General features: G+C 48.2%; 1 protein-coding gene across 1 annotated transcript; it reads right to left on the reverse strand.

The window, feature by feature from the left end:
* Positions 1–17,434: 17,434 nt before the first annotated feature.
* On the reverse strand, positions 17,435–60,405 carry LOC140426297 (protein shisa-like-2A). The gene is made up of 3 exons (XM_072510874.1): positions 60,221–60,405; positions 25,507–25,646; positions 17,435–18,418 (listed from the first exon to the last, which is right to left on the reverse strand). The coding sequence occupies exons 1-3, from the start codon at positions 60,403–60,405 to the stop codon at positions 18,246–18,248; spliced, it is 498 nt and encodes a 165-aa protein (XP_072366975.1). The 3' UTR covers positions 17,435–18,245.
* Between the last annotated feature and the right edge of the window lie 1,899 nt (positions 60,406–62,304).

A 62,304-nucleotide genomic window follows, 5' to 3' on the forward strand; every position in this document is an offset into this window, starting at 1 on the left:
CAGGGAGATTCTCTGGTTAATGGGGTGTACCGCGAGGGAGCAGCGCCTTACCGTATCGGGGTGGATGAAGCTCTCTGTATACCCGGAGTCAAGAAGGTATGATGTCTTGTGCCCATTGACCTTTACCGTCGTCGACGCGGTGTGCGAGGTTGTGCGGCTGGGACTGGTCAATCATGATGGAGGCGAGCTGTAGCTGGTGTTGGAAGGCCCCTGGCTGGTCGGCAGGCGATGAGTGGCCCGATGAGGTGCCAGACGAGCAGGGATCCTGAGGCGGGGAAGATGGCGGCGCAGGTGGCATGCGGCATTCAAGATGGCGGCGCCCATGGGCCGCACGTGTCCTGGGGCAAGTAAGATGGCGGCGCCCACGGGCCGCACGTGGTCTGAGACGAGGAAGATGGCGGCGCCCACGGGCCGTACGTGGGGGGTGCAGGAACAATGGACCTGGTTACAGCAGCGATCGGGCCTGGCACACAGCAGCGAAATGTCCTTTCTTCCCGCAGGCCTTGCAGAGTGCGCTCCGCGCCGAGCAGCGCTGCGGGGGGTGCTTTGTCTGCCCGCAGAAGTAGCACTTGGGTCCCCCGTGGTAGGCTGGCTGCCGCGTGGCACAGGCTTGGGGTTGGCTGGGGGCGGTCGCTGATGGGGTCCATGATGGGGTGTTCGCTGGTGGGGCCCATGATGTCCAGGAGGGGGGCGCCGTGCGGTCTGGGGCGTACGCTTGTACATTACGGGAGGCGACCGTTAGTGAGATTGCGAGTTTCTTGGTCGCCGCGAGGTCGAGGGTAGCCCCTTCTAAGAGGCGCTGGCGGATGTATGCCGACCCTATGCCCGTAACGAAAGCGTCCCTAAATCGGAGTTCGGAATGGTCAACGGCCGAAACGGCCTGGCAATCGCAGTCCCTCGCCAGGGCGTGCAGGGCACGCCAGAAATCTTCCACAGACTCACCGGGGAGTTGATGCCACGTGGACAGGAGGTGCCTGGCATAGAGCTTGTTGATCTGCTGAGTGTAGTTCTCTTTCAGTAGCTCCATGGCCTCAGCGTAGGTAGGCGTGTCCCGGATGAGGGGAAAGATATCGGAGCTCAGCCTCGTATACAGGATCTGGAGCTTCTGTGCCTCTGGGGGTGGTTCAGTCGCAGATCCAATGTATGCTTCAAAGCAAGCTAGCCAATGGTCGAAGGCCGACGTGGTGTTGTCTGCTTGAGGATGCAGCTGCAGGCGATCCGGCTTGATGCGGAGATCCATTGCTGTAAAATCTCTGCTTAATAAATTGATGCAGTATCAATTACGATGAGACGAGAATAGCGAGTAATCAAGGCTTTGTTAAGCAGAGATGTGTAGCCTCCTGCAGCTGCTGCCGAAATGGCTACAGCTTGGTGAGCACACACATTTATACTCCGCCTACTGGGTAGAGCCAGCAGGCAGGGATCTACCCCCGTACCTGTAGGACAGGAGCCTTATCGTATTACACCTTGTATATGATATATACAACAGTGGTGGCTACCATACTTCATACTCCCCAATTGATCGCCCCTCCTAACTCCACTTCCCATTTCTCCTTGATCTTCACCACCCGCTTGTGGAGAGGTTTCAATCACGGGTGGGAGGGGGGAGGGGAGGAGTCTAGGGGAGTAGTGGGGGCAACATTTTCTTTGGGATTTCCTCAAATTAAATTTAACCTTTACCCAGGATGGCACGGTGGCGCAATGGTTAGCACTGCTGCTTCACAGCGCTGAGGACCTGGGTTCGATCCCGGCCCCAGGTCACTGTCCATGTGGAGTTTGCACATTCTCCCTGTGTCTGCGTGGGTCTTATCGCCACAACCCAAAAAGATGTGCAGGTTAGGTGGATTGGCCACGCTAAATTGCCCCTTAATTGGAAAGAAAATTATTGGGTACTCTAAATTTAAAGAAATAAAAATAATTTTTTTAAATAACTTTTACACTTGCAAATCTCATCTGCTATACCAGTATTTTTCAAACTTTTTTTCTGGGGACCCATTTTTACCATCCGGCCAACCTTCGGGACCCACGCCGGCCGACCTTTGCGACCCACGCCGGCCAACCTTCGCAACAAACCATTTTCTCTTACCTTGTTTGCTGCTGACAAAATGGAGGAATCTCAATCGCTCTGAAAGCACGTGACGTTGATGTTTGGAGGCTGTGATTTGCTCTCTGCCTCCCTTCAGGCAGGAAGATTACATTGCATTTAAAAAAAATCTTCTGCTTCACCGATTGTGCAAACCTACCTTGGCTAATAAATGGAAGGGTTCCAGATGCCTTCTTAACCACCTTAGCAACCTGTCCTGCTACCTTCAGGGATCTGTGGACATTCACTCTAATGTCCCTCCCTTCCTCTGCACCTCTCAGTATCCTCCCATTTATTGTGTAATTCTTTGCCTTGTTTGACCTTTCCAAATGCATCACCTCACACTTCCCTGGGTTGTATTCCATTTGCTGCTTTTCTGTCCACCTGGTCAGACCAGTAGCTGCTTCATAGTTTGTAAGCCATGAGGGATAAAGTATTTGCTCATTCAATTCCAAGGTGTGGGCTGGTTGGCTGGCCAGATTGTTCTTTTGTTTCTCCACGTTTTCTCTCCGGTATGAATAGTGCCTTATACTCAATTGTGTGCCGAATGAAGCAAAAATGTGGACTTGGGCTGGTTGGACGAATGTGTTGGTATAGTCAATGTAATTCAGTGTAACTCAGGATTTGGCTACTTAGGCTCAGTCGGTTTTGGGATCAGAAATAGAAAAGAAATTCATAACAGAATTAGAAAAAAAGTACCTTCACATTTCGGGTGAAATCTTGTCTGTAAATGCTAGCTGGTCAGTTTTCCTTATTGGAGCTCACCGAACCACACGGTTCTGCGCATGCGCACCGATGAGCGGGCATGCATGCGCAGTGGGACCGCATTTTCTTATATGGTCGCGGCTGTTATTTTGAAGACCGTTCGGAGCCGGCATTGATAAAAGCCGGCTGCTGCAGCTGTTGCGCGCGAATTTGCACAATCGGGAGTGCCGCGACGGATGGCTCCATGACCCTCCCGCGACCCACCTGTGGGTCGCGACCCCGACTTTGAAAATGCCTGTGCTATACCACCAAATTTTACTCACTGCAGTTTGTCCATGGTTTGTCTTTTGTGAAAGAGGTCATTGGGTTCCCACATGGTTGTAGGACGCTCATTTTCTGGAATTAATGAGGCAATTCATGTGGAAGCTTCAGCCACCTATTAAAATATACCAAAGGAAATATGGTAGGGAATGGGGAGCGAGGTTTAGTCCACTGCTACTGTGGAAGTAAAATTTGGCCTTAGAATCTGGAAATGTTTCCTGACCTGATCAATTTTCCAGATACCTATTTCTTGTACGAGATCTCTACGAGAAATGAGTTTAGTTCGCTCTTGAAAGTATTCAGAGAATCTGCGCTCATTACACAAGTCTCACCAGTGCTCTAATCTCTGAGAAAAGAGAAGTCTCCTAACATCGAATCTAATTTTGCCCCTACATAACATGAAATTTAGTCTCCTGCTTCTCTCTTACACCTGCAGGTGAAACAATCTGTTCATCAATCAAAAATCATCCTGAAGCCTACATTTCTTGAGTATATATATATCAGCTCAAACGTTTTGAGCTTATTTGAGTAAGAAAGAGTAATTTGTATTATTTAATTTGAAATAGGCATTCAACCTTTGGGCTCCAGATAATGCACCAAGCCAAAGGCAGAGTGGTGCTTTGGGACACCAGTTTGAAGCATAGGTGTTAGTGAGACCCTGTCCTTGAAATGTACCAGAAATCTTGTATGAGGTTTTGTCTTGTTCACCCGCTCTGTCAGATGTCAGTCCAATAGTTCAAATCTACCTTTAAATCGGCCAGTAATTGGAGGCCAAGGGATCTGTACCCTCAAAGTGCTTTTAGCCTCACCTGAGTGCGATCTACCCAGATGAGGGGGCAGAACTACCCCCTTAATCCAGCGGCCTCTGGGACATAAATATCCCGGCCCAAGTGTTTGAGTTTCTTACAGTCATCTCTTCTGCGTGGGCGCTTGCCTGGACTTTACACTAACAGTAATCACGTTGATGTCTGTTCTGCTTTGATATAACAATTGACCAGACTAACAGACAAAAAACAGTTTTGTTTGTCCACCCACAGCTATAATATTGCCAACCTGCTGTTAACATGAGTCAGGACCTGCTCATCATGCCCATTTTTAGCCTTTGCTATGGCAACTAATAATGGTCCCTTGTGATGTCAGGATCAAAACAACCTGTCTCCTACTTAACCTTATATTCCTCATCTAATCCATTTCCTGATTTATCAAATAAGAATTGGATTCATAAAAATAAGAGTTGTTCTCGATGTTATTGGCCAATATTCACAATATTAGGCTGCGTTTATTGCCAATTATTAGTTAATGGACAGAAAACCAATCTCTGAATCATCACAGTTAAAGCCACATCCAAAATAATAAAGTACCTCGTCTGACAATATTCCTATGCTAAATATTTTGTATGAACATATCAAAGGTAATAGGTAGGTGAAACCCATGCAGCTGTGACACTTTATGCATCACATCCCTCCTTGGCCCACTCCACCCCACCCAGAAGCCATACATTCACCTGGGAGGGGTGAAGGACCACATTAAAATCCCAGACCAATTAGGATATTTAAATCTGGAAAATTCCTTACTGATCTCCATGATTCAAGAGACTAGCTTGACCTGATCAATTTTCCAGATACCTATTTCTTGTACGAGATCTCTACGAGAAATGAGTTTAATTCGCTCTTGAAAGTATTCAGAGAATCTGCGCTCATTACACAAGTCTCACCAGTGCTCTATTCTCTGAGAAAAGAGAAGTCTCCTAACATCGAATCTAATTTTGCCCCTACATAAAATGAAAATGAGTCTCTGCCTTCTTTCTTACACCTGCAGGCAAAACTATTTGTTCCTCAATCAAAAATCATCCTGAAGACTACGTTTCTCAAGTATATATGAGTTCAAACTTTTTGAGCTTATTTGAGTAAGAAAGAGTAATTTGTAATATTTAATTTGGAATTGGTGTTCTATAATAACACACATTTGGGATTAATTAAATTTATTTTCTGCCACATTCTTATCTCTTTTGAAGTTTTGGCATTTTGCTGGGGAATGGTTCAACAGGTGCCTTATTTTATTCATTCATAGAATGTGGGCATTGCTGGCTAAGCCAGAATTTGTTGCCCATTTCTAATTGCCCCATAGAAGGTGGCAGTGAGGTGCCTTTTTGAACCGCTACAGTCCACGTAATGTAGTTACACCCACAATGCTTTAGGGAGGGAGTTCCAGGGTTTTGAACCACCGACAGTGAAGGAGCGGCAATGTGATTCCAAGTCAGGATGGTGAGTGACCTGGAGAGAAACTTTCAGTTGGTGGCGTTTCCAGGTACTTGCTGCCGTTTGTGATGAATGTAGGAATTTCAGATATATTGTATCATAAGTATTTGGTGCAATAAGGGTTAAAAGCCTGGGTTAGAGTGTGTTTGACTGCTGGAGTCATGTTTTAAAATCATCTTGGTTTGAAAGACAACAAAGTTTTTAGGAGCCAGAGTTGCAATTAGCCATTATAAAAGGCTTGGGTTAATGCAATTTTATTTTGATTAAGGGGGTTTCCCTGGGAAGCTAATTAGTTTTCACCTTGGCGGAGGCGGCACGGTGGCGCAGTAGTGAACACTGCTGCCTCACAGCACCGAGGACCCAGGTTCGATCCTAGCCCCGGGTCACTGTCTGTGTGGAGTTTGCACATTCTCCCCATGTCTACATGGATCTTACCTCCACAACCCAGAGATATGTAGGGTAGGCACTTTGGTCTGCTAAATTGCCTCTTAATTGGAAAAAAACGAAGTGGGTGCTCTAAGTTTATAAAAAAATAATAGTTTTCAGCTCGGTGAGATGATGTCATTGCTGGGTGGATCTAAGGCATCAGGCTTTTTGAGAAAGCATTTTCAGTTCAGTTCTGTTCTGGATGAAGTTGGAACTACAAGTCAGGCTTTGCTCTCTGCAGTTTTGTTAAAATAGATTAACAGTCTTTAAAGGAGTGCAGACTTGTCTGAGGACAAGGGGAAGCTGAAATAAGCCAGTTGAAACAGCTTTTGAAGACATACAGCCAGAGGTTCTGACAGGCATCAGATCTTTTCTGCAAAGCAGTGTCAAGAGATCTATTTCTCAAAGAATAACTGTAAAGCAAGTATTCCTCTGTGCCATTGGTATTTAAGGTGAATTGAGAGCCGAGATGCTTGTTTCCTTGTTGTTTACGTCAGAATAAAGATAGCAATTCATAGATTAGACTCCTAAAATCCCTTCAGGGCAGAAGGAGGCCATTTGGCCCATCAAATCTACACCGACCCTCTGAAAACACACCCTACCTAAGCCCAAACCCCACACTATCCCCATAACTCCACCTCGGGTCAATTTTGCATGGCCAATCCACCTAACCTGCCCATCTTTAGACTGTGGGACAAAACCGGAGCACCTGGAGGAAACCCATGCAGACACGGGAGAAAGTGCAAACGCCACACGGACAGTCACCCAAGGTCGGAATCGAACCCGGATCCCTGGCCTGTGAGGTAGCTGTGCTAACCACTGTGCTCATAGTATTCACTATATTGAGTAGTATTGTTTAAGGGGTAATTGTAAACTATTTTCGGGTGTGATGTAAAAGATTTTAAATCTGTGTTAGTAATAATGTTTGTTTTAATATGCCAAATCCCTATTTCTTCGTACATTCACTCCTGGAGTGAAGTATCCTTTCCTCACAGTCTTACAAATTTAAAATAAAATATTGGGATTTTTGTCCAATATCTTAGCAGCTGTTGGGTCTAAGAACTTAATACCTTGTCCTTCTAGATGGTAGTGGTCATGGATTTGGAAGGTGCTGGCAAAGGAACTTTGGTGAGTAATTACAGTGCAGCTTGTCGATGGTACACAATGCTGCCACTGTGCATTTGTGGTGGAGGGAATGAATGTTTGTGGAAAGGGTGCCAATCAAGCAGGCTGCTTTACCCTGGACGGTGCCTGGTAATCTTAGTACTTCAGCTAAGCTGCCACACCTCAAATATGATCTATCAGCGTTGGTGAACTATTACCTTCAAAAACAACTAAACCTGAACCATATGCCTCGACCTTCCAGCAGGGTCACCACATGGCATTTAGTGGAAACTTTCCATTCCCCAGCCCAGGAATGTAGAAGCCAACTGTAACAGTTCGATGTCTTGCAAAGGAATCTACCAAACACCTTGACTTGTCCAAACCAGGATCTTTATTGAATCATATGTGGTAAGATAGAGATCTGTTACAGAACCAGTTATCAAAGAGTTTCTTTGTACTCCTCTGGAACTACACTTAGCACACCTGTTCACCTGTATGTCTTACAACATCTCCTACAACCATCTGGTGATGGCCGGATGTGTCCCCACTTATATTGGAGTCACTTGTCACATGACCACTGTCTTGAGATCGCATGGTGTGTCTGCACCGCCACCTACTGGTTGGAGGTCACACCGCCAGCCATCTGTGATATGCCTTACAGGTATATCACCACAAGTGGGAAAGTTCATATTCTACTAGGCTCAGGGGGAGGCTAATTGATCCGTCGCCGTAGGTCTCGTGCAGGTTATAACATTGTCCCACTCCCCAAGCTACACTTTCACTTTAGCCTCCAACATTTTTCACTTCAAATAATCAACCAATTCATATTTGAAAGCAACAATTGAATCAGTCTCCACCACACTCAGTACATTCCAGATACTCGTTGCATAAAAACAGATTTTCCATACATAGCATAGGAATACAGGACTTATGAACCTTCAAATCTGATCCATCATTTAATAAGATCATGGCTGATCTGGTTATGGTCTCAACTCACTATGTTGTCTTCCCCCCTTAAACCTCGACTCCCTAATATATCAAAAATCTGTCTAACTCTGCCTTGAATAAATTCAATGACCCACCATCCAATGCTTTCTGGGATGGGAATTGCACATACTCACCACCTTTCAAGAATCAGAGGTTACCCGTTTAAGACAGAAATGAGGAGAATAGGGGCGGGATTCTCCACAATCGGCGCGATGTCCGCTGACCGGCGCCAAAAATGGCGCGAATCAGTCCGGCATCGCACCGCCCCAAAGGTGCGGAATCCTCCGCATCTTATGGGGCCGAGCCCTAACCTTGAGGGGCTAGGCCCGCGCTTGACTGATTTCCGCATCGCCAGCTGGAGGGAAAGTCCTTTGGTGCCCCGCCAGCTGGCGCGAAACTGACTTTGCCATGCGGCGCATGCGCGGGAGCGTCAGCGGCCGCTCACGGCATCCCCGCGCATGCGCAGTGGAGGAAGTCTCTTCGGCCTCCGCCATAGTGGAGACCATGGCGAAGGCGGAAGGCAAAGAGTGCCCCCACGGCACAGGCCCGCCCGTGGATCGGTGGGCCCCGATCGCGGGCCAGGCCACCGTGGGGGCACCCCCCGGGGTCAGATCGCCCCGCGCCCCCCCCAGGACCCCGGAGCCCGCCCGCGCCGCCTTGTCCCGCCGGTAAGAGAGGTGATTTAATCCACGCCAGCAGGACACTTCGGCCCATCCGGGCCGGAGAATCGCCGGGGGAGGGCCCGCCAACCGGCGCGGCACGATTTCCGCCCCCGCCGAATATCCGGTGCCGGAGAATTCGGCAACCGGCGGGGGTGGGATTCACGCCAGCCCCCGGCGATTCTCTGACCCGGCGGGGGGTCGGAGAATCTCGCCCCATGTTTCTCAAACTTTGTCCCCTGGTTCTAGTCTCTTCCACAAGTTGAAATAGCCTGCTGCTATCTCTCCTATCAAGTCACCTCAGGATGTTAAATGTTTCAATAAGATGACCTCGAATTCTTCTAAACACCAATGGGTGTAGGTCCAACCTGCCCAGCCTTTCCTCGTAAGCTAAGCCACTTGTCCCAGGAATTAGTCAAGTCAACATTCTCTGAGCTGCTTCTCATGCAATTATATATATTTTTAAATAAGGAGACCAAAACTGTACATAGTACTCCAGATGTAGTCTCATCAAGTCCCTGCACAGCTGTATTGAAAATTCCGTACTTTTATTTCCATTCCCCTTGCAATAAAGGCCAACATTAATTTGCTTTCCTAAACACTTGCTGTGCCTGCATACCAACGTTTTGTGATTCATGTACCAGGACATCCCACACATTATCATGCGAGTTCTGCAATCTCCCTCCATTTAAACAGTATATGTCTCTATTCTATCTGTCAAAGTGGATAAGTTCATATTTTCCCACATTATACACAATCTGTCAAGTTTATTCCCACTCAATTAACCTGCCTAAATCCTCTTGTAGACTCTGGGTACGATTTAATGGCCGCATCGGCCGGGCGAGAATCTGTGCAAGCCGGTTCGATCGCATGAGAGGCCAAAATCTGGAACCACGCCTGACGCTGATCTAACCAGCCCATTCCCTTTGGCGAGAAAACAATAATTACCAACGAAAGCCAATCTCCATCCCATTAACGGGAAGGACCCCCTGGGTGCGTTTTAACCAAAATGTTTCTAAGAGTGGTAGCGAGCGGGAACTGAGTGAGCATCCCGACGCTCAGCCTGGTGAGGCAATCACTGCTATAAAAGATTAATGGGCCCATTTAATGAGGCCCCACGGGCTTCACGCCACAAATGATGATCCCGCCGGCTGATTCGCTGGGACCTCACTTGCCGAGCCCCTGCTAATAAAGGAGAGAAACACTTAAACTGCACAGTCAACTCCACTCAGCTCGCAGCCAGGCCGCCGAGAAGACCAGCCCCACGATTCAGGGTTGCTAACCTGGGCAGATTATTGGATGTGGTAGAGGATAGATGGGATGTCCTGTTTCCCCGAGGGTCTCGGAGGGTTAGCTACAGGGCAGCTAACTTAACTACAATTGCCAATTGCCTATTAGCAATAGCCTTCAGTCGCGCAGCCAGGGGCCCCCGCAGTCAGTGGGAATTCCAGGTGTTCAGTGGAGCATGGGCTGGGGTTGCTCCCGGAACAGGACCATATGATCCAGGGATTGGCATGGTGGACCCGTGGATGCTGAGACACCCATCTCCCCCCCCCCCCCCCCCAGCAACCCAGGCCAGGCCATGGGCGGCCAAACCCTTCGCACCCCCACTGCGTGCCACCGCCATCCCTAATGGTGGCACAACTCGACTGAGTCTGGCCCCCAGGGGCTCCCCACTGATACACCATCAATAACACACGACGAGTGATGAACGTAACTGAGGCTTTAATACACTAAACAGCAAGCCTCCTGCCTCTGGACCCGAACTGGGTTGGAGGCGGAGACTTGCCACCTTTATACATAAGCCCGAGGGGAGGAGCCACAGGCGGAGCCAGCCTGGACAAGCCCAGGCATGCATAAGCATGCACTTTTAAAAAATATATATATTTTATTAAAGTTTTCAAACACAATTTTTCCACCTTACAAATCAACATAAAAAATAACACAATAACTAATAAGTAACATTATTTAAATAAAATAGTGAACTGGCAAAGTAACAAAAAATAGTGGGACTGTCAACCAGGACGGAAGCGAGACCCCGGAGGTGGCCTTCCTGGGGAAGGCAAACATACGTTCATGAGGAATCTATTTGTGGCTGTACATAGGAGCGACCGGATGGAGTGGAGCGCATCGGGGAAGACCTGCTGCCAGCGGGAGACTGGGAGACATTTCGACCGTAGGGCCAGAAGGACGGCCTTCCAGACCGTCATATTCTCCCTCTCCACCTGTCCGTTGCCCCGGCGGTAATAGCTGGTCGTCCTGCTGGAGGCGATGCCTTTGCTGAGCAGGAACTGACGCAACTCGTCGCTCATAAAGGAGGAGCCCCGATCACTGTGGATGTAGGCGGGGAACCCGAACAGGGTGAACAGACTGTGCAGGGCCTTGATAACGGAGGCAGAGGTCACGTCAGCGCAGGGGATGGCGAAGGGGAATCTGGAGCGATGTTGAGGAAGTACACGTTACGGTCAGTGGAGGGGAGAGGCCATTTGAAGTCCATGCTGAGGCGCTCAAAGGGGCGGGAGGCCTTTACCAGATGTGCTCTGTCTGGCCGATAGAAGTGCGGTTTGCACTCCGCGCAGACCTGGCAGTCCCTGGTCACAGACCTGACCACCTCGATGGGGTAGGGCAGGTTGCGAGCCTTGATGAAGTGGAAAAAACGGATGACCCCCGGGTGACAGAGGTCGTTGTGGAGGGCCCGGAGTCGTTCTACCTGTGCACTGGCACATGTACCGTGGGAGAGGGCATCTGGGGGCTCATTGAGCTTCCCGGGTCGATACAAGGTATCATAGCTGTAGGTGGAGAGCTCGATCCTCCACCTCAGAACCTTGTCATTCTTGATCTTGCCCCGCTGTGTGTTATTGATCATGAAGGCAGCTGACCGTTGGTCAGTGAGGAGAGTGAATCACCTGCCGGCCAGGTAATGCCTCCAATGTCTCACAGCTTCTACGATGGCTTGGGCTTCCTTTCAATGGAGGAGTGTCGAAATTCGGAGGCATGGAGGGTACGGGAGAAGAAAGCCATGGGCCTGCCCGCCTGGTTGAGTGTAGCGGCCAGAACAAAGTCCGACGCATCGCTCACCACCTGGAATGGGATGGACTCGTCCACAGCATGCATCGTGGCTTTGGTAATATCTGCCTTGATGCGATTGAAGGCCAGTCGGGCCTCAGCCGTCAGGGGATAAATGGTGGATTTGATCAGTGGACGGGCCTTGTCCGCATAGTTGGGGACCCACTGGGCATAGCACGAGAAGAACCCCAGGCATCTCTTCAGGACCTTGGGGCAGTGGGGAAGGGGGAGTTCCAGGAGGGGGCGCACGCGGTTGGGGTCGGGCCCTAGGACTCCATGTTCCACTACGTAGCCGAGGATGGCTAGGCGGGTTGTGCGGAAGACGCATTTCTCTCTATTATAGGTTAGGTTCAGGAGTTTAGCGGTGTGGAGAAAGCGCTGAAGGTTCCCGTCATGGTCCTGCTGGTCATGGCCGCAGTTGGTGACATTGTCTAGGTACGGGAACGTGGCCCGCAGCCCGTACTGGTCAACCATTTGGTCCATTTCCCTTTGGAAGACCGAGACCTCGGTGGTGACGCTGAAGGGGACCCTGAGGAAGTGGTAGAGATGGCCATCTGCTTCAAAGGCAGTGTAGTGGCGGTCCTCCGGGCGGATAGGGAGCTGGTGGTACGCGGACTTCAAGTCGACTGTAGAGAAGACTCGATACTGCGCAATCTGACTGACCATGTCAGATATGCGGGGGAGGGGGTACGCATCAAGCTGCGTGTACCAGTTGATGGTCTGGCTGTAATCGATGACCATCCGGTGCTTCTCCCCAGTCTTGACGACCACCACTTGGGCTCTCCAGGGGCTGTTACTAGCCTCAATGATCCCCTCTCGCAGGAGTCGCTGGACCTCCGACCTGATAAAGGCCCTGTCCCGGGCACTGTAGCATCTGCTTCTGGTAGCGACGGGCTTACAGTCCGGGGTGAGGTTTGAGAAGAGGGAGGGTTGGGCGGCCTTAAGGGTCGCGAGGCTACAGACGGTGAGGGGGTGCAGGGGTCCATCGAACTTTAAGGTAAGGTTCTGGAGATGGCACTGGAAGTCGAGCCCCAGTAATAGGGCAATGCAGAGATGGGGTGGACGTAGAGCCCAAAGTTAGCATACTCTACGCCTTGTACAGTAAGGGTCGCGACACAGTACCCCTGGATTTCTACTGCGTGGGATCCGGAAGCCAGGGAGATTTTCTGGGTCGCGGGTAGGATGGGGAGGGAGCAGCGCCTTAGTGTATCTGGGTGTATTAAGCTGGCCGTGCTCCCGGAGTCGAAAAGGCAGGCCGTGTCATGCCCGTTGATCCGGACAGTCATCGTGGACTTCGCGAGGTGGTGCGGCCGGGACTGGTCGAGTGTGACGGAGGCGAGTGTCAGAAGGTGGTCGGTAGGCCGGTCGGAGGTAGCGGCGGCCAGCGTACGGTCGGGTGAGCTGGGCTCCCGGGAGGCTGCGGAGTGGTCCCAAGATGGCGGCCCCCATGAGTCGCACGTGGCGGGTGGCATCTGCGATGGCGTCCAAGATGGCAGCCCCCATGGGTCGCACGTGTCGGCCTAAATTAAAGATGGCGGCACCCATGGGTCGCACATGGCGGGTGGCGCGGCAGCTGGTGGCAGCCCCGACAGGCAGCAGGCAGCGCTGCTAGGCCTAGAAGATTTAGGGGGGGATCGGGCCTGGCAGGCTTTTGCGAAGTGGCTCTTCTTCCCACAGCCATTACAAGTTGTGTTCCGTGCCGGGCAGCATTGTCGGGGGTGATTACCCTGGCCGCTGAAGTAGCACCTCGAGCCTCCGGCATTGGCGGGCCACTGCGCGGCACAAGCTTGCGTCGCACCCGGGTCGGTTGATGGCTGCGTCCACGAGGCCCATGAGGATGCCCCGCGGTCGGAGGTGTAGGCCCCATGTTCTGGGAGGCCACCTCCAGCGAGTTGGAGAGTTGTACTGTCTCTGGGAGGCCGAGTGTCTCCCCTTCTAGGAATCACTGGCGGATATAGTTAGAGTTCATGCCCGTGACATAAGCGTCCCTGATCAGCAGCTCCGCGTGCTGGGTAGCCGATATCGCCCGGCAGTCACAGTTCCGGCAGAGAATGCGCAAGGCAGGTAGGAATTCTGCAAGTGATTCCCCAGGGCGTTGCCATCTCGTGGCGAGGAGGTGCCTAGTATATACCTGGTTAACGGATTTCACGTATTGTCCTTTTAGCAGCGTTACTGCTTCTGCGTACGAGGGGGCGTCCCTGATGAGGGGAAAGACTTTTGGGCTCACCCGTGCGTGGAGGACCTGCTTCTTCTGGAGGTCTGTGAGGTCTTCATTGAAGGATGCGAGGTACGCCTCGAAGCAGCTTAGCCAGTGTTCAAACGTTTCTGTAGCGTCGGCTGCCTGTGGGGGTCCAGCTCCAAGTGATCAGGCTTGAGTGATGAGTTCATCTTTAGGAGTTTAGTGTATTAAATTGATACACCATCAATAACACATGACGAGTGATGAACGTAACTGAGGCTTTAATACACTAAACAGCAATCCTCCTGCCTCTGGACCCGAACTGGGTCGGAGGCGGAGACTTGCCACCTTTATACATAAGCCTGAGGGGAGGAGCCACGGGTGGAGCCAGCCTGGACAAGCCCAGGCATGCACAACACAATGCAATACATATAATGCAATAACGCGGTTTACCACACCCACCCCTCTCCGAGCACCAAGTCAGCAAGCCCAGTACCACTGGGCTCATTGCCTGGAAGCGAATATGTCTACTCACCTTCTTGAGTCCCCACAGCAGTCCTGCCACCAACTTCACGTTTTGTCACCGCCCGCATGACCACTTGCTGGGAAGGCCGTTACATCACAGGGGGCCATTAGATAGGGGATCACTCCCATTAATTGTAGAGATTGGGCTTAAGTGGTGGTTCTTGGTTTCTCGCCCTGCTAATGCATGACCCTGATGTTGCCAATGGGAGCTGGCCGGTTAGATTGCAAACAGATCAGCGCCCACCGTAGTTCTCGACTTTGGTCTCTCCTACGATTTAACAGCTTTGTCATGCTCTCATTTAAGCACAACATGGCCATCAAATCGCACCCCCTATCTAAAGGCCTCCCGTGACCTAACCGGCTCCCCAGCGAATGATCACGTGGACGATGTTTTGCACACCTATTTAAAAATGGGAACCTAGCGCAATAGCTCCTGTGGGGATTGGAGGCGGTCAGTAGCCATCTATATGGCAGTCAGCCCAGGAGCACTGGGGGGGATGACAGACCTGGTCGGAAGAGGCCACCATCGGTAGGGGGTTTCCACTGGATTGGAGGGGTTGAGTGGTCCAGTACCCGCGGGTCCGACATGCCACCCCCCCAGATCGTGTATACCCATAGCGGGGGCAGCTCTGGCTGCTGACTGCCAGTCCCACCAAACACCCCCAGGACAGAGCCCTCTCTGAGGAAGGGCAGGGGGAGCATGACGGGGAATAGACATAGGCACAACTGCTGGGCATTACTGCTGCCTCATGGTGCCGAGGACCCGGGTTCGATCCCGGCCCCGAGTCACTGTCCATGTGGTGTTTGCACATTCTCCCCATATCTGCGTGGGTCTCATCCCTACAACCCAAAGATGTTCAGAGTAGCTGGATTGGCCACACTAGATTGCCTTTGAATTGGAAAAAATAATTGGGTTACTCTCATTTTCATTTGAAAAAAACTTCTGGGCATTAGTGGGCTGTGCTGATGGCTGCCAGGGTGTGCTAGGGTAAGGGTGCGGTAGTATGCTAGGGAGGAGGTGCCAAGTGCAGGGTCATCAGTGGGAGGGAACAAGCAGAAGGTCATGGGGGGGCATTCGGGGTGACTGGCGGGACTGGTGTCAGGGGGCGATGCCAACTCACCCATGCCACTGGTGGAGGTTATTTAACTTCTTGCAGCGTAAATGACGGTCCTCCTGGTGACACTCCCCGAGCTGAGGGCCGCTGCCACCGCCCCCAGGCGGCACTGGCCGCCCTGTGGCTAACCCTGTGAACCCCCTCAGGGGAAAGGGTATCCCGTCTCCACCGTGTCCATCAGTCTGGCCAGGTCGGCATCTCCAAATCGTGGGCTGCACTGCGCGGTGGCATGGCTGTGTGCTGTCTGGGGTTTGCGCAGTGGGATCAGTTTAAGAGCTACTCCCCCTCGTTAGTGAGGTGCTGTCGAGCACGATCCTGGCGAATCAGCTGGCGGGGAAGTCTTTCCTGGCGTGTAGCCCGTGGAACATCATTAAGTGCTGTAATTAACGTTAGTTACCGGTGACAGCCTTGCCGGGAAGGCCAGCGGGAAACACCCAGTTGTCCCCGTATGCTGCCACACTTAGAAACTTACCCGTTATATTGCGCCCTCTATCTCTTCTTCACAATTTACTTTCCTATCTTTCTTAGTGTCATTGACAAATTTAGCTGCCATACATTCAGTCCTTTAATCCAATTCGTTGATGTAGATTGTAAATAGTTGAGGCAACAGTGCTGACCCCTGTAGTACTCCACTAGTTGCAGCTTGCCAATCCAAAACAGACACATTTATCTCTACTCGCTGCTTCCATTAGCTAACCAATCCTTTATCCATTCCAATATGCTACCCCCTCCCATGTAAACTTATTTTGGGTAGTAACCTTTGATGTGGCACCTTAACAAATGCCTTCTGGAAATTCCAAGTATACAGATTCCCCTTTAACTACCTTGTCTGGTACTTCCTCAATAAATTCTAATAAATTAGTTAAGTATGATTTCCCTTTCACAAACCCATGTTGTCTCTGCCTGATCACATTGTGATTTTCTAAGTATGCCACTATAACCTCTTTAATAATGGATTCAAGCAATTTCCCTGCAACAGATGTTAGGCTAACTAGTCTGCAGTTTCTTGCTGTCTCCCTCCTTCCTCAATGGCCTAACTATGCCTTCCCCACACGATGGCTATATATTTTACATTTAGAAGTACATTTAGTCTGATTTTGATTTGCTGATCTCATACTGTTGTAATTTTAGGTTTTGATTTAGATGTTCCCCTTGTGTTTAATATCAATGATCACCCCTCACTGCCTAGTGTCATGGGAGTGTCCCTTTAAGAATGGTTTTTGTCTTATCACATGGCTTCAGTAATGTCATTTTTGTGGGTGGAGCTGAGCTGTGGCTGTGAGTTTTACTTTTGCTTTCAGTGTTTGGCTGCTGTGGACTCAGACAGAGAACAAAAGTGTTTTGACCTGTCTCTTTCTATTTTCATTTTTAATATCTGTTCCAGTTAAAAAAAAACATTGATTATAGCTACCTGCTGTTTTGTTAACTTAAAAGATACCGTTTGCTTTCCGGAAGGGTTTAAACCTGCTGATGAGACGGTGTCAGAATCTCAGGGAAAGCCAGTCTTATTCAAGTGAGAATCCAGAGTGCTGGGCCACGCCCTTAAAAGGTTTTTTTGGTTTATGGGATTTTGTTTTTGAATTGGAACAGTTAAGAGGGAATTCATTAAGTGTTATACAGAGATTACTGTAGCTGTGGGGTGTCTTTATATTTGTAATTGATAAAAAGTTCTTGCTGTGTGTTTATATAAATGTTAACCAAGTTCTTAGAATAAAGCTTATTTGATTAAAGTTTCTAGGAAGTCTGTTGAATCACACCTGAAGTGAAGTCGTTTGTGTTCAACCTAGCCAAATTCAACAAAAGGTTATAGGTCAGGTGAACTTCATAATATACTTTGGAGTTTCTAACCTTGGCCCATAACACGATAAATCTATTATATGTAGCCATCTCAGGCATTCACCAGAAACATTTGTCACTGTATTTAGCTCAATGGATCTGTCATGATCCCTCCTGTGACCTCCTGGACTCAGAAATGTGATGGAATAAAGGTTGTATTAGACCGTGGCTTAAGCTACAAACTAAGGAAAGGGTTTATTAATAGATAATAGATAATCATTGGAACATGCAATACAGCAGATTACAGTAATTTACAGAGCATAGCTACACAAACAAACACTTAACACAGATACAACCTGCTATCAATACTCTTATTAATAGTCTCAGCGTTTTTTTTACAACCACAAAAGAATTTACAGGGTTCTGTGAAATGGTCATCAATGGAACACATGACCTGAATTGGTTCTGCAAACAAAATCTATTTGCATGAAAAGAATATTCTGTCTATTCAATGGATATGAAAGCCATGCATCATGTCGACACGTCTTACATATTTAAAGTCAAATACTGGCCATGGTCATAACAAAAATTGAAAGATTTTTATACATCAATATTAAAAAAAGACTTTATGTTCAGAGTTGTAACACAAAACTCCAAATTTATCAGAACTCAGCCCACCCCCTCTCCCAGGCCAATCTGAATTTCTGGCAATTTTGCAAGGAATTGAAGATAACTGAAATCATCAACCAAAATCTTCTATCATGCTTCCTTAATATTTTAATCCTGTTTTGAACCTTTATAGTTGCTAATGGAAAACCGTAGGCTGTGAATGATGTCTCCCCTCCCTAAACTTCCTTTCATGTCCAAAGCCCACTGTTCATGACATCATAAAACCCTAAATCCTGTAGCAGCCAATTTCAAAAATGTTTTAATAAGGTTGCTTGTTACCACAGGCTGAAACTATTTTATACTGTGAGACAATTGCACATACACAACTTGTACAATGATTTATTTCCACAAATTTCAAACTAGATTAGAATTTCAGGAGGAATCTTGTATATTAATGTTTGTGATGGTAGCCATGAAACATCTCTGGAACAATCTGTCAGGTCCAGTTGGCTGATTGTCGCAATCTAATTTCCGACTCTGGAACTGCTTTCTCATTGTGCTCGGCCCATTGGACTGATTTGGGATTTCTAAAACGTGTTCAGTGTCTGCAGAGAGACAAAGCAGACATATAAATGGTTAAACAGTCTCTGAGATGTTCCTGAAGACCAGCTGCGGATTTCTCCGTCGATGGGATCCTCCGGTCCGCTGGCAGCGCACCCACACCCAATTCCCGCGGAGATAGTGGGGTGGGGGGGCGCTCCACGTAGGAAAATGTGGCTGGCTGGCCGGAGAATCACGCCCCAGGTTATGGAATCGGCACAGTAGTTATTAGCCATGATGGTGCTTGAGCATTTTGAGAGGTTTACCTTTGCAATAATGTGTTTTGCTGACACCTAGGTGCTCAGACAGAGTATGACCAGTAAGTAGCGACAGCAGTGTAAACGATAGACGATGTATACTGGAACCAAGCAACGTTTGTGACGCTTGCGAGGCCATTGAACATCTTCCTGCACTGTATGGCAGTTTCTGTGACGTTAACACAAATACTCTCTGCAATGAATAAAGTGAGGTACCTAAACTAAACGATAAACTCCATCCAAGATGCACAGGAAAGAAGATGGAGATCAGAAAATTACCTAACCTATTTTGTAAAGAAGATCAGAATTCATAGAATCCATGAATAAGTTCATACCCACAATATTCCAATGCTTAGAATTTTCCCATAAGCGTCAATAAGACCCAAAGATAATTGCCATCTTAATTCAGTCAGCAATGTACTTACTGCATTTAGTGCCTCCAGCACTCTACCTGAAAGGTTAACTTCATTCATTAGTCATTCTCTCTGTGAGACTTTCCTGATATCAATCCTAATATTACCCGGGACTTTACAGTCAGTATCAAAGAGACAACATTCGCCACAGCCCTTGATAAAGGTTGTATACAAGTTTTTTTTACTCATTCAGGGGATGTGGGTGTCACTGGCTGGGCCAGCATTTATTGCCCATCCCTTACTGCCCTTGAACTGAGGGCGTTTAAAAGTCAACCAGATCGCTGTGGATCTGGAGTCACATGTAGGCAGACCAGGTAAAGATGGAAGATTTCCTTCCCTAAAGGACATTTGTGAACCAGATGGATTTTTACGACAATCAACAATGGTTTCATGGTCATAGAGTCATAGAGAGTCATAGAGATTTTACAGCATGGGAAGAGGCCCTTCAACCCATTGTGTCCACGCCAGCCATTAAGCACCTATTTCATTTTCCATTTTCCAGCACTTGGCCGGTAGCCTTGTTTTCAATGGCATTTCAAGCGCTCATCTAAATATTTCATAAATGTGAGGAATTCTGCCTCTACCACCCTTTCAGGCAGTGAGCTCCAGATTCCAACCACCCTCTGGGCGAAAAGGTTTTTCCTCACATCCCTTACCTTAAATCGACACCCCTGGTTATTGACCCCTCAGCTACGGGGAAAAGATCCTTCCTATCCACCCTATATATAATTTTATACACCTCAATCAGGTCCTTCCTCAGCCACCTCTGCTCCAAGGAAAACACTCTCGCCTCATCCAGTCTCTCTTGATAGCTGAAAAGGTCCAGCCCAGGCAACATCCTGGTGAATCTCCTCTGCTGCTTCATTATTAGACTATTCATTCCTGTTTTTTATTGAATTAAAATGTCACCATCTGCCATGGTGGGATTCAAACCCGGGACTCCAGATCATTACCCTGTGTCTCTGGATTACTAGTCCAGTGGCAATACCACTATACCACCCCTCCCCTATACTTTAGAGCACAGATTGTCTCCATTCCAGTGTCACATCGAACTTGCTGCATCCAGAGCAGATCTAAACAGTAAGTAATCTGGTACAGACAATCAAAGAAACAAAAATGAATGTAAGCTCTAGGAATCCTATTTCATCTTTTGATCAGGCATTTTATGGCCCACCAGTCTCAATATTTTCAGATCAGAACCTTTGACCTTAATTTTTTGGACAGCAACTATTGGCAATGATTCTGCTTTATACCTTTTTTAGAACTATATTTTTTAAACATAATAATAATAATCTTTATTGCCACAAGTAGGCTTACATTAACACGGCAATGATGTTACTGTGAAAAATCCCCAGTTGCTACACTCCAGTGTCTGTTTGGGTACACGGAGGGAGAATTGAGAATGTCCTAATTACCTAACAGCACGCCTTTCGGGGCTTGTGGGAGGAAACCGGAGCACCCGGAGGAAACCCATGCAGACACAGGGGCTGAATTCTCCATTTCAGAGACTATGTTGTCTCGCCATGGTAAAAACTATTAATCTAAACAGAACCCCTTTCCCAGACCTGTCGTTCGTACCCATATGGATCATGACAACTGAATTCTTCCCCTCCCACTACAAGTCCTCTCCAGTCATTAGCATATGTCCTGAACCCTGGCATCGTGCAGGTAAGGGACTCACGCAGAGAAGAGTGACTATTTCCCTAACTATACTGTCACCTATTGATGCCTTGCATGTTTTTGTCAGTTTTCCTTCCAATGTGCAGTGTTTGTCTGCATTGAAATTCATCTATTGTTTTTCTACCCGGTTACCCAGTTAGTTTTGTAATTTCCAAGCTGCCTCCTTTAAATGAAATGAAAATTGCTTATTGTCACAAGTAGGCTTCAAATGAAGTTACTGTGAAAAGCCCCTAGTCGCCACATTCCGGCGCCTGTTCGGGGAGGCTGGTACGGGAATTACTGATTCTTCTATTTTGCATCATGGGCAAATTAGTTCAATCAACAATATCCAACTTACAGTGACTGGCAATCTATGCACTTTACATGTACACTTCTTCACACTCAACAAAAGGCAATAATATATAATTAAATTGCATACACTTGTAATTTATATGTGTAATTGCACCAATATTGATAACTACCATGTGGATAGTAGAATGACAATGCTGCAATCTCTTCCCCAGTAATAAATTACTTCAAAAAGATTTGTCATGCAAAAATAGCATACTGAAGTCAATTACTGTAAAGAATTAAATAACCATTAAATTATGCATTCAGAAATCAGTATCAGTCCAGCTGACTACCTCCTCCTCGTGATCAGTGTATGTACACCTTGTCACATAACATTTAAGCAATAGATAAGGTGAGTAGATTTAATGTTTTTGCTTATTGAGTTTCAGTTTGTACTTCTCTAGCACAAACTAAAAGCTTAGCGGCAGCATTGTTATTCAGATACTGATTGTTTTAGAAGCAGGTATGCTGTCCATCTCAGTACTGTGAGGGCCTGGTACATCCTACCGCACAAATATTAAGTTCTGGGCACTTTGAGAAGAATTTCAGTATCTTTAAAAATATTCTTCCATCGGTGGCAAATACATGCCCCATTCCGGAGGTTTTTTGAGACCTGCCCGCCTGTGAAATCTTCCATGTGGCCACCTCCGAGGGCCCAGTCCCCTCAATGGGCCTGCAGCTTTCATAGGCCGCCAGCTCTACTAGGGTCAGTGGGCACTGCTCAGCAGCAAAGAGAGCATGAGGGCACTTCAATAAGAAGACACCTTCGGAGGCATGCGTTCAATTTAAAAATGATGTACGTTGGCCAAAGCTGGTAACTGGTCACTCTGAGCAGAGGAAAAACCCTGGTGCAAAGAGGTGTTAGGGCCGCAGATGTGGACCTTCCTGCTTGCGGCTCTATTGTTGCAGCGCGAGTCTCCATCTCCAATATCCACCCCACTAGGAGACTGGATCCACTGAGCTACCAGGCTCGGCAATCAGTGGGAGGCCACTCCAACACCAGGAAGCTTTCAGCTCAGTCTTCCCTGCCCTTTCTAGTTGGCCTCCTAATTGCTATTTACTGGCTACTGAGAAGGAAAATGCAGAAAGCCTCGGAAATAAGAATGCTGGTCCAAACTGCTTTTTCCTTCTGGGTACCTAGCTATGTCGGCCGTGGAACATTACTGGCATGACCCACTTCTCATCCAGAGGCTACACAGCACTAAATCGGTTCCTCAATCCCTCCTGGTCCTGCCTCTAAATCCACCCCCACAGATCTTATAAGATTACGTCCTTATGCAGTGCCAGTATTTTGCAATGTATTTATTGTATTCTTCATACAAGATATTAGAATCCAGTGATCAGAATAGAAAACCATGACCACCAAAAGGGGTTTGTTATGTTTCCAAACATTCAGGCCACCTCATGATCTTACTCCATATGACACCTTTCAATGGCCAAATGCTAGAGGAGAATATAGGACTTGGAAACAGTCTGGAGAAAACCTCAAGATCTTGTGGGAGCCTGGGTGATGGCTCTGTCCTGAAGTTGGACCTAGAGGAGGGTTGAATGTAACAGCCCGTAACAGCCTCCCCGAACAGGCGCCGGAATGTGGCGACTAGGGGCTTTTCACAGTAACTTCATTTGAAGCCTACTTGTGACAATAAGCAATTTTCATTTCATTTCATTTGAGTTTGAGACCAGGGAATGGCTGGAAGATAACTGGACGTTTGAAAGAAGGCCAAGGAAAGACTGCTTGAGAGGCAAAGGTTGCCTGAGGCAGTGTCCAAGACCTGAAGGATGCCTGCGGGACTCTTAAGGTCCTGGAGAAGAGGTTGCGGCCTGGAGAAGTTGAGGAAGAATTTGTGACATGGAAGAGATGAAGAGGAGTGACCACAACCTGGATGCGCACTCCTCCAAGATTTCCGTTTTGGAAAAATGCATCTCCAGATTCTCGCCTTCATGTTTTAGATTCACCATCAATCATAGATATCTCTGATATTCAGCATTCCTGGAGTAAAATCCAATGAGAAGTGGCCTGCAGAAGCGTTCTGGAACTATAGGAGGGAAGAGCTTGGAGTCTGACGTTAACCTGGAGGAGAGCTTTGTACTTGGAGAAAGCCCATGGGAGAGCTTGGAGGATTCCTGGAGGCCTTGGAAAATCTACAATATGCAATCAATCTGGACAAACAATTCAGAAGTGTAGAGGTATTTGAAATCTCAGTCATGAGTACTTGGAGAGAATAAACAAGTCTTTCTTTGGCTCGATTCCTGATGTCAAAATGTGTAGTTGTGTGACAGATGTATACCGTATATAAATATACAAAATCTGATGAGCTAGAAAATGCGTACGAGTCCATTCAGTCGCACAATATTGTGATGATTGTGCATCACAATAAAAACTCTCCCCAACACACAAGAAAGCCTCTCTCCTGAGAAAGGCGAAAGTACAGATAGAAACCCAGGTCAATTAGAAAACATAAAACCTGAAAAGTCCATCCAAGTGAATTGGTTGAAACTAATCCTGGAGACAGCTCTGGTCCTGATTAATGTTATACCTACCTACCTTTTGTTTGACATGTTCCCCGCCCAGCTAGATCATGTCCAGCTCTCACTTGGATGAACTCAGTGAATCAGCATTCACCACACAAGCCAGCAGCCTGTCCCGCAGGTCCAGTATTCTCTGTAAAAAGAAACACCTGCTGAAATCTAATTCTGGCCTTGCATATCCAGCAACACTTGGCAATATTCAGGCTTGGGTTGAACCTTACCAACTTTAAAAGTCGTCTTCCATTGACCCTGAGGTTTTTGGAGACCAGCCCAGCAGTACAATCTTCCATGCAGTTGCTTCTTAATTAGCCATGTCCAATCAGTGGGTCTGCAGGCTGGCATCTCTGGCAAATAACACACAAGTTCTAGGCAATGGCCATCTCCAACAAGAGAGAAACTCAGCATCTCCTCTTGACATTCAATGGCATTTCCATCACTGAATCCCTCACCATCAACATGTTGGGTCACTATTGGGCAGAAACTGAACTGGACCAGCCATATAAATACAATGGTTTCAAGAACAGGTCAAAGGCTGAGAATTCTACGGTGTGTGACTCACTTCCTGATTCCACAAAGCGTGTCCACCATCTACAAGGCACAAGTCAGGAGTGCAATCGAATACTCTTCAACTCTTCACTTGTCTAGATGAGTGAGCTTCAATGACACTCAAGACGTTTGATACTATTTAAGACAAAGCAGCTTGCTTAATTGGAACTGCACCCAGCACTTTGAATGTTCACTCCCTCCACCATCACACACAATGGCGGCCCTTGAGTACCATCTATAAGATGCACTGCAGGAGCTTGCTAAGGCAACTTCAATAGCACCTTTCAAATGCATGATTTCTACCATTTGAAGAACAAGGGGAGCATAAGCATGGGAAAATGTTATGTTTCCCTAGTTAGCTGCAACGGTGGCACAGTGGTTAGTGCTACTGCCTCACTGCACCAGGGACCTGGGTTCAATTCCAGCCTTGAGTGACTCCGGGTGCTCCGTTTCCTCCCACAGTCCAAAGATGTGCAGATTAGATAGATTGGCCATGCTAAATTGACCCTAAATGGCAAGATGTGAACGTTAGATGGGGTTATGGGGTTAAGGGGTCAGGGCAGGGGAGTGTGCCTAGGCTGGGTTCTCTTTCAGAGGGTGGGTGCAGTCTCAATGGGCCAAATGGCCAACTTCTGCACTGTAGAAATTCTAATGGTTCAAAGAAAAAAGATGGTGCAGGGTTTATTTGGAGATGTTGCTCCTACAGTACAAGATGGTGAACTGAAAGCCGGTGCAAACACTCTGCTGACATCACTACAGATCATGTGACGTTCCACCAGCAGTATTACTTGAATATGTAACAGAAAAACACTTTAAACATTCAGTCCCTCCACCAACGACCACAGTGGCAACAGTGTGTACCATCGACAAGATGCATCACAGCAACTCACCAAGACTCCTTTGACAGCATCTTCCAAACAGGAGCTCAACTATGTAGAAGGATAAGGGCAGCAGATACATAGGAACACCACCAACTGCAAGTTCCCCTTCAAGCCACACCCCATCCTGACTTCAAAATCCTAGAAACCCCTTCCTCACAGCACTATGGATGTATCTACACCGCAGAGACTGCAGAGGTTCAAGACAGCAGCTCACCATCATCTCAAATGCAATTAAAGATGGGCAATAAAAGCTGGTCTTGCCTCTGATGAATGAATAAAAGAAGAGCACTATGCAAATGTACGAGATTTACAATTTATCGATTGGAGGTCTATTGCCACCACATTTCAAAGGATTTTCAAAGACAATGTAAGATTATATAATAACCTACTAGGCATATTAGTAGCATGCACAAAGCCAAACATATATAAAGATCATCTTTAAATAAAGTTAACTTACCTCTTGTCTGCAAATCTAATCCAGAATCCTGCCTGGACTGTGGTTTAGTGCAGATGAAAAGGTAGCACAGCACACAAACTGTGATGACAAAGGTTAGGAGAACCACTGCTGCTATAGACAGTCCCACCAGAGCCCCAATACTGAAACAGATTGTACAAGAAGAGATATTTAAGTTTGATCTTAGATTGCATACATGAAGTTAAAAATACTGAAATAAGAGCAAATAATGAATTTGGTAAAGATTCTTCTGCATTTAGACACATTGGGCGGGATTCTACAAACCCCCCGCCAGGTCGGAGAATCGCCGGGGGGGCCGCATGAATCCCGCCCCGCGGCTCCGACGCCAGCTGCTGAATTCTCTGGCGCTGGTTTTCGGGAGGGGGCGGGGTTCACGCCGCGCCGGTCGGGGGCCGTTGGCAGCGCCCCCCCCCGGCAATTCTCCGAGCCCTGATGGGCCGAGCGACCGCTCGTTTTCGGCCAGTCCCGCTGGCGTGAAATGGACATGGTCCATCACAGTGGGACTTGGCTTGTCGGGCGTCTAGCGGGGTACTCGGGGAGGGGCGTGGGAGTATCCGGCTCTGGGGGGCACCCACAGAGGCCTGGCCCGCGATCGGAGCCCACCGATCTGCGGGCGGACCTGTGCCGTGAGGGCACTCTTTCCCTCCGCGCCGGCCTCTGTAGGGCTCCGCCATGGCTGGCGTGGAGAAGAAACCCCCTGCGCATGCACCAGAACATGCCGGCAGTTCTGCACATGCGTGGGACCACGGCAGCCCTTCGCCGCCGGTTGGCGTGGCGCCAACCCCTCTGGCGTCGGCCTAGCCCCCGGAAGTGTGGAGGATTCCGCAACTTCCAGGTGGCCCGAATGGCCGGTGTGGTTCGCGCCATTCTTGGCGCCAGCGTCGGATCATCCCGATGATTGCGGGAGAATCCCTCCCATTCCTCCACATATAGGAACAGCGGAAAATATGAAATTAGTACATTTGGCCTATCAAGCATGCACCCTCCACAAATCATATGTAACCTGAATAGTGATGGACTCTATCCACAAATATCCCCTTTACCCGTTAGGATTTCTTTTCACCATAAATGGGACAATAGCATGAACAATTAATTTTCCTTATTTGATCATGGAATGTGGGAGTTTCTGGCAAGGCTAGCATTTAATGCACAGTACTATTGGCCTTGAGCAGGTGGTGTGTCACCTTCTTGAACCACAGCTATCCATGCTGTGCAGGGACACCTACATTACTTGATGGGCAGCATGGTAGCATAGTGGTTAGCACTATGGCTTCACAGCGCCAGGGTCCCAGTTTCGATTCCCAGCTTGGGTCACTGTCTGTGCGGAGTCTGCACGTTCTCCCCGTGTCTGCGTGGGTTTCCTCGGGGTGTTCTGGCTTCCCCCCACAAGTCCCAAAATATGTGCTTGTTGGGTAATTTGGACATACTAAATTCTCCCTCTGTGTACCCGAACAGGCGCCGAAATGTGGCGACTAGGGGCGTTTCACAGTAACTTCATTGCAGTATTAATGTAAGCCTACTTGTGACAATAAAGATTATTATTATTATACTTTAGGGTAGGGTGTTCCAGGATTTTGACCTGGCAACAATGGGGGAACAATAATATTGTTCCAAATCAGGATGGTGTGTGATGTGGAGGTGAAATGTCCAGATGATGGTGTTTACATATATCCGCTCCCCCTGCTCTTCTACGAGATAAGAGATTTTGAAGAGCTGTGACCTGATCCTTGCGGTACCCCAATAGTAACAGTCTGTCATCCTGAGAATGACCCATTTATTCCTGCTCTGTTTTCTGTCTGTTAACAAATTCCCAATCCAGACCAATATATTACCCCCTTACCACTGTTTTCAAACTTTTTTTCCGGCGACCCATTTTTACAAAATGACCGCCTCTTGCGACCCACGCCACATTCACAATAGATTCTCCATAGTTACTTCTTCAAACATCCCATTCATTGTTCTGTATTATCATTTCTGTATTATTAAATATAAAAAAATGTAAATAAAAATATATTTTCTATTTTTTGTTGTTATTTGGAGATTTAAATAACTTGTAATAAAAATCTCTGCACAGATCAGTGTGCGAGTCTTTTGGGCGCAGAGTCCTGAGGTGTTTGAAGGAGAAATTAGGAAATTCTTGGAAACACGACTGGATTTTGGGCTGATGGGGAAGGACGGAAACTCACCATTCATCACAAAGTCAGTCTCACTGAGCGAGCGACTGATCTCAGAAAAGCGGATCCCCATTTAAAATAGACATCAAACCCCTTGTGCTCACACAACTTTAAACATAGATCTGATTGACAAGGTTATGAGTAACTGAAACTCAACAGACATCAACAAGATTAACTGTCAGAGAAATTGAACCAGCACTGACAACGTTAATGGTAACAGTTATTCAAGATTAATTGGCAATGGTAACAGGTGCAAACATTGTAGTGAATGTATTAATGCTACCACTCACCATTGTATTGCATTACATTGTATTGTATTATGTTGATGCCCTTCAGGGCTCTCCCTATGGCTCCGCCCCCTGGGGGGGTATATAGATCTGCAGTCCGTAGGCGGCACTCAGTACAGAGCAGTCGCAGGCAGGCACAGATCTAGCTGATTAAAACCACTGTTCACTTCAACTCTTTGTCTCGTGTGAATTGATTTAATCAGCTAAGATATCGCTATGGAAGCCGCCCTCAAACCTGATCGACTGAAACTCGACCCACAGGCAGCTGAAGCCAAAGGAATCTTTTCGCACTGGCTCCGCTGTTTTGAGGCCTACCTCGCCACCTCCTCCTCACCCGCCGTCACTGAGGAACAGAAACAGAAATACGTGCGACCGACGGGGGCCGCCACCTTGGGACCACCCCACTACCTCTGACCATGCCGGCTACCCGCAGCTCGGTGCTGTTACCTTCAACCAGTCACGGCCCAAGCACCTCAGGAACTCGATGATGACCGTCCGGGTCAATGGGCACGAAACGCCCTGCCTGTTTGACTCTGGGAGCACGGAGAGCTTCATACATCCAGACACGGTAAGGCGTTGTTCTCTCCAAATTTCTCCCGCATTCCAAACAATCTCCCTCGCTTCCGGATCGTAATTCAGTGCAGATCCGGGGGTACTGTGTCGCGAACCTCACGATACAGGGCGCTGAGTACGCCAATTTTAAACGATATGTCCTCCCCCATCTCTGCGCTCCTCTCCTGTTAGGACTGGACTTCCAGTGCAACCTCAGGAGCCTGACCCTGAAGTTCGGCGGACCCCTACCCTACTCTCCGTATGTAGCCTCGCGACCCTTAAGGTCGCCCCTCCCTCGCTCTTCGCGAACCTCACCGCCGACTGTAAACCCGTCGCCACCAGGAGCAGGCGGTACAGTGCCCAAGACAGGATTTTATCAAGTCAGAGGTCCAGCGGCTCTTGAGGGAAGGGGTCATCGAGGCCAGTAATAGCCCCTGGAGAGCCCAAGAGGTGGTCGCCAGGACCGGGGAAAAGAACCAGATGGTTGGAGACTACAGTCAAACCATAAATTGGTACATGCAACTCGATGCGTAACCCCTTCCCCGGATAGCGGGCATGGTGAATCAGATTGCACACTACCGGGTTTTCTCCACGGTAGATCTGAAGTCCGCATACCACCAGCTTCCAATCCGCCCGGAAGATCGCCACTACACGGCCTTTGAGGCAGACGGCCACCCCTTCCACTTCCTCTGGGTCCCCTTCGGCGTCATCAACGGGGTCTCGGTCTTCCAAAGAACGATGGACCGAATGGTGGACCAGTACGGGCTGCGGGCCACATTTCCGTACTTGGACAACGTCACCATCTGCGACCATGATCAGCAGGACCACGATGCCAACCTTCAGAAGTTTCTCCAAACCGCCCAAGCCCTCAATTTCACCTACAAGGAGAAATGCGTTTTCCACACAACTCGACTGGCCATCCTCGGATATGTTGTGCAAAACAGAGTCCTAGGGCCCGACCCCGAACGCATGCGCCCCCTCCTGCAACTCCCCTTCCCCCACTGCCCCAAGACCCCGAAAAGATGCCTCGGGTTCTTTTCATATTATGCCCAGTGTTTCCCCAAATATGCGGACAAAGCCTCCCACTTATCAAAGCCACCATCTTCCACCTGACGACTGAGGTCCGCCTGGCCTTCAGCCGCATCAAGGCAGACATTATCAAAGCCGCGATGCATGCGGTGGACGAGTCCATTCCCTTCCAGGTGGAGAGCGACGCGTCAGATGTTGCCCTGGCCGCTACCCTTAACCAGGCAGGCAGGCCCGTGGCCTTTTTTTCCCGTACCCTCAACGCCTCCGAGATACGACACTCCTCGGTCGAAAAAGAAGCTCAAGCCATCGTGAAAGCTGTGCGGCATTGGAAGCACTTCCTGGCTGGTAGGAGGTTCACCCTCGTTAGCCTTTATGTTCAACAATACACAGCGGGGCCAGATCATGAATGATAAAATCTTGAGGTGGAGAATCGAACACACCATCTATAATTTCGATATTGTGTATCGTCCGGGGAAGCTCAACGAGCCCCAAGATGCCCTGTGCCGTGCCACATGTGCCAGCACGCAAGGTGACCGACTCCTGGCCATCCACAATGACCTCTGTCACCCGGCTTCTCCACTTCATCAAGGCCCGCAACCTGCCCTATTCCACTGAGGAGGTCAGGGCCATGACCAGGGACTGCCAAGTCTGCGTGGAGTGTAAGCCGCACTTCAATCGACCAGACAAGGCACACCTGGTGAAGGCAGACTGCCCTTTGAGCACCTCAGCATCGATTTCAAAGGGCCCCTCCCCTCCACTGACCGCAACGCGTATTTTCTTAACGTCGTTGACGGGTATTCCCGATTCCCCTTTGCCATGCCATGCCCCGACATGACCGCGGCCACTGTCATTAAGGCCCTGCATAGTATCTTCACCCTGTTTGGTTTCCTCGTTTGGGACTCCTCGTTTATGAGCGATGAGCTGCATCAGTACCTGCTCGGTAAGGGCACTGCTTCGAGCAGGACTACCAACTACAACCCACGGGGAAACGGACAGGTGGAGAGGGAGAATGCGATGGTATGGAAGGCCATCCTTCTGGCCCTACGGTCTAGGTGTCTCCCAGTTGGTCCTCCCTGACACGCTCCACTCCATTAGGTCACTCCTCTGCACAGCCACGAACAAGACCCCTCATGACCGCCTATTTGTCTTCCCCAGGAAATCCGCCTCTGGGGTTTCGCTTCCGTCCTGGCGAGAGGACGTGTCCTCCTCCGAAAGCACATGAGGAGCCATATGTCCAACCCCCTGGTCGAGTGGGTCCAGCTCCTTCACGCCAACCCTCAGTATGTCTACGTGGCGCACCATGACGGCCGACAAGATACAGTCTCCCTCCGGGGCCTGGCACCCGCCGGTTCCCCTGCGACCATCACCTATCCCCCCTCCCCCCCCCCACCCTACACCGAACACCGCCCCGCCCCTACATGGCCTCCACCTCCCCTCCCCTATCGATCGCCGACCTACAGTGATGAAGCTCCAGAAGACACGCTCCCGGAGTCAACGAGCTCAACACCCGTGCCCGCAGCGACGAGTTCAACACCAGTGCCCGCAGCGAAACCAGAGCTCAGGCGATCGCAGCGAACGATCAAGGCGCCGGACAGACTTGATCTGTGAGCCCACTTCACCCCCGCTGGACTTCAATTTTTAACAGGGGGTGAATGTGGTGAATGTATTACTGCTACCACTCACCATTGTATTGCAGTACATTGTCTTGTATTATGTTGATGCCCTTGTGGGCTCCGCCCCCTCGGGGGAGGTATATAGATCTGCAGCCTGTAGGCAGCACTCAGTACAGAGCAGTCGCAGACAGGCACAGATCTAGCTGATTAGAACCACTGTTCACTTCAACTCTTCGTCTCGTGTGAATTGATGGTCGCATCAGACATTAAACATGCATCTGATTCAGAACGTTAACCCTGAAGTCGGTCTCTTCATGTGATCATTGACTCTGTGCTTCCTATTTATTTTTTTAAAAATATATTTTATTGACAATTTTTTCGATCAAAAATTGTTTCCCTTTACAGATCAAACATAACAGTAAAGAAAGTTTAACAATAAACAAATGGCTAATCAACATGGTGATCTAATCATTTAACATAAACTAAAACTTCCACCCCCTCCCCCCCCCTCCCCCCTGGGTTGCTGCTGCTGGTCATCTGTCTCCCCTCTAACGTTCCCCTAGGTAGTCGAGGAATGGCTGCCACCGCCTGGTGAATCCTTGAGCCGATCCTCTCAGGGCAAACTTTATCTGCTCCAGTTTTATGAACCCCGCCATATCGTTTACCCAGGCCTCCAGTCCGGGGGGGTTTCGTCTCCTTCCACATGAGTAGAATCCTACGCTGGGCTACTAGGGACGCAAAGGCCACAACGTCGGCCTCTTTCGCCTCCTGCACTCCCGGCTCATCCGCAACTCCAAATAGAGCTAGCCCCCAGCCTGGTTTGACCCGGGCCTTCACCACCTTGGAAATCACTCCCGTCACTCCCTTCCAATACCCCTCCAGTGCCGGGCACGACCAAAACATATGTGCGTGATTTGCCGGGCTTCCGCCGCACCTCCCACACTTGTCCTCCACTCCAAAGAACCTGCTCAGTCTTGCTCCCGTTATGTGTGCTCTATGTAGCACCTTGAATTGAATCAGGCTAAGCCTGGCGCACGAGGAAGAGGAATTTACCCTGCTTAGGGCATCAGCCCACATACCCTCCTCTATCTCCTCCCCTAGCTCTTCTTCCCACTTTCCTTTTAATTCGCCCACCAACTCATCCCTCATCTCTCGGTATATTTCTGACACCTTGCCCTCTCCGACCCACACCCCCGAAAGCACTCTGTCCTGAATCCCCTGTGCCGGGAGCAGCGGAAATTCCCTCACCTGCTGTCTTGTGAACGCCCTCACCTGCATATATCTAAGGAAGTTTCCCCGGGGCAACTTATACTTTTCCTCCAATGCTCCCAAGCTCGCAAACGTCCCCTCTATAAATAAATCTCCCACCCTCCTAATTCCCAACTGGTGCCAGCTCTGAAATCTTCCATCCATTCTTCCTGGGGCAAACCTATGGTTGTTCCTGATTGGGGACCCCACCAGGGCTCCCCGCACACCTCTCTGTCGCCTCCATTGTCCCCAGATATTCAATGTTGCCGCCACCACCGGGTTCATGGTAAACTTTTTTGGTGAGAGCGGTAGCGGCGCCGTCACCAGCGCCTCTAAGCTCGTCCCTTTACAGGACTTTCTCTCCAGTCTTTTCCACGCCGCTCCCTCTCCCTCCATCATCCATTTGCGAATCATCGCCACATTGGCGGCCCAATAATAGTCGCCCAAATTCGGTAGCGCCAATCCTCCTCTGTCCCTGCTACGTTGCAGGGTTCCCCTCCTTACCCTCGGGACTTTCCCTGCCCACACGAAGCTCGTGATGCTCCTGTCTATTTTTTAAAAAAAGGTCTTAGTGATTAGTATAGGGAGACATTGAAATACAAATAAGAACCTCGGGAGGACCATCATCTTAATTGCCTGCACTCTGCCCGCCAACGACAGAGGCTGCATGTCCCACCTCTTGAAGTCCTCCTCCATTTGTTCTACCAATCGTGTCAGATTAAGTCTGTGTAAGGTTCCCCAGCTCCTAGCGATCTGAATCCCCAGGTATCGGAAGTTTCTTTCCACTTTCCTTAGAGGCAGGCCTTCTATCTCTCTACTCTGGTCCCCTGGGTGTATCACGAATAATTCACTCTTCCCCATGTTCAGCCTATATCCTGAGAAATCTCCGAACTCCCTCAACATCTGCATAACCTCTATCATCCCCCCCGCTGGGTCCGACACATACAAGAGTAGGTCATCCGTGTACAGCGAGACTCGGTGATCTTCTCCCCCTCTAATCACCCCTCTCCATTTCCTGGAGTCTCTCAACGCCATGGTCAGAGGTTCAATTGCCAACGCGAACAACAGTGGAGATAGCGGGCATCCCTGTCTTGTTCCCCTATATAATCGGAAATACTCCGATCTTTGCCGACCCGTGACTACACTTGCCGTTGGGGCCCCATAAAGAAGTTTGACCCAGCTAATAAACCCGTACCCGAACCCAAACCTCCTTAACACCTCCCATAAATACTCCCACTCCACCCTATCAAATGCCTTCTCTGAATTCATTGCCGCCACTATCTCTGCCTCCCCCTCCACTGGGGGCATCATTATCACCCCTAATAGTCGTCGCATGTTGACATTCAGTTGTCTCCCCTTTACGAACCCTGTCTGGTCTTCGTGCACCACCCCCGGGACACAGTCCTCTATCCTCGATGCCAGTACCTTTGCCAGCAATTTGGCGTCCACATTCAATAATGAAATAGGTCTAAAGGATCCGCACTGCAACGGATCTTTATCCCTCTTCAAAATTAGCGATATCGTCGCCTCCGACATTGTCGGGGGTAAAGTCCCTCCTTCCCTGGCCTCATTGAACGTCCTCACCAACAACGGTGCCAGCAAGTCCACGTATTTTCTATAAAATTCCACTGGGAACCCGTCTGGTCCCGGAGCCTTCCCTGCTTGCATGTTCCCCAGCCCCTTAATAACCTCGTCCACCCCAATCGGTGCCCCCAGGCCTTCCACCTCCTGCTCCTCCACCCTCGGGAACCTCAATTGATCCAGGAACTGCCGCATCCCCTCCTCTCCCTCTGGGGGTTGGGACCTATACAGTCCCTCATAAAAGGTCTTGAACACCTCGTTTATCTTCCCTGCTCTTCGCACCGTGGCTCCCTTTTCGTCTCTAATTCCCCCTATCTCCCTCGCCGCTGTCCTCTTTCGCAACTGATGAGCCAGCAGGCGACTAGCCTTTTCCCCAAATTCATACCTCCACCCCTGTGCCTTCCTCCACAGCACCTCCGCCTTTCTGGTGGTCAGGAGGTCAAACTCCGTCTGGAGTCGTCTCCTCTCCCTGTACAGTCCCTCCTCCGGGGTCTCTGCAAATTCCCTGTCCACCCTTAAAATCTCCCCCAGTAATCTTTCCCTTTCCTTGGCCTCTGTTTTCCCTTTGTGGGCCCCAATGGAGATCAGCTCTCCTCTGACCACCGCTTTTAGTGCTTCCCATACCACTCCCACACGGACCTCCCCGTCGTCATTGACCTCCAGGTATCTCTCAATACACCCCCGCACTCTTCCACACACTCCCTCGTCCGCCATCAATCCCACATCTAATCGCCAGAGTGCTCTCTGCTCCCTTTCCTCTCCTAGTTCCAGGTCCACCCAGTGTGGGGCATGGTCCGAAACCACTATGGCTGAATACTCAGCTTCTTCCACCCTTGAGATCAACGACCTTCCCAGAACAAAAAAATCTATCCGGGAGTACACTTTATGGACATGGGAGAAGAAGGAGAACTCCCTGGCCCTCGGTCTAAGAAATCGCCATGGATCCACTCCCCCCATTTGGTCCATAAACCCCTTGAGCAACTTGGCCGCTGCCGGCCTTCTTCCGGTCTTTGATCTGGATCTATCTAGCCCTGGGTCCAGCACGGTATTGAAGTCCCCTCCCAATATCAAGTTTCCTACCTCCAGGTCCGGTATACGACCCAACATCCGTCTCATAAATCCCGCATCGTCCCAATTCGGGGCATATACATTAACCAACATGACCTCCGTTCCCTCCAGCCTGCCACTCACCATTACATATCTACCTCCGCTATCTGCTACGATGTTCGTTGCTTCAAATGCTACCCGTTTCCCCACCAATATGGCCACCCCTCTATTCTTTGCATCTAGTCCTGAGTGGAACACCTGTCCCACCCATCCTTTCCTTAACCTAACTTGATCCGCCACCTTCAGGTGCGTCTCTTGGAGCATAGCCATGTCTGCCCTTAGTCCTTTCAAGTGCGCGAGCACTCGGGCCCTTTTAATCGGTCCGTTCAGGCCTCTCACGTTCCACGTGATCAGCCTCACTAGGGGGCTACCTGCCCCCCTCCCGTGTCGACTAGCCATCACCTTCTATAGGCCAGTCCCATATCCCGCCTCCGCACTCCCACTCGCTCCCCAGGCGTCGCATTCCATCCCCGTCCACCCACTCTTTAGCCGTTTCCTTTTTGATTTCCGCAGCAGCAACCCAGTTGTCCCCCCCCCCCCCGCTAGATCCCTTTCTAGCGTGATTGCTCCCCCCATATTACTTCCGCAAGTCAGCTGACTTCAACTGACCCCAGCTACTCCTGCTCACTCCTTGACCCCCCCCATGTGGGGAACTCCCATCCGCCTTGCGCCTGTCTTCCCGCCATAATCTTTCTGGCGCGGGAACATCCCTATATCTGACCCGCCTCTTGTGGCGCAGCTCCCTTTCCTCTCCCCCTCCCATTCCTCATTCTCCACCTATGTCCCTTCTTTCCCCCCTCACCGGCGCCCACATTTCCTAGTGTCTCCCCCCATCCCAATTTACTTCTCTATTTACATCAACCATAACAATAACAATAACATTCCCTGCAGTATCAGTCCCTCAGTTTCGATCCAATTTCTCCTCTTTAATAAAGGTCCATGCTTCTTCCGCCGTATCGAAATAATGGTGTCTCTCCTGGTACGTGACCCATAGTCGTGCCGGCTGCAGCATCCCGAACTTCACCTTTTTGTGTAACACCTCCTTGGCTCGGTTAAAACTCGCCCTCCTTCTCGCCACCTCCGCACTCCAATCCTGGTACACCCGTACCACTGCATTCTCCCATCTGCTACTCCGCACCTTTTTAGCCCATCTCAGGACCTCTTCTCTATCTTTAAGGCGGTGAAATCGCACGATTGTCGCCCTGGGTGGTTCTCCCGCTTTTGGTCTTCTCGCCGGGATCCGATGTGCCCACTCCACCTCCAAGCGGCCCGTAGGGGCCTCAGCTCCCATCAATGAGCTTAGCATCGTACTTACATAAGCTCCACAGTCCGCTCCTTCCACTCCCTCAGGGAGACCCAGTATCCGAAGGTTCTTCCTTCGCGCTCTGTTTTCTAGGGCCTCAATCCTTTCAATGCACTTTTTATGGAATGCCTCGTGCGTCTGTGTTTTGATCGCCAGGCCCAGGATCTCGTCCTCATTATCCGTCACCTTCTGCTCCACCACGCTGAGCTCTGTCTCCTGGGTCCTTTGTGCCTCCTTGAGCCCCTCAATTGCCTGTAGCATCGGGGTCAGCACCTCCCTCTTTAGTAGCTCCACACACCGTCTCAGAAATTCGTCTTGCTCGGGCCCCCATGTTGCCTGGGCTTTCTCCGCCGCCATCTTGTGTCTTCTCCCTTTCTGTCCTTTTCGTCGACGATTCCTTGCGCTGCAGCCGCCGCCGCCGATATTTTCCTCTTTCGTTGGGGGGGGGGGGGGGGGGGGGGGGGGGGGACTCCCTATTCACTCACCCCACACCGGGTTGCGTCGCCCAAAAATTTCCCGTTGGGGCTCTTAAAAGAGCCCGAAGGTCCGTTGGAGCTGGAGCCGCCGAAACGTGCGGCTTAGCTGGGCATCGCCGCAACCGGAAGCCCACGCTGTGCTTCCTATGAGCTGTAATTAAACAGATGCATTTCCCCCCTGACTGGGATGGATTTTAACAGTTAAGATTTTAGGGGCGTTGATCTGTTCCAGTGCACCCCGCATTTTATCCAACACACATTTAAGGATAGCTAGGCCCACAAAGATGCAGCCGATAGCCACCACTAAATACATATTTATCAACCAGTCCTTCCAACCCCCAAATCCCCAGTTACCCCAAGAGCCAGGATCCTGCATTCCGTCCAGGTGATCCCGTATGTGATCCATAAATTTAGTGATGTTAGCGGTCAAGTCCTGAACTCCCATGATACACTTGCCCTGTACTATGGCGCATACCCCACCCTCACGGGCCAGAAGATAGTCAAGAGCATACCGGTTCTGCATTGCAAACAACCGTAGCTGAGACAATTCCTTGGTTATTGCCCCGAGGGCTCCCAAGGTTTCATTTCCCAAGATGGTAAGGCCACAAATAAAATAATTCCTATTGCTGACAGCCAAGGAACCCCCCACACCTCCCAGTGTCAAGACGCTCAGAATCCCCCATCCGGCTGAGTGGCCCCGGTTGGGTGCGAGAACCTGAGGTTTTTTCCAGTTCTCGCAAAATTCAGCAGAGACTGCCCGGCGTGCTGACTGATTATGCAGCTTCCACGCCGAAGGGCAGGGGACTGTGGTAGGGACTAGAGTCCCTATAGCAATTTGGCGGGGAAATGGGGGTGACAAAACGTTGGTCGCTGTGCCATTAAATAAAAAGTAGTATCCTTGCTCCGTGTGCAGGCTAGCATCACAATCAGTATATCGGTTTTGTAAGGATCCCCCAGTAGCCCAGTTTATCCAGCTTCGAAACGCCCATTCGGGCCGCCTAGCAATGCGGAAAGCCCTAGTCCCAACAGTGATATGAGAGACATTCGCCCAGCCACAAAGGAGCTGGAGGCCAGCGTTCAATGGAACGCAAGTGGTGTTGTAACAAACGCATTGGCCAGACGCCTGGGTGATATGACACCTCCTGTCCGTACAGGTGGGGAACAGACATGTTATATTCGTTTCCACCTCTACCAGCAAACAGCCGTATCCTTCACTGCTGAAACAATTCTCGTACGACCGGGAATCCCTATTGGGAGTGAAGTGGCTAGGTATATACGCCCTTCACCGTTGCAGCCTATCATACTGTGAATGGGAATTATCCCGAGGAAGGGGAAGGCAAATAGCCGGTGGTGCTGAACCCGGATCGGAAGGAAGAGTGACTTGCTCGGGCAGTGGCTCGGAATGCTGACAATGAACCACCGTTTGGGGAGTGCCCCAAAGCGGTGAAACAGAAAATAACCTAGACACTGCTGCGGGGTTCGGGTAGCAGACAACCCGTCCGTGGCCATACAAGCGATGGTAAATCTGGTAGAAGAGATTCATACTACCCAGGTTTTCCTCAGTTTGGCCTTTAACTAACTTAAGTGTATCTCCCGGTAACCTACGTTCTAGCTTTACTTCCCTTCTCACACGCCCCGTCCTCTCTCTAGTCCCTCTCTCTCTTTCTCATAGCCTCTTCCTACGCTCTCCTGACGGTCTGATGTTACCTTTATTGCACCAATCTTAACACATCCAAAATCAAATTTACATGTATTCCAAAAACAAGGCAATGTCCATATAATATTCCCTTCCCATCGCCGGGACCGGTGCAATTGCTTCATGAGTCCTGCATTCTCCTTAACTTTGACGACCTTCCATGAGTCGATACCATGTCCTCGTATATGGGGGCAGCGAAGAACATCACCTTTGCATAGGTGATGTATCCTTGTAGATTGGTTGGAGTTACAAATATAAATAATATTCCCCTTTTCCATGTCCGTCGCCAATAACACTCCAAGCGAAGTGAGGCCAAATATCACACAGACGGTGCGTAGCCACTCCATCATGCTCCACACCTGGAAAATAGCACTGGAGAAGGGAGGCAGGTTAATCTGTCCAAGAAAATGAGGCCCATTATCAGAACTTAACTGAGCTGGTATACCGTACCGGGGAATGATTTCCCGCATCAAGACTTTAACCACAGTAGCAGCTTTATTATTGGTAGTCGGATACGCCTCGACCCATCTGCTGAACACATCCACAATGACCAAAACATATTTATAACATTGACACCTTTCCAACTCAATGTAATCCATTTGGAGCATCTCAAAGGGACCACTGGGCAACGGGGTTTGCCCCATCCCACAAGGGATACCTTTTCCGGTGTTATATTGCTGACAAACCAAACACAGATTACTGATACTCTGGGCCAACCCCTGCATTTTAGGGTGCCACCAAGTGTCCAGCAACAAATCACTAGTCCCTCGAGCCCCACAATGAGTTGCAAAGTGTACACATTCAATGACCCATAAAGCCAGCACATCAGACATACAAGTCTGATGTGCAGGCGTGGTCCATAAAGAGGAAACAGAATCATATGTACAACCTAACCGTTTCCACATTTGTTTATCACTCTCAGGAGCGTCCTCCTGTAATCTTATGACGTCTTGGATGGTTGGCATTGACTTGTCAGAAGCAGACATATTTATAGTAGATTGTTTAGTCTGACTTAACATTTTAGGCACCATCACTTGCTGAATTTGCGCGGCTGTCCGCGCTGCACAATCTGCTTGTTCATTACCAACGTCAACTGGGGTCTTACCATTTGGGTGGGCAGCGCATTTAATAACGGAAATCTGCGCGGGCATAAGGAGGGCCTGCAGTAAGTCATTAACTAAACCCCGGTGGGATATTTACGTGCCTGCCGAGGTAAGGAATCCCCTATTCTTCCAGAGTTGTCTGAAGTCATGAACTACCCCGAAAGCATATCGGGAGTCAGTGTAAATATTTACCCGACGATCTCCCCCAAGTATACATGCACGGGTGAGGGCAAAAAGTTCGGCTTGTTGAGCTGAATAAGGGGTCTGGAAAGCTGCCGCTTCTAGGATCAGACCATCCTGATCTACGATTGCATAACCGGACAGTCTCCGGCCAGTGGGGCTTACTAATGCACTGCCATCAACATACATAATCATGTCAGGTTGTTCTAACGGAATATCACTCAGATCATCCCTTATTGTTGTAGTTTCCTGAATCAAGGCTAAACAGTCGTGACCAGGCGCGTCCTCATTGACAGGGGGACCGCTAAGAAAACAGGCTGGATTGATAGTGATACAATATTTAAATGTCAGACGTGGATTGTTCAAAAGGTATATCTCATACCTATTCTGACGAGCTGCGGTAAGATGCTGAGTCTGCAGTTGCCCCAATAGTGCGATTACCGAGTGGGAGCTATACACCGTAATATCCTGTTGGAGAGTGATATTGGCAGCAGCCTGCAAACTATTGTATATCGCTGCCAAGATCTGGGTGCAAACAGGGTGGCCCAACGCCACTGGGTCGAGTTTGGAAGAGTAATATGCTACGGGCCGGTGCTTGTCCCCATGTTGCTGGGTGAGTACCGCTGTTGAACATCCTTCCAGAACAGTACAGTATATCTGGAATGGTCGGTCGTACAAGGGCCTCCCGAGGGCCGGTGCTTGTAACAAGGCCTGCTTCAGGCAACGGAAGGCCTCGAGTGCCTCGGTGGTGAGAGCAAAGTTCCCCTCTTCACTAGTGTAAGGCGTCAGCAGCTTTGTATAGACAGCGATGTTTGGTATCCACTGCCGACAATAATTCACCATACCCAGCCAATGACGAACCTCCTTGGCTATTGTAGGGGCGGGGAATTGGCATATTGGTTCAATCCTACTGGGTTCGAGACTTCTTTCTGTGGCTGTAAGTAAAACTCCTAATAACTTAACCTTTCTCTGAGCCACCAAGACCTTTGCTTGTGAGACAACATAACCCAACGAGGATAGGTGGTTCAATAATAGGATCACATCATCCCTATTACTGGGCTCGTCAGGACTTGCCACCAATATGTCATCTACATACTGCACTAGAGTGGAACCATGCTCCAATGTCAAGGCCTGGAATTGGGTCTGCAGACATCTGGAGAAGAGTGTAGGTGAGTTGACGAACCCCTGTGGCAGTCGGGTCCAGGTATACTGCTGCCCATTGTAAGTGAAGGCAAACAAATATTGGCCTTCAGTTGCAAGTGGGAGGGCAAAGAAGGCGTGCTGAAGGTCAATTACGGCGAAGACCCGGGCTTGAGCTGGAATTTGAGCCAGTATGTGGGCAGGGTTAGGGACGAGAGCATGTAACGGCTGTACAATGGCATTGATTGAACATAAATCTTGTACTAATCGGTACTGGTCTGGTTTGGCTGGTTTAGGCACAGCAAGTATGGGGGTGTTACATTCTGATTGGCAAGGGACCAAAATACCCTGTTGCAACAGCTCTTAAATTAATTTGTCTATAGACGGAGCAGCTTGGGATTTCAGGGGGTATTGCCGAATGGAAGGTAGCTTTACATGATCCTTAATCATTACCTTAATAGGTGTAACATTTGTCTTTCCCACTTGTGATGGGTATTCCGCCCAGACCTGTGGATTGACATATTCTAACACATCATGTCCCCAGTGATGCTGCAGTCGAGTGTTAATTGTTTCAGGGACCTCAAAATATTTTATGATAGTGCTGTCTGGCATGACTTGAAGTGCGTACTCTGTTGGATCCGAATGATCCACTGCCCTCCTTACCATTCGCCCCAGATCCCTGGCATGGTACTGGTCGTGGACCTGACGTGTAATATGAGGGCTTACCGAAGCTGACTGTGGCCATAAATGTGGTGATATTGTAACAAAATCGGCTGTACCTTCTATTCCCGTGACTGTGGCTGTAACCTTGACTGGCCATTCGGTCCCAATTAATGGCCGGTATTTGTCCTCCAACTCCCTGTTTTGTCCAGTTCTGTCATAGGCCAGGGTAACGTGATGCAGTGAATGTTCAATGTCTAACGTCCACCACTGGGGGGTGATAGAAATATAGCACTGTTGTCTCATCCTCCATGATTTAACCGTTACCCCCTCGTCTCCGCACTCTAGCTGTAGCTGGAAGATACACAGTAAATCTCAGGCCAACAAATTACAGTCCAATCCAGTAGTCACTACAAACTGATGATCTGCAGACTTATTCTCGTAAGTGACTGTCACAGGTTCAGAAATAGGATACTCACACACCTGTCCTTGGAACCCTGACAATTGCTGCGTGTGGTCGGATAGTGGTAGCCGAAATTCTGATTGCACAGAAGACATGGCTGCTCCAGTGTCGTTTACAAATGAGTGATGTTCATCTCCTATCTGCAGAGAGATAATAGGTTCCCTGTCCAATTGGAGACTCCTTATGACTAAATTAGCTAGTCAATCCTGTGTTGGGAAAGGGTTTGCCTGGGAGAAGTCAGTGTATCTCGTCTGTCTTCCCCCTGGTGGGTACCCCCTCCTTCTGCTGCCTGTCTTTTAAAGGGGCATTCCTGTTGCCAGTGATCTGCACGGCCGCAATTAAAACATGCATTGCTCCCTCTATATCTGCCCCGTCCTCTTCTCCCAGTAGACCAATGGCCCCTCAGAGGGGGCGGCGGTTGTAAAGCTGTTGATGCATACGGTGGGCCATAAAAAGGAGCTGAGGGTCCCTTTGGGTGGGTTTGGTATCCTCCCCCTCGCTGATCCACCCACCCAAAGTCACAATATTGGGGCTCCTGCTGGTAAACTACCATTTCTGCCGCTTGTTGGGGTCGCAGATCATCCTTTTTCATTACATACTCAGTCTTAACCTTTGTAACTGAGCCTCCTTCCTGGCCTACACCCTCCTTCCAATAAAATCTGATTGCCCTTGCCATCTGGGAAGGGTTGTTCTCTGTCCAATTCATGTTATTACATTTCACAGCAGTAGCCACAGAAGGTGGTAGGCAATGCATTAACATAGCACAATATTGAGGGGAATTCTGACCATTTTGATATAGCAAGTCGCCTGACTGCCCAAGGTAGATTTCATTAAAACGCTCCAGAAATTCCTCTGGCTCTTCAATCTTCTTAGGTTTTAGGTCTAAGATAACAGAAAGATTTATGGGCTTTTGAAATGTGCTATTCAACGCATTCAGGATCTGTGTCCTTCTATCGTCGTCTAACGCATGGGCTTGCTGAAGTGCGGCATGGCTAGCATAATTCAAGTGATTGGTATCTTCCTAATCGGCAACTGTCTCCGAGTCTCACCAGGGGGCACTCTAGCTATTTCCTCTGGTTCTTCCAAGACTTCGACGTCCCTCCCTGTCACTAGAGGGAGTTCTTTCTCTTCAAAATCATCTGTTGCAGCTCCCTTTGTTCTGAAATTTGCGGTTTCCCCTTGGTTTGGAGGGATTTAGGTGGTATGCTTAATTGTTTTTGGTTAGGATCAAGCCCTTCTCTCGCTGTCCGAGATCTGGTCCTAGAGCTAACTGGGCTTGCGGAACAGAGCTCCTCTTTCTCTACTGATCGTGAAGATGGTAAATCAGGACCCACACTATCACCCAAAAGGGCTGGAGTTACTGGCATGATTGGAATCTGGGAGCAGTGACTGGATATCAATTATTATACTCTGGTGGTTCTGGAATTAGTGCAGACAATGCTACAGGTGCAGTCGGAACTTTTAGTGACTTTTCTAAATTATTGAATTTATCATTTTCTGTCAATTCAAGGCCAGCCATTGAACTACGTAGCTCATCTTTTGTTTGACCCGTGCCTTTCCTGTCTCTACTTGCGCGTTTTTTTGTTTTTTTCTTGGCAAACTGATTGAAAAGGTTCTAACAGTGGTCTTTTTTTAAAACTTAAAAATGTTTGAAAATTCAAATTGAATTACTGCAACTTGCAAGCTTAGCTCTGATCTCAACTCAGAACTAAATTTACGATTTGCTTAACACAAACTTGTATAACATTTACAACTTAATTAATTCTTTATCTTAACAATTTTTCTTTTAACAAGTTTTTCTTACATTCACAAAAATGTTGGCAAAGTCAACTATCATCTCCAGATTTACACTTTTTAAAATGGTGTCCGTGATCTTCTTTAAGTTTCTATTAATTCACAAATAAAATGAGATAAACATTATTTCAAGTAAGTAAAACTTAAGATTCTGGCAATTTCAATCAATTGCTTTCGAAAATAATAACTTTTATCAAAGAGGTGGAGAAACCCACTGGTTTCCTTTAATTAATTCAAAACGTAACTTTGCTGGAGTTCACTGACTCAAAGGAAAGGTATCCGATTACACTACAGGCTGCTGCTGTTATCTCAAGGCCTGAGTGAGAAGCACAGTCTGTCGTCTTCAACTTTGGCTGCTGCTGTTAACCCTTTGAGAGACTTCTGCTTCAACCAATATGCAGCATTCCCCACAATCTCAACTAGTCCTCAGAACTGCGCCCTTCGCCACCACAGTCCAAGGGTACAATTTTAGCTTAATCAACTATATATTTAAAACACTCATACATGGAGTTGAACCATCTTCAATTTCAGATGTCCCATCAACCCATAACCTAACCCAAGCCGAATCAGAACTCACACATGGAGTTGAACCATCTTCAGATTTAAAAAGTTATACTGGACTGAACCCTCACTACTGAAGTCCCATCAGCCCCTGAACCCATATACTAGACTGAAGTCCACTACTGAAGTCGCATCAGCCTTAAAAACACTTATACTTGGAATTGAATCATCATTTGAGATGTCCCATCAACCCAAAAACCTAACCCAAGCCGAATCAACAATATGAAATCCCATCAATTAAATTGCTAATCCCCAGACTGACCTTTGATTTCGTCGAGACGATCTTTCCGTAGTGACCAGACTAATCAGACGATAAGAAGAGGGGAAAAATCAATGCGTGGTCATTTTCCAGTTCTACATTGTGGGCCCTTTTTCCCCATCCTCCTGTTCATAATCAGTCTAATTCTGATTTCGCAGTTGGTCAGAACCGTCTTGAGAAATCCCGGGTTTTCGGCACCAATTATAGAATCCCAAGTTTCTTTACCCGTCAGTCTGGCCTCAATAAAAGTAGAGATGGATTTGCAGGTACAGCATTAGTTATTTTATTTAGCTTGCAAGCGTTCCTCAATTCTCAGGAGCACAAAGCACATTCTGCTCCATGGACTTCTGGAATCAAGTGAGGATATGGAACAAAGGAATCTGTACTGATACATTCAAATGGCATAAAGTTTCACATACACGATGCCCATAGGTCATCCTATATCCCTCCTGACCTGTTGGATCTATTCTGATTGGCTCACTTCCAATCCCTTCCTCTGGCCCCTATTACCCACCATCCTTTTCTCCTGCTTTGGTGGACACACCTCTTCCTGCTTTTCCATGCGGTCTGAAATCCTTTGTCTGTGAACTAACCAGAATTATGATGTGGAGATGCCGGCGTTGGACTGGGGTGAGCACAGTACAAAGTCTTACAACACCAGGTTAAAGTCCAACAGGTTTGTTTCGATGTCACTAGCTTTCGGAGCGCTGCTCCTTCCTCAGGTGAAGCCTTCGGAGCGCTGCTCCTTCACCTGAGGAAGGAGCAGCGCTCCGAAAGCTAGTGACATCGAAACAAACCTGTTGGACTTTAACCTGGTGTTGTAAGACTTTGTACTGTGCTAACCAGAATTAGACTGGCCTACCTCTACATTACATTAACTAATATCTCTAAAGTAACTATTTTATATCACGTCGTCACTGGCGGAGGTGAACGACTCGGAGTACTCGACGACTATGGTTTGTGACCACGTGCCGCATTGGGTGGATTTGCGGGTGGTTCAGGGGGAGGCCCAATAGCCGCAGTGGAGGTTAGATGTGGAGCGGTTGGTGGATGAGGTGGGTGCAAGCAGGTGAGGGCTGCCATTCGGGGCTAAGTGGAGTTGAATGACACGGGGGAGGTCACAGCCGCCATACGGGAGGCACTCAAGGTGGTAGTTAGGGGAGTTTATTTTGATTTGGGCGCACAGGGAGTGGGTGGAGCAGGAGGAGAGGGCAAGGCTGGTGGTTGAGATTCTGAGGGTGGATCGGAGGTACCGGAGGAGGGGCTGTTAAGGGAGAGGCAGAGGCTCCAGATGGAGTTTTGATTAGTGTCCAGGAGGAAGGTGGTGGGGCAGTTGTGGAGGGCCAGAGAGACAGTGTATGAGTACGGGGAGATGCTGGCCCACCAGTTGACGAAGCAAGCAGCGGCGAGGGAGATCGGTAGGGTGAGGGACGAGAGAGGTAAGATGGTGACTCCTGCTCGGCTCTGCTTTGTCGCCCATTATGTTGTTCAAGCCTTGACACAACTGACGCGAGTCTGTGATGCAGTCTGTGACTCTAGCTTGGTCTGGTATGGTCTCGTGGCATCCCTGATGACTTTGCGGAGGTTGTACCTGGATTTCTTGTATAGGTCAGGGTTGCCTGACTTGAATGCCTCAGACCTGGCCTTCAGTAGGACGTCAATCTCCCGATTAAGTCATGGTTTCCAGTTGGGAAATGTACGTACTACTTTCTTTGGCATGCAGTCTGTAACAAGTCCACGAGGCAGAAGTCCCTTCACCAGAATTCCTTTTATTAACAAAACCAACAGCAGTACGACCATGTGCATTCAGCTTGCTGTCTACACTGGGAGTGCAGAGGATCTGACACTTCCTGTTATATACAGAGAAAGGAGTTCTCTGATTGGACCACTAATGGTGTCCATATCAGAGTCTGATATCCTCACCAGTGGTACCGGAGAGGCATGAATAGTCTGTTGGGGAGGACTCTCCACAGTCCTCGGTATGCTGGTCTCCATCAGCTCCGGGGGAGGAAACAAATCCGAGGCCCGCACCTGGTCCAGATTACTAGGTGTTCTCCCACACGACACAGGTCCTGTCCTGGCCTTGACCGTTCCTGCTACCCATGTGGAGCCATTCGCATAATTTCTGACCCATACCTTTTCACCCGCGTTGAACTGTCTTTCTCGGTGAGCGTTGTCGTGGCTCCTGCATTGGGCCTCTTGGTGTTTTTCTACTATTCCGCCTAAATTTGGGAACAGTAGGCTCAGTCTGGTTCGGAGTCGTCTGCCGGTGTTATTCCCATTGTGGCGTGTGGGGTTGTCCTGTGGTGAATAGCCAGCCCGATAGTTTAGTGTCTACTAATATTGCTGACTGTTTTTTCAACCCGACTTTTAGGATCTGGACAGCTCTCTCCGCCAACCCATTTGATGCCGGGTGGTTTGGTGCCGTCCTTATGTGCAGAATGCCGTTTGAATGCCGTCATGAATTATGTGAACTCCTGGCTGGTGAAAACCAATCCATTTTCTGAAACTAACACCCCTGGGATACCATGTGTTGCAAACGAGGTACAAAGTTTTTTGATGGTTGCTGTTGTATTTGCCGAGTTCATTTTGTAGACATCCAGCCCTCTGGAATGGGCGTCTACTATCACAAAAAACATTGAACTCATAAACGGGCTTGCAAAATCGACTTAAAGTCACGACCAGGTGCATTCAGCTACACTGGGAGTGAGGAGGGTCTGACACTCCCTCTTATATACAGAGAAAGGGGTTCTCCGATTGGGCCACTAATCAGGGAAATCGTATTTTAATTAGCCAATCTCAAAGGCCTGGTCTAAGTCATTACACAGTCTTCTACACACTTGCTGATGAGGTCTGTGACGGTGGTGGCAAACTTGTTTAGGTTGGTCGCTGAGTTCTTAAATATGGACCAGTCCACTGACTCCAAGCAGTCACGTTGGAGCTCATCTGTTGCCTCGGACCAGCACTGCATGACCTTCTTAACCGGATTCTCCCGCTTAAGTTTCTGCTTGTATGCTGGGAGAAGGAGCACTGTCTTATGATCCGATTTTCCGAAGAGCAGTCGAGGGATGGATCGGTAAGAGCCCTTGATTTTTGAGTAACAGTGGTCGAGAGTGCTGGTGCCCCTGGTGGGACAGGTGATCTGTTGGTGGAATTTGGCAATACACTCTTGAGGTTGGCCTGGTTGAAATCCCCGGCCATGATGAACAAGGCCTCCGGATGTTCTGTTTCATTGTTATTTATAGTGGTGTACAATTCGCCCAGCACCTTCTCCACTTCCACCTGGGGTGAGGTGCAGACCACCGTGATGATGGCTAAAGTGAACTCCCATGGAAGGTAGTACAGGCGGCACTTCACAGTCAGGTATTCCAGCTCCGGGGAGCAGTATGTCGCCAGGGTCGCCACATCCGAGCACCAGAAGGAGTTGATGAGGAGGCAAACCCCTCCACCCTTCGCTTTGCCTGATGACACGGTCTCATGTATTGAGAAGCCTTCAGGTTGTATGACACAGTCTGGTGAAGCAAGGGTGAATCATGTCTCTGTGAAACAGAGCACACAGCAGCCTCTTACTTCCCTCTGAGAGGTAAGTCTAGGTTTAGGTTCGTCCAGCTTGTTTTCGATCGCTTCGATGTTTGCCAGAAGTATGCTGGAGAAAGGAGTCTTGAAAGTGCATTGCTTTAGTCTCACCTGCAGACCGCCGCATTTCCCTCGCTTCCTCGGTCGGCAGCTACTTCGGGATGGTTCCAGGATCCGATGGGAGACGTCTGACCTTGTGGAAGGTAAGTGGTTGCATCTGGCGGGGTCCGGGGCGCTGGTTTTGTTTTCGGGGTCGAGTCTGACAGGGTACTGGTTGTGATTTTGGGGTTGCCAGGGAGGCATGTTTGTGATCCGGTCGGGCCCCAGCGATCTGCAAGGATGGGTCTACCTTGTGGCACGTTCCGGCCCTCGCGCGGGGTCTCCGCCATTTTGAGGGTCTTTAATCCAGGTCTGGGTCGCAGGCAGGGGTTTCCTGGGTCAGGTTGGGCTGGGTCCCGTGTTCTGTTCCAGCTTTGGTGGTCTGGTCGGTGCGGGCCGGGACGTTGGCGAAGACCTTGCAGAAGGTGAACGCATCCTCGTCATGTGCAAGCGGTGAGCACCCTTGCTTCACAGCGCCAGGGACCCGGTTTGATTCCCAGCTTGGGTCACTCCCTGTGTGAAGTCTGCAGGTTCTCCCGTGTCTGCGTGGGTTTCTTCCGGATGCTCTCGTTTCCTTCCACAAGACCCGAAAGACATGCTGTTAGGTGAATTAGACATTCTGAATTCTCCCTCTGTGTACCTGAACAGGCGCCGGAATGTGGCGACTAGGGGCTTTCACAGTAACTTCATTGCAGTGTTAATGTAAGCCTACTTGGGACAATAAAGATTATTATTATTCAGTTAAGCATCATCCAGTTTAAAGTGGTGCGTAGGGCCCACATGATGGTGGCAAGGATGAGCAAGTTCTTTGCGGGGGAGGATAGGTGTGGGCGATGTGCGGGTGGCCTGTGAATCGCATCCACGTGTTCTGGGCGTGTCCAAGACTGAGGGAGTTCTGGCAGGGATTCTCGGATGTTATGTCCGAGGTGCTGGGTTGTGGGGATGGCCCGCGATATTTGGGGTGTCAGAAGATCCGGGAATCTTGGTGGTTGGGGGGGGGGGGGGGGGGGGGGCTGTATTGGCCTTTACCTCCCTGTTAACCTGGAGACGGATTCTGTTGTGTTGGCGAGATTCAGAGCCACAGAAGACAGGGGTGTGGGTAAGCGACCTGGCAGCATTCCTGTCGTTGGAGAAAGTCAAGTTTGCTTTGCGGGGGTAAGTAGAGGGGTTCACCAGGAGGTGGAAACCGATAATTGATTTCTTCAAGGAGGGTTGAAGGATAAGCAAGGGGGAGGGTTAGAACATAGAACATAGAAAAATACAGCACAGAACAGGCCCTTCGGCCCACGATGTTGTGCCGAACCTTTGTCCTAGATTAATCATAGATTATCATTGAATTTACAGTGCAGAAGGAGGCCATTCGGCCCATTGAGTCTGCACCGGCTCTTGGAAAGAGCACCCTACCCAAAGTCAACACCTCCACCCAACACTAAGGGCAATTTTGGACACTAAGGGCAATTTATCATGGCCAATCCACCTAACCTGCACATCTTTGGACTGTGGGAGGAAACCGGAGCACCCGGAGGAAACCCACGCAGACACGGGCAGGATGTGCAGACTCCACACAGACAGTGACCCAAGCCGGAATCGAACCTGGGACCCTGGAGCTGTGAAGCAATTGTGCTATCCACAATGCTACCGTGCTGCCCTTAAGAACAAATAAATAAATCTACACTATATCATTTTACCGTAATCCATGTACCTATCCAATAGCTGCTTGAAGGTCCCTAATGTTTCCGACTCAACTACTTCCACAGGCAGTGCATTCCATGCCCCCACTACTCTCCGGGTAAAGAACCTACCTCTGACATCCCCCCTATATCTTCCACCATTCACCTTAAATTTATGTCCCCTTGTAATGGTTTGTTCCACCCGGGGAAAAAGTCTCTGACTGTCTACTCTATCTATTCCCCTGATCATCTTATAAACCTCTATCAAGTCGCCCCTCATTCTTCTCCGTTCTAATGAGAAAAGGCCTAGCACCCTCAACCTTTCCTCGTAAGACCTACTCTCCATTCCAGGCAACATCCTGGTAAATCTCCTTTGCACCTTTTCCAAAGCTTCCACATCCTTCCTAAAATGAGGCGACCAGAACTGTACACAGTACTCCAAATGTGGCCTTACCAAAGTTTTGTACAGCTGCATCATCACCTCACAGCTCTTAAATTCAATCCCTCTGTTAATGAACGCTAACGCACCATAGGCCTTCTTCACAGCTCTATCCACTTGAGTGGCAACTTTCAAAGATGTATGAACATAGTCCCCAAGATCTCTCTGCTCCTCCACATTGCCAAGAACTCTACCGTTAACCCTGTATTCCGCATTCATATTTGTCTTTCCAAAATGGACAACCTCACACTTTTCAGGGTTAAACTCCATCTGCCACTTCTCAGCCCAGCTCTGCATCCTATCTATGTCTCTTTGCAGCCGACAACAGCCCTCCTCACTATCCACAACTGCACCAATTTTCGTATCGTCTGCAAATTTACTGACCCACCCTTCAACTCTCTCATCCAAGTCATTAATGAAAATCACAAACAGCAGAGGACCCAGAACTGATTCCTGCGGTACGCCACTGGTAACTGGGATCCAGGCTGAATATTTGCCATCCACCACCACTCTCTGACTTCTATCGGTTAGCCAGTTCGTTATCCAACTGGCCAAATTTCCCACTATCCCATGACGCCTTACTTTCTGCAGAAGCCTACCATGGGGAACCTTATCAAATGCCTTACTAAAATCCATGTACACTACATCCACTGCTTTACCTTCATCCACATGCTTGGTCACCTCCTCAAAGAATTCAATAAGACTTGTAAGGCAAGACCTACCCCTCACAAATCCGTGCTGACTATCCCTAATCAAGTAGTGTCTTTCCAGATGCTCAGAAATCCTATCCTTCAGTATCCTTTCCATGACTTTGCCTACCACCGAAGTAAGACTAACTGGCCTGTAATTCCCAGGGTTATCCCTATTCCCTTTTTTGAACAGGGGCACGACATTCGCCACTCTCCAATCCCATGGTACCACCCCTGTTGACAGTGAGGACGAAAGGATCATTGCCAACGGCTCTGCAATTTCATCTCTTGCTTCCCATAGAATCCTTGGATATATCCCGTCAGGCCCGGGGGACTTGTCTATCCTCAAGTTTTTCAAAATGCCCAACACATCTTCCTTCCTAACAAGTATTTCCTCAAGCTTACCAGTCTGTTTCACACTGTCCGCTCCAACAATATGGCCCCTCTCATTTGTCAATACAGAAGAAAAGTACTCGTTCAAGACCTCTCCTATCTCTTCAGACTCAATACACAATCTCCCGCTACTGTCCTTGATCGGGCCTACCCTCGCTCTAGTTATTCTCATATTTCTCACATATGTGCAAAAGGCCTTGGGGTTTTCCTTGATCCTACCCGCCAAAGATTGTTCATGCCCTCTCTTAGCTCTCCTAATCCCTTTCTTCAGTTCCCTCCTGGCTATCTTGTATTCCTCCAACGCCCTGTCTGAACCTTGTTTCCTCAGCCTTACAGAAGTCTCCTTTTTCCTCTTAACAAGACATTCAATCTCTCTTGTCAACCATGGTTCCCTCACTCGACCATCTCTTCCCTGCCTGACAGGGACATACATATCAAGGACACGTAGTACCTGTTCCTTGAACAAGTTCTACATTTCACTTGTGTCCTTCCCTGACAGCCTATGTTCCCAACTTATGCACTTCAATTCTTGTCTGACAACATCGTAGTTACCCTTCCCCCAATTGTAAACCTTGCCCTGTTGCACGCACCTATCCCACTCCATTACTAAAGTGAAAGTCACAGAATTGTGGTCACTATCTCCAAAATGCTCCCCCACTAACAAATCTATCACTTGCCCTGGTTCATTACCAAGTACTAAATCCAATATTGCCCCTCCTCTGGTCGGACAATCTACATACCTGTGTTAGAAAAGCTTCCTGGACACACTGCACAAACACCACCCCATCAAAACTATTTGATCTAAAGAGTTTCCACTCAATATTTGGGAAGTTAAAGTCACCCATGACTACTACCCTGTGACTTCTGCACCTTTCCAAAATCTGTTTCCTAATCTGTTCCTCCACATCTCTGCTACTATTGGGGGGCCTATAGAAAACTCCTAACAAGGTGACTGCTCCTTTCCTATTTCTGACTTCAACCCATACTACACCAGTAGGCAGATACTCCTCGAACTGCCTTTCTGCAGCTGTTATACTATCTCTAATTAACAATGCCACCCCCCCACCTCTTTTACCACCCTCCCTAATCTTATTGAAACATCTATAACCAGGGACCTCCAACAACCATTTCTGCCCCTCTTTTATCCAAGTTTCCATGATGGCCACCACATCGTAGTCCCAAGTACCGATCCATGCCTGAAGTTCACCCACCTTATTCCTGATGCTTCTTGCGTTGAAGTATACACACTTCAACCCATCTCCGTGCCTGCAAGTACTCTCCTTTGTCAGTGTTCCCTTCCCCACTGCCTCATTACACGCTTTGGCGTCCTGAATATCGGCTACCTTAGTTGCTGGACTACAAATCCGGTTCCCATTCCCCTGCCAAATTAGTTTAAACCCTCCCGAAGAGTACTAGAAAATCTCCCTCCCAGGATATTGGTGCCCCTCGGGTTCAGATGCAACCCGTCCTGCTTGTACAGGTCCCGTAACAGCCTCCCCGAACAGGCGCCGGAATGTGGCGACTAGGGGCTTTTCCCAGTAACTTCATTTGAAGCCTACTTGTGATAATAAGCGATTTTCATTTCATTTCATTTCACCTTCCCCAGAATGCGCTCCAATTATCCAAATACCTGAAGCCCTCCCTCCTACACCATTCCTGCAGCCACGTGTTCAGTTGCACTCTCTCCCTATTCCTAGCCTCGCTATCACGTGGCACTGGCAACAAACCAGAGATGACAACTCTGTCTGTCCTGGCTTTTAACTTCCAGCCTAACTCCCTAAACTCATTTATTACCTCCACACCCCTTTTCCTACCTACGTCGTTGGTACCAATGTGCACCACGACTTCTGGCTGCTCACCCTCCCCCTTAAGTATCCTGAAGACACGATCCGAGACATCTCTGGCCCTGGCACCCGGGAGGCAACATAGCTTCCGGGAGTCTCGCTCGCAACCACAGAATCTCCTATCTATTCCCCTAACCATTGGATCTCCTACAACTATTCTTTCCTATTCTCCCCCCTTCCCTTCTGAGCCCCAGAGCCAGACTCAGTGCCAGAGACCTGGCCGCTAGGGCCTTCCCCCGGTAGGTCATCCCCCCCAACAGCATCCAAAACGGTATACTTGTTTTGAAGGGGAACGGCCACAAGGGATCCCTGCATTGTCTGCCTGTTTGGTTTTTTTCCCCTGACTGTAACCCAGCTATTCTTGTCCTGTACCTTGGGTGTGGTTACCTCCCTGTAACTCTTCTCTATCACCCCCTCTGCCTCCCGGATGATCCGAAGTTCATCCAGCTTCAGCTCCAGTTCCCTAACATGGTCTTTGAGGAGCTGGAGTTGGGTGCACTTCCCGCAGGTATAGTCAGCGGGGACACCGGTGGTATCCCTCACCACCCACATCCTACAGGAGGAGCATGCAACTGGCCTAGCCTCTATCCCCTCTTACCCTACAGAATATAGCTGCCCCGTGGATCAACTGGATCTCCGCCCTCCGACTCTGCTCCCAGTCAGCTGCACTCTCTGTAAACTCCTGGCTCTCTTCTCACTCTTTGCGGAAATGTAGGAAACAAAATGAAAGGAGCACCTTACTCCCTCCTCACCTAACTCCCTCAGTCACCAAACTCTCACTATAGCACTCAAATGCACCAAATTCAGCACTCAGTGCAAACTCTGCACTGTAGGGGATCACTTTTATACTGTCAATCTAGCCTCTGAAAACTGGCCTAATCCAATTAACTAATTAACAAGCTCCAGCTGCAAGTGCCTACAAGTAGAAGCTTTGTTTAAAGCTGAGTGAAAATTCACCTTCTTCTAAACCAAACCACAACTTTTAAGTTAATTAACTAAATAAAAAAAAGACTAGACTTTAGATAAAAATGAAGCCTTATAGTGGGAGGGAGTCAGTCACCAAACTCTCACTATAGCACTCAAATGCACCAAATTCAGGACTCAGTGTTGGGGGATAAGGGGTAAAAATTGGGAAGGCGGGATGTGGTGAGGTGTTGGTATCAGGGGAGGTTTGGGATTTGTGTTTTTTTGTTTAAGTTGATGTGTTGCTCTTCTGATATTTTGTGTGCATATGTAAAAAGCCTTGAATAATTTTTTTTAAATTGCACCCCACATCTCTGTAATGGCAATTAAATCATACCCATTTATCACTATTTGCACCTTCAAATTATCTACCTTATTGCAAATGTGGTGTGCATTCAAAACGAGTGCCTTTAACTTTGTATTTTTTAATTGTTCCGCATTCTGACCCTATTTGATGCTTGCCTATCTTCTAATTTCACTTCCTACTTTTCTGCTTCCGGTTACCAGTTCTACTTCCCTCCAATCTGAGCTCCCCCTCAGGTTCCTATCCCGCCACCAATCCAGTTTAAACCCTCCCCAACAGCACTCCGTAAATTTTCCTGCTCGGATGTTAGTCACGGTCTGGCTAAGGTGCAACCCGTCCATCTTGTACAGGTCGCTCTGCCCCAGAAACAGTGACTATACACAGCACCATAACATATGCAATATAGTATCTGTGCAGTAATAAACACGTGCCTAACAGTGTGTATTGTTACAGATGTATCACAATGCAGATTCAGTAAATTGGGTCATTTCGCCAAAGTATTCAACACCATCACTGGTTCAAGCACATCTGAGAAACTAATTCTGGAGGATCTTGCTGATTTAGAAAAGAAAGCATAGAATGAGTTCCCTTTCATAGGTAAGAGTTATGATCCCAGCTGATGTTAATGCTGGACAAATCAGATTGCAAAGTAAAACCTCGCTTGATAGATCCCAACTTTGCTTTATAGATCCTTAGTGAACAAAATCATAGGAGTCTGCTGATGAACTTTTAACACAAATAATGAAACATTTATTAAACTGGAAAAAATGAACTACATTACACAGATAAAAAGATTGGAAAGATCTCAATACAAACACAAAAGGATGATTCAATTTCCTATAATCCTTTACTTCAGCTATATGTTTACAGACACATACAAATTCAGAAAGATAAAACAATTTCTCATATCTACCTTATACTAATAATATTCAGGAAACATTTGCAGCATGTGAACCAACTGGAAAACTATGGTCAGATACACCACATTGTGACCAAAGAGGATTTCTCAACCACCCACCCAGGTAGGTGTTCGCCACGTCGGATGCCAACCAGTCTCAATGAAATCCTGTCTTTCTCACAAAAGTTTCTAATCTCCACATTTGAAAAACTCACCCTAAGATTCTCTCCAAACGTTGCTTCCACTCGGATGGCTTCAATAAGAATCCACCTTCAGGATTTTAATCTCACCTTCCAAGATTTGTTTCTCCTGGATCTCTGAGTACACTCATGCTTCACTTTCCAAGCAGACCCTTAGATCCTCAGCCATGCCAAGCAGACCACCCCAACTCCAAAAGGGTACCATTGCCCTTACGGCAGCCCGGAGTCACTAACGTTTGTTTGTCGTCTCAAATCTTCTGGGTTTCTCTCAAGCCCACTTTGTTTCAAGTCTGCTCCTTGCAGCTCTTTCTTTAACATGGAGCCTTTTCTTTGCTCCTATATATTACCTTGACAAAATGAGATTTATCTCTGATCCCTATCTTTGTCCCTGCCTGGGACTTTCTTCTGGGACTAGTTTCTGCCTAACTTTCTGGTTTAGACCCTTCTCCCTGTATTCCTCCCAGTGTTCTATTCCATGGGACACCTTACCCCAGAATGGCATTACTGGAAGCCTTGCTGAGTCACTTTATTCTTCCAAGCTCATGGAGCCAACCACCATGAGGAACACGAACAAGCATAGCAACCACTTGCATCCTCAATTGTAAAGCACAATGGAAAAACGGATTTATTGCTAAGCAATGATTGACTGGTCTGTAAAATGCCATTCAGTGGTATGCAGTATCATGGGAGATGTCAGACATTGGAGTACCATGCACAATTCCAAGATCATTTATAAATAGACCTACTGGTAGTTCCAAAAGACTGACATCCACACACCAGAAGGTTTCCTGACTTCAACAGCCTTGGAGATGGATTTCAGAAAACAGAAGTGAAAGAATCATAGACCAAATTGTAGAAGAATGCAGAAGTCCTTGACATGCAGCTCCTTCAACACCACCAGATTTTCCCACCTCTTAGCCCACCAAAATAATATCACAGTCAAGATCTAAGGGCAGCACGGCGGCACAGTGGTTAGCACAGCTGCCTCACAGCTCCAGGGACCCAGTTCAATTCCGGCCTCAGGTGACTGTGTGGCGTTTGCACTTTCTCCCCAAGTCTGCGTGGGATTCCTCCGGGTGCTCCCGTTTCCTCCCACAATCCAAAAATGTGCAGGTTTGGTGGATTGGCCATGCTAAATTGTCTCTTAGTGTCCAAAAGGTTGGGTGGCGTTACGGGGATGGGGTGGAGGCTTGGGCTTAAGTGGGTGCTCCTTCCAAGGGCTGGTGCAGACTCGATGGGCCGAATGGCCTCCTTCTGCACTGTAAATTCTATGATCTGTTATTCCCAGTTGAGATAGAAAGACACAGAGACATAAGGGAACATGAACCAAGAAAGTGAATACAGAAAAACATGGTGACAGATAGAGAGAGTCTTAGGCGTACAGAGAAAGAGAGCCATAAAGGAAAGAAAAAGGAACTTTGGGTCTAACACAAACAATGAGTATCAGGGAGAGAAGAACAATGTAGTCACAGACAAGAAAATGGAAGAATACAACCAAAAAAACAATAGAAAGAGATAGAACCAAAAACACATAGAAGACAACAAACATTTAGAAAGAGGCAGGCAGATAGAGGAAATCCTCCTTGTTATTTGCTTTCAAGCACGAACATGTAATCTGAGAAAACCATGTGGAGCAGACTTGGAAAAACAAAATGAAGCAATTGTGCTCAACAGCTTCAGGATTTTGATCCAATGGGCATATTTGCTGCGTAGTAAAATATGCAGTGCTCATAGTGATAAAAATGATTTAAATTTAGTGAGACGTTATTTAGAATATATCTGTGATTATAGCTTCATTCTTGTCAGATGCATTTTCTTGTTTGTGTAACTGATGTCAGGTACACTTTAAACATTAATTTGCATTGCAGAACTTCAAGGCACATTAATTCTTTGTAAATGTAAATGCAAATATAATAGGCTACTTTTGACAGTGAATTACATGGAGAAAAATGTATTACCATCTAAATATTACAAAATCAGGGGGTTTAGTCACTACAATTTAAATACTACAGCACTACATGGAGGTTATTAACTATCATCTATATTACAACATTAAAAAATACACTATTATCTAATATACATAAGGAATATGCAAGAAACATAAGGGAAAACCTACAACCACCTGTCAATGGACAAAACTCACTTGCATCTATTTATTAAATTGGAGAAAAAGGCACTACCATATATTAGAACAGGGCAAAATAATTCATTGTCATGTATACATGACAATGAGAAGAATAATTCATTACCATTTCCATATTACAACATGGAGATAAGTTCACTCCCATCTTTATATTACAATATGATGAAATATTTACTTCCCATGACTCCTCCACAACATGGCAACTTTTGCCATATCTCAAGTGGTCCCTCTGACATTGCCGGTCAGTTCAACTGCACTGTTGTGAGGTAGATAATCTTAATTGGTATTGGTGTTGCTGCCTTAATAAATCCAAGCCCCATCTAAAAAGTTGTTACTTCGGTCTGCATGAAACTTGCTGGTCTTCCTGTTTGCAGACGGGCACATTCCAAGGTCCAGGACTGCATACTGAAGGATGCACTAAAGCTTGCGTTAGCCACCACAGAGGTTCAATCGAGAAAGTTTGCTGTCTAAAGCCTTTCAACCATCGTGTACTGAGGGGCTTGAAAATTGGCAGAACCCCTCAAGCTGAATGCCTAACAATGATTATGAATGCAAAAGTATTAAAATTGTATTGAGACACCTCAAGGAGGAACATGCGATATTCGATTGCACTTTCTGAAATGTTTTCATTTGAAATGTTTAGTTCCCAAGCTGCATGCCTGACCTGGAATGTATATTGAAAATATCAGAAGAATTATATATTTTTCTAATAATCTTTATTGTCACAAGTGGGCTTACATTAACACTGCAATGAAGTTACTGTGAAAAGCCCCTAGTCACCACATTCCGGCGCCTGTTCAGGTACACAGAGGGACAATTCAGAATGTCCAAATTATCTAATAGCACGTCTTTCGGGACTTGTGGGAGGAAACCGGAGCACCTGGAGGAAACCCACACAGACACGTTGAGAACGTGCAGACTCTGCCTAGACAGTGACCCAAGCCGGGAATCGAACCTGGGACCCTGGCGCTGTGAAGCCATAGTGCTAACCACTATGCTACGGTGTTGCCCATACAATTGTATAGTGGCACTTAAGAATGGAACATATCATAGAATTTACAGTGCAGAAGGAGGCCATTCGGCCCATCGAGTTGTACTGTATGGAGCCAAGTCGAGCTTTATGGCACTTTCTATAATTTTCAAGATGAAAGATTTGTGATATTTTTACAACTTTTATGAACGAAGTGTATTTTTGGAGGGTGAAAAATTGTCGGTGACTCTAGAAGTGCCCTGCAAGCAATATTAACATTGACTGTAAACATCTTTTCTGTCTGCCCTTTCAAGCCTGCAAAACATTTCTTTTCACTTTACGGACTGTTATACTGAGACATAATATGGTTACTAACTTGCCCCAGCCCCTGACCCCGCTCACCCCATACACACTCAGGCACCGACTGCTGAAGTGGGAGATTGAGATGTGAACTGTACGATTGCTTTGCTGCTGTCCTGGCTGCTGAGGAATCCATACCATAATACATAATAATGTAGATCCACACAATACGACTCTAATAATCTTTTTTTTTTTTTTAAACACTTCTTGAATGTGGTTCGGCATTATAATACAACTGAACCTTACCAGCTGCGGCATGGACAAAAAAACATAAATCAAGACAGCAGAATATTGTGTGCATTTGTTTTCGGTTTTTTTTTTTTACAGCGAACCTTTGGAAAGCCAGGCTTCTAGAAAATCTCTGTAGTAAGTCTCGCACAATGCACAACAGCAGAGGTTACTTGAAGCAAGAGCAGGGATGCCGGCGACAGCTACCATTCCCCATCGAGAGTGGCACTGACAACCACGAACTACATTCCCACACGATTCTTCACCGACAGCTTGCAAGAGTTTATTTACATTGCCACTTGCAGGATATGTATGGTCCGTTTGCCCGTGGGGTTCGCACCTAAAGTTTCTAACTTATGTGTAAAAGTAATCTTGGACCGATCCCAGAGTAATGGAGTGGATTCGGTGTTCCAAATTGAACCTTAATTCGAATTGACTGTTATTCTCACTGGCCCTGGTTCGAATTAATCGCGCGCGAATTTGGTTGTGGAGACGCTCATAACAGCAGAGTTGCTTCGACTATTTTAGGAATGCTAACAGAGGTCAAAAACGAGCTCGAATTCATTTGCCAAGGTTGCCTAGAGGGTGTGCTTGATGAGGGTTTATTAAATATTGCTGCTCAAAAAAAACTCAAGGTTTTTTTTTTAAATGTGTCCCTTTGTAGATGTTATACTCTAAGTCCCCCTTTTCTTACCTTAACCACCACATGTAGCTGTACTGGTAAGGGAAGAAGCTGTTGGGGTCATCGCAGCAGTATTTGATATCATTGAACCCGCAGCAAAAAATGGCGCTCAGGTGGCTGTCCGACTTGGGACAGGTGAAGTTGGAAACGAAGGCGTTTTCCTCCGCGTTATAATAGCCGCTGCAGTCCGCACTCATGGTGGAGCCCGGCGGGAAAGGTCGGCGGAGAGCCGGGAGATCGTCCCAAAAGCTGGAAGGATTTGGCAGGCCGATGACTGGAGAGGAGGGAAGTTGCAGAGAGCTCCTTTGATTCCAAACGCAGGTCAGAGGAACTGCTCCGGCCGCTCGGGAGGAAAGTTCTGTCAGGAGGCGGCTAGCAATCTCCCTCGGAGGAGCGAGGCTGTCTCCAGGTTTCTCCTGTCTCCTGACGCGCGATATCCATCTGGCTGAGGAAGCGGACCCGCGCCTGTCTATCCCAAACTTCCTTTCAGCACAGGGTAGTCCAGCTCGTCCACAGCTGGAGCCCAGAGGAATTCCCTTCACCGGAGTGAGCTGTGTGGGCCGGACTGATTTTTCAGCTCACTCGTGGCACAAGCCCATGATATAAACGGAATAATAATACAATAAGATAAATAAATAAAGACACTTTCACACCGAACCTCTCTCGGCCGATTTCCCCCCGCACTTTTCTCGGTTGGAGTGGATTACTTATTGAGTACTTCTGAAGCCTGAACATCCTCGCTTCTGAAATAGTGATCATAACAGCACCACCTTCGTGGCTTCTTGACACTACTCCGCCCACCGTCAAGTAAAATGTTCAGACGTCAGCGATGGTGTTGTAATGTGAATAAAATGCGGTTCCACCTGATCCCCTGAACTCAACAGGGCGGAATCTTAACTGAAGCAAAATGATAATGTTACTGGACGAGCAAAAAAAAAATCTTAAAGCCTTCAATGAGCATATAAATAGTAAAAGGGTGGTAAATGTAGGGTCTGAAAAGGGGGAATTTGTGCCCGTGGGGGGGGGGGGGGGGGCGCAGAGCTGAGGCATTTGTTAAGAGAAAATGGTGTTTAACTAACTTGCTGGAATTATGTGAAGAGGTAGCAGAGGGTTGATGAGGGAAATGTTGCTGATGTGGCGTTCATGGACTTTCAAAAGGCATTTGATACAGACCACTCCCCAATCCCCGCCAAAGCCCATGGCAGCAGAGCGGCTGCCCTCCCCCCCACCCCCCACTGTGGCAGCGCGAGTTTGACGAAACCTCAGACCACAAGCAATCCACGCTGTCAGGAAGTCAGCCCATCGAGGGCAGAGCATCGGGGGAGGGCCTTCAGGTGATGTCCTGAAGTCGTCCCAATGGCGTAGCAATGATGCCATTTTGGAGGTGGCGGAGCATCCAAAAGCAGGTGCTGCCCCCGATTTTGGTGTCAAAAAGATTTTCTGGCCAGTCGCCAAATGCGATTTCGGCATCGGCAATCGGAGAATCCCACCCCACATCTTTCAGGACTTGTGGGAGGAAACCCGAGCACCCAGAGGAAACCCCATGCAGACACGGGGAGAACAGCCAGTGATCCAAGCTGGGGATCGAACCTGGGACTGGTGCTGTGAAGTAACAGTGCTAACCACTGTGCTATGAAACTGGGAAAACAATCTTGTAGCACTAGGTACAAGTACACAGCAGTGCCCGTGGAATAAGAGTAAAAATAAATGGCAGCATGTAATATATTGAACAATAGGTCACAAGTAAGTCAGCTTATCTAATTCACTCAGCTCAAAGACTTTGTACCCTAATGTTCTTAATTGTTTATCTTCTGTAGCTCACCTGAACTCCTGTGAAATGTCCTCTGTGAACATCACGCGACATCAGGCGAATTTATGTCAAAGACACAGAAGTTAGACATAACTATCCAGTAAATGGCTCGAAATTCCTACAAATGACGTCCAAATTTGCATTTTTGGGTACACCAATTTTTCTATTAGTAATTTAAGTTGAGGTTTCAGGGCATTTTATTAGCATTCACCAAAACTTGAAAACTGCTGCAAAACAGGAATAAATCAGCGTTACAAAATGACAGTTGAGAAAAATACATAACGTA

The sequence above is a fragment of the Scyliorhinus torazame genome, chromosome 7 (genome assembly GCF_047496885.1).
Source record: "Scyliorhinus torazame isolate Kashiwa2021f chromosome 7, sScyTor2.1, whole genome shotgun sequence".
Taxonomy (NCBI): Eukaryota; Metazoa; Chordata; class Chondrichthyes; order Carcharhiniformes; family Scyliorhinidae; genus Scyliorhinus; species Scyliorhinus torazame.

Coding starts and splice junctions, on each gene's coding strand:
- LOC140426297 (XM_072510874.1), bottom strand. CDS start 60,405: ATGAGTGCGGACTGCAGCGGCTATTATAACGCGGAGGAAAACGCCTTC. Junction 25,647..60,220: donor AGCTACATGTGGTGGTTAAG/GTAAGAAAAGGG, acceptor AATCTGTTTCAG/TATTGGGGCTCTGGTGGGAC. Junction 18,419..25,506: donor ATTAGATTTGCAGACAAGAG/GTAAGTTAACTT, acceptor GTCTCTCTGCAG/ACACTGAACACGTTTTAGAA.